General features: G+C 34.3%; 6 protein-coding genes and 1 long non-coding RNA gene across 11 annotated transcripts in view; 2 read left to right on the top strand and 5 right to left on the bottom strand.

Moving 5' to 3' along the window:
* Nucleotides 1–15,583: 15,583 nt before the first annotated feature.
* On the bottom strand, nucleotides 15,584–16,053 carry LOC114370161 (probable mediator of RNA polymerase II transcription subunit 37c). The gene is made up of 2 exons (XM_028327448.1): nucleotides 15,939–16,053; nucleotides 15,584–15,783 (listed from the first exon to the last, which is right to left on the bottom strand). Exons 1-2 carry the CDS (start codon nucleotides 16,051–16,053, stop codon nucleotides 15,584–15,586), a joined length of 315 nt encoding a protein of 104 aa, XP_028183249.1.
* Nucleotides 16,054–18,575: 2,522 nt separating this feature from the next.
* On the top strand, nucleotides 18,576–20,692 carry LOC114385160. Its single transcript, XR_003660849.1, has 3 exons — nucleotides 18,576–18,728; nucleotides 19,369–19,563; nucleotides 20,333–20,692. It is a non-coding gene; the product is annotated as an uncharacterized LOC114385160 (long non-coding RNA).
* Nucleotides 20,693–22,998: 2,306 nt separating this feature from the next.
* Nucleotides 22,999–26,691, top strand: LOC114385153 (actin-11-like). The gene is made up of 5 exons (XM_028345153.1): nucleotides 22,999–23,147; nucleotides 24,626–24,695; nucleotides 24,839–25,232; nucleotides 25,563–26,176; nucleotides 26,282–26,691. The coding sequence occupies exons 2-5, from the start codon at nucleotides 24,636–24,638 to the stop codon at nucleotides 26,345–26,347; spliced, it is 1,134 nt and encodes a 377-aa protein (XP_028200954.1). The 5' UTR covers nucleotides 22,999–23,147; nucleotides 24,626–24,635; the 3' UTR covers nucleotides 26,348–26,691.
* A 14,517-nt stretch (nucleotides 26,692–41,208) lies between these two features.
* LOC114385138 (epsin-2-like) lies at nucleotides 41,209–42,896 on the bottom strand. 2 transcript variants are annotated; one of them, XM_028345141.1, is made up of 5 exons: nucleotides 42,728–42,895; nucleotides 41,937–42,056; nucleotides 41,679–41,840; nucleotides 41,491–41,580; nucleotides 41,209–41,255 (listed from the first exon to the last, which is right to left on the bottom strand). In XM_028345141.1, the coding sequence occupies exons 1-5, from the start codon at nucleotides 42,832–42,834 to the stop codon at nucleotides 41,234–41,236; spliced, it is 501 nt and encodes a 166-aa protein (XP_028200942.1). In that variant the 5' UTR covers nucleotides 42,835–42,895; the 3' UTR covers nucleotides 41,209–41,233. The 2 variants fall into 2 exon arrangements, with proteins under 2 accessions (XP_028200942.1, XP_028200934.1); XM_028345133.1 differs by lacking the exon at nucleotides 41,209–41,255 and having other exon boundaries at nucleotides 41,359–41,580; nucleotides 42,728–42,896.
* Nucleotides 42,897–44,657: 1,761 nt separating this feature from the next.
* On the bottom strand, nucleotides 44,658–49,379 carry LOC114385120 (dolichyl-phosphate beta-glucosyltransferase-like). 4 transcript variants are annotated; one of them, XM_028345104.1, is made up of 11 exons: nucleotides 49,238–49,379; nucleotides 48,714–48,853; nucleotides 48,580–48,628; nucleotides 48,108–48,214; nucleotides 47,208–47,253; nucleotides 46,711–46,845; nucleotides 46,493–46,582; nucleotides 46,264–46,395; nucleotides 46,093–46,176; nucleotides 45,799–45,863; nucleotides 44,658–45,289 (listed from the first exon to the last, which is right to left on the bottom strand). In XM_028345104.1, the coding sequence occupies exons 2-11, from the start codon at nucleotides 48,812–48,814 to the stop codon at nucleotides 45,097–45,099; spliced, it is 1,002 nt and encodes a 333-aa protein (XP_028200905.1). In that variant the 5' UTR covers nucleotides 48,815–48,853; nucleotides 49,238–49,379; the 3' UTR covers nucleotides 44,658–45,096. The 4 variants fall into 4 exon arrangements, with proteins under 4 accessions (XP_028200905.1, XP_028200914.1, XP_028200896.1 ...); XM_028345113.1 differs by having other exon boundaries at nucleotides 45,799–45,851; XM_028345095.1 differs by having other exon boundaries at nucleotides 44,751–45,289; nucleotides 48,714–48,876; nucleotides 49,238–49,360.
* An 11,450-nt stretch (nucleotides 49,380–60,829) lies between these two features.
* On the bottom strand, nucleotides 60,830–62,089 carry LOC114385110. The gene has a single exon (XM_028345085.1). It carries the CDS (start codon nucleotides 61,946–61,948, stop codon nucleotides 61,265–61,267), a length of 684 nt encoding a protein of 227 aa, XP_028200886.1. The 5' UTR covers nucleotides 61,949–62,089; the 3' UTR covers nucleotides 60,830–61,264.
* Nucleotides 62,090–70,819: 8,730 nt separating this feature from the next.
* Nucleotides 70,820–72,089, bottom strand: part of LOC114385100 — a 3,789-nt gene continuing 2,519 nt past the window's right edge. The window contains exons 2-3 of the mRNA XM_028345077.1: nucleotides 72,067–72,089; nucleotides 70,820–71,792 (exon numbers count right to left, since the gene is read on the bottom strand). The exon at nucleotides 72,067–72,089 is cut by the window's right edge and continues 194 nt beyond it. Coding sequence (XP_028200878.1) covers nucleotides 71,302–71,792; nucleotides 72,067–72,089 — 514 coding nt within the window. The 3' untranslated portion in view covers nucleotides 70,820–71,301. The remainder of the gene's footprint in view (nucleotides 71,793–72,066) is intronic.

Genomic DNA, 72,089 nt, shown 5'->3' with positions numbered 1-72,089 from the left:
GCATAGGCTCCTGATGAAAATGTTGATAACTCCGTTCTCATACCCATTGAGAGACAACAACCCCCAATCTGGTCATGCACAAGTCCCTCAACCTATAGGAGAGACACATGAAGTACCCTGAGACCACACTCTAGCCGACTTCAAGCCTTACCTTGGATATGCCACTGAGGGGCAGACATTTTGTGGCGTACCCCTGTCAAACACTTTGGGGGCCTCAATATTGCCCACAACCCCAACCCTTACATTTTGTGATGGGAGGAGGGCCCCCTGCTATGGTGGAAAAGGAGAAATTTGATCATATAGAGGAAAGGCTGAGGGTCATTGAAGGAAGTGGAAATTATGCCTTTGCTAACATGGTAGAGTTGTGCCTAGTGCCAGACATGGTCATTCCTCCGAAGTTCAAGGTGTCGAATTTCGATAAGTACAAGGGGACTACTTGCACTAAGAATCACCTGAAGATGCACTGTAGGAAAATTGGGGCATACGCGAAAGATGAAAAATTATTGATGCATTTCTTCCAGAAAAGTCTTACTGGGGCAGCCGTCACCTGGTATACTAATCTGGAACCTTCCCAGGGCCATTCCTGGAAGGACCTAATGGTTGCCTTCATTAGGCAATATCAGTACAATTCTGATATGGCTCCGGATAGAATGCAACTACAGAACATGTGTAAGAGGGAGCATGAATCTTTCAAAGAATACGCCCAAATGTGGAGGGATCTGACAACTTAAGTAGCGCCCCCAATGATAGAGAAGGAGATGATAATAATGATGGTGGACACATTACTGGTGTTCTACTATGAGAAGATGGTAGGTTACATGCTTTCAAGCTTTGCAAATTTAGTGTTTGCGGGCGAGAGGATCGAAGTGGGTCTGAGAAGAGGCAAATTTGATTATGCTGCTTTGATGAATAGGAAGCCTGGGGAAAATGGAGAGAATAAGAAGGAGGGAGAAACTCATGTTGTGACTGTCGTTCCTACATGGCCAAATTTCCCACTAGCTCAACAATATCAATACTTATCCAATATCAGCCATTCTCATTACCCACCACCTTACCAGCCAAGAACACCCAAACATCCACAAAGGCTGCCCCTAAATCAACCACAAAACCTGTTTGCTGCACATCCGAGGCCAAACACCACCCTTAATACGAACCAAAACACCAACCAGGAAAGGAAATTTTCAGAAAAGAAGCCTGTAGAATTCACCCCAATTTCGGTGTCGTATGCTAACTTACTCCCATATCTACTCAATAATGCAATGGTAGCCATAATCCCAACAAAGATTCCTCAACCTCCATTTTCCCAAGGATACAACTCGAATGCAACATGTGCTTATCATGAAGGAGTTCCAGGGCATTCCATTGCGCATTGTATGACCCTGAAACATAAGGTGCAAAGTCTAATTGATGCAGGCTGGCTAAAATTTGAGGAGGACAATTGCTTGTGAATTCTGACTGTTAGTGCTTAGCTCTACGGAGCTTTAAAAGATTGGCTAAGATTTTGTCAAAACATAAGCACTTAGACAATGAAGGAAAGCTGGAGTTGCTGCACATGATGTCCAACGTTATGTCAAGGAATAAGATCGGGCTGCACAATGCACAAGGCAAGATAAAATGTCAAATGAAGAATTGAAGTTGCAGGATCCACGATGTCGGATACAATGTCCTGACATCCTGCCCGAAAATACTGGAGTTGCTGCACAATGCATAAGTCAAGATAAAATGTCAAATGAAGCATCGAAGCTGCAGGATCCACGATGTCGGATACGATGTCCTGACATCTTGCCCGAAAATACTGGACACATAAATCTGTTATATCTTTAACAGATTATTGTGCAGTTAGCAAGAGATTAGATGATCTATCTTTAGGAACGAATTAAAAGATCATTATAGTTCGAATTTCAAAGTAGAAGAGTTCGTTCAGGGATTAAAGATTAAAGATTAAAGATTCAAACTAAAAGATCAAAAGTTATCTTTTAGTTCTTTAACTGCAGATTTTCAGGAAAGTGATAGATCTCATCCAGCATCAAGAAGTTGCAGCCCAGAATCATACACGGCTATATAATCATGGAGGCTGCACGAGTTCTGTACCAAGTCCGGGATTGAAAAGTTATTTTGTGAGTTTTGGGACTTGAGTGTTTTGTGAGCCACCTTGATGGTACCCTAACATCAAGTGTTGGACCTGAGTGTGTAGAGTTGATCTCTAGTGTGTAGGGTTGATCCCTTGTGTGTAGAGTTGATCTCTAGTGTGTAGAGTTGATCTCTTTTGTTCAGAGTTGATCTCTGGTGTGTCTTTGATTGATTTGTAAACACGGGAGTGTGAGTGAGAGGGAGTGAGCGGGGTTTCTCATATCTAAGAGTGGCTCTTAGGTAGAGATCGCACGGGTAGTGGTTAGGTGAGAAGGTTGTAAACAGGGGCTGTTAGACCTTGAACTAACACTATTGAGAGTGGATTTCCTCCCTGGCTTGGTAGCCCCCAGATGTAGGTGAGGTTGCACCGAACTGGGTTAACAATTCTCTTGTGTTATTTACTTGTTTAAATCTGTACACACTGTCAAATATAATCTGCATGTTCTGAAGCGTGATGTCGTGACATCCGGTACGACATCTGTCCCCAGTATCAGAATTTCAATTGGTATCAGAGCAAACACTCGAAATCACAGAGTGAGATCTAGGGAGATAAATTCTGATGAACATGGAGAAAGAAGGAGGACCAGTGAACAGACCACCAATTCTTGATGGAACCAACTATGAATACTGGAAAGCAAGAATGGTGGCCTTCCTCAAATCACTGGATAGCAGAACCTGGAAAGCTGTCATCAAAGGCTGGGAACATCCCAAGATGCTGGACACAGAAGGAAAGCCCACTGATGAATTGAAGCCAGAAGAAGACTGGACTAAAGAAGAAGACGAATTGGCACTTGGAAACTCCAAAGCTTTGAATGCTCTATTCAATGGAGTTGACAAGAATATCTTCAGACTGATCAACACATGCACAGTGGCCAAAGATGCATGGGAGATCCTGAAAACCACTCATGAAGGAACCTCCAAAGTGAAGATGTCCAGATTGCAACTATTGGCTACAAAATTCGAAAATCTGAAGATGAAGGAGGAAGAGTGTATTCATGACTTCCACATGAACATTCTTCAAATTGCCAATGCTTGCACTGCCTTGGGAGAGAGGATAACAGATGAAAAGCTGGTGAGAAAGATCCTCAGATCCTTGCCTAAGAGATTTGACATGAAAGTCACTGCAATAGAGGAGGCCCAAGACATTTGCAACATGAGAGTGGATGAACTCATTGGTTCCCTTCAAACCTTTGAGCTAGGACTCTCGGATGGGGCTGAAAAGAAGAGCAAGAACTTGGCGTTCGTGTCCAATGATGAAGGAGAAGAAGATGAGTATGACCTGGATACTGATGAAGGTCTGACTAAGGCAGTTGTGCTCCTTGGAAGGCAGTTCAACAAAGTGCTGAACAGAATGGACAGGAGGCAGAAACCACATGTCCAGAACATCCCTTTCGACATCAGGAAAGGTAGCAAATACCAGAAAAGGTCAGATGAAAAGCCCAGTCATAGCAAAGGAATTCAATGCCATGGGTGTGAAGGCTATGGACACATCATAGCTGAATGTCCCACTCATCTCAAGAAGCAGAGGAAAGGACTTTCTGTATGTCGGTCTGATGATACAGAGAGTGAACAAGAAGGTGATTCTGACAGAGATGTAAATGCACTCACTGGGAGATTTGAATCTGCTGAAGATTCAAGTGATACAGATAGTGAAATCACTTTTGATGAGCTTGCTATATCCTATAGAAAACTATGCATCAAAAGTGAGAAGATCCTTCAGCAAGAAGCACAACTGAAGAAGGTCATTGCAGATCTGGAGGCTGAGAAGGAGGCACATGAAGAGGAGATCTCTGAGCTTAAAGGAGAAGTTGGTTTTCTGAACTCTAAGCTGGAAAACATGACAAAATCAATAAAGATGCTGAATAAAGGCTCAGATACGCTTGATGAGGTGCTGCTGCTTGGAAAGAATGCTGGAAACCAGAGAGGACTTGGATTTAATCCTAAGTCTGCTGGCAGAACAACCATGACAGAATTTGTTCCTGCCAAAAACAGGACTGGAGCCACGATGTCACAACATCGGTCTCAACATCATGGAACGCAGCAGAAAAAGAGCAAAAGAAAGAAGTGGAGGTGTCACTACTGTGGCAAGTATGGTCACATAAAGCCCTTTTGCTATCATCTACATGGCCATCCACATCATGGAACTCAAAGCAGCAACAGCAGAAAGAAGATGATGTGGGTTCCAAAACACAAGGCTGTCAGTCTTGTTGTTCATACTTCACTTAGAGCATCAGCTAAGGAAGATTGGTACCTAGATAGCGGCTGTTCCAGACACATGACAGGAATCAAAGAATTCCTGCTGAACATTGAGCCCTGCTCCACTAGTTATGTGACATTTGGAGATGGCTCTAAAGGAAAGATCATTGGAATGGGAAAGCTAGTTCATGATGGACTTCCTAGTCTGGACAAAGTACTGCTGGTGAAGGGACTGACTGCAAACTTGATCAGCATCAGTCAGCTGTGTGATGAAGGATTCAATGTAAACTTCACAAAGTCAGAATGCTTGGTGACAAATGAGAAGAGTGAAGTTCTAATGAAGGGCAGCAGATCAAAGGACAACTGTTACCTATGGACACCTCAAGAAACCAGCTACGCCTCCACATGTCTATCCTCCAAAGAAGATGAAGTCAGAATATGGCATCAAAGATTTGGACATCTGCACTTAAGAGGCATGAAGAAAATCATTGACAAAGGTGCTGTTAGAGGCATTCCCAATCTAAAAATAGAAGAAGGCAGAATTTGTGGTGAATGTCAGATTGGAAAGCAAGTCAAGATGTCCCACCAGAAGCTTCAACATCAGACCACTTCCAGGGTGCTGGAACTACTTCACATGGATTTGATGGGGCCTATGCAGGTTGAAAGCCTTGGAGGAAAGAGGTATGCCTATGTTGTTGTGGATGATTTCTCCAGATTTACCTGGGTCAACTTTATCAGAGAGAAATCAGAAACCTTTGAAGTATTCAAAGAGTTGAGTCTAAGACTTCAAAGAGAAAAGGACTGTGTCATCAAGAGAATCAGGAGTGACCATGGCAGAGAGTTTGAAAACAGCAGGTTCACTGAATTCTGCACATCTGAAGGCATCACTCATGAGTTCTCTGTAGCCATTACACCACAACAGAATGGCATAGTTGAAAGGAAAAATAGGACCTTGCAAGAGGCTGCTAGGGTCATGCTTCATGCCAAAGAACTTCCCTATAATCTCTGGGCAGAAGCCATGAACACAGCATGCTACATCCACAACAGAGTCACACTGAGAAGAGGGACTCCAACCACACTGTATGAAATCTGGAAAGGGAGGAAGCCAACTGTCAAGCACTTCCACATCTTTGGAAGTCCATGTTACATTTTGGCAGATAGAGAGCAAAGGAGAAAGATGGATCCCAAGAGTGATGCAGGAATATTCCTGGGATACTCTACAAACAGCAGAGCATATAGAGTATTCAACTCCAGAACCAGAACTGTGATGGAATCCATCAATGTGGTTGTTGATGATCTAACTCCAGCAAGAAAGAAGGATGTCGAAGAAGATGTCAGAACATCTGGAGACAATGTAGCAGATGCAGCTAAAAGTGGAGAAAATGCAGAAAACTCTGATTCTGCTACAGATGAATCAAACATCAACCAACCTGACAAGAGACCCTCTATTAGAATCCAGAAGATGCACCCCAAGGAGCTGATTATAGGAGATCCAAACAGAGGGGTCACTACAAGATCAAGGGAGATTGAGATTGTCTCCAATTCATGCTTTGTCTCCAAAATTGAGCCCAAAAATGTGAAAGAGGCACTGACTGATGAGTTCTGGATTAATGTTATGCAAGAAGAATTGGAGCAATTCAAAAGGAATGAAGTCTGGGAGCTAGTTCCGAGACCCGAGGGAACTAATGTGATTGGCACCAAGTGGATCTTCAAGAATAAAACCAATGAAGAAGGTGTTATAACCAGAAACAAGGCCAGACTTGTTGCTCAAGGCTACACTCAGATTGAAGGTGTAGACTTTGATGAAACTTTTGCCCCTGTTGCTAGACTTGAGTCCATCAGATTATTACTTGGTGTAGCTTGCATCCTCAAATTCAAGCTGTACCAGATGGATGTGAAGAGCGCATTTCTGAATGGATACCTGAATGAAGAAGTCTATGTGGAGCAGCCAAGGGGATTTGTAGACCCAACTCATCCAGATCATGTATACAGGCTCAAGAAGGCTCTCTATGGATTGAAGCAAGCTCCAAGAGCTTGGTATGAAAGGCTAACAGAGTTCCTTACTCAGCAAGGGTATAGGAAGGGAGGAATTGACAAGACTCTCTTTGTCAAACAAGATGCTGAAAACTTGATGATTGCACAGATATATGTTGATGACATTGTGTTTGGAGGGATGTCGAATGAGATGCTTCGACATTTTGTCCAACAGATGCAATCTGAATTTGAGATGAGTCTTGTTGGAGAGCTGACTTATTTTCTGGGACTCCAAGTGAAGCAGATGGAAGACTCCATATTCCTCTCTCAAAGCAAGTATGCAAAGAACATTGTCAAGAAGTTTGGGATGGAGAATGCCAGTCATAAAAGGACACCTGCACCTACTCACTTGAAGCTGTCAAAGGATGAAGCAGGCACCAGTGTTGATCAAAGTCTGTACAGAAGCATGATTGGGAGCTTACTATATTTAACAGCTAGCAGACCCGACATCACCTATGCAGTAGGTGTTTGTGCAAGATATCAAGCCAATCCTAAGATAAGTCACTTGACTCAAGTAAAGAGAATTTTGAAATATGTAAATGGCACCAGTGACTACGGGATTATGTACTGTCATTGTTCAGATTCAATGCTGGTTGGGTATTGTGATGCTGATTGGGCTGGAAGTGCAGATGACAGAAAAAGCACTTCTGGTGGATGCTTCTATCTGGGCAACAACCTTATTTCATGGTTCAGCAAGAAGCAGAACTGTGTGTCCCTATCTACTGCAGAAGCCGAGTATATTGCAGCAGGAAGCAGCTGTTCACAACTAGTTTGGATGAAGCAGATGCTGAAGGACTACAATGTCGAACAAGATGTCATGACATTGTACTGTGACAACATGAGTGCTATTAATATTTCTAAAAATCCTGTTCAACACAGCAGAACCAAGCACATTGACATTAGACATCACTATATCAGAGATCTTGTTGATGATAAAGTGATCACACTGAAGCATGTTGACACTGAGGAACAAATAGCAGATATTTTCACAAAGGCTTTGGATGCAAATCAGTTTGAAAAACTGAGGGGCAAGCTGGGCATTTGTCTGCTAGAGGAATTATAGCAGCTACTGCAATCTGAACGTGCCCAAACGAATCACTTAACATTAATAGCACGTTCACTACTAAGCCAAAACGAATTCGACCGTTGCTTCACACGCCCCTCTACATTCTTCATTCAAATTTATATCTGCTTGGCATTCGTGTTTTCACCAGCATTTCCCAATAGTTTTCTGAGATTTACGAAATCGTTCCAAACGCTCTGCTTTTCCATGGCTACCTCACCAAAAGAAACTTCCGCTTCTGGTTCACCCGCTGTACCATCATCTCCGCACCAGGAACAACCAGAATTCAACATCCAACCCATACAAATAATTCCTGGTCAAGCTTCAGTCCCTGAGAAACTGGTTCCCAGAAGACAACAGGGAGTGAAGATTGCTGAAAACCCTAGCCTTGCAACAAGTCCTAGGTAAGTAGACACGGAGATGGACAAGAAAATCCGCGGTATTGTGAGTAGCATTCTGAAGGATGCTTCTGTGCCTGATGCTGAGAAAGATGTTCCAACATCTTCCACCCCAAATGTTTCTGTGCCTGATGTCAATAAAGATGTTCCAACATCTTCCGGCCCAAATGCTGAAGTACTCTCTTCCCCCAGCAAAGAGAGATCAACAGAGGAAGATGATCAAGCCGCAGAGGAGACTCCTACACCACGGGCACCAGAACCTGCTCCAGGTGACCTCATTGACTTAGAAGAAGTCGAATCCGATGAAGAACCCATTGCCAACAGGTTGGCACCTGGCATTGCGGAAAGACTTCAAAACAGAAAGGGAAAAACCCCTCTTAAGAGGTCTGGACGAATCAAGACTATGGCACAGAAGAAGAGTACTCCAATCACTCCTGCCACATCCAGAAGAAGCAAGGTTGCTATCCCCTCCAAGAAGAGGAAAGAAATTTTCTTTTCCTCATCCGATTCTGATGATGATGTCGAACTAGATGTCTCGACATCTAAGAGGGCCAAGAAATCTGGGAGAAAGGTGCCTGGAAATGTTCCTGATGCACCATTGGACAACATCTCTTTCCACTCCATTGGCAATGTTGAAAGGTGGAAATATGTGTATCAACGCAGACTTGCGGTTGAAAGAGAACTGGGAAGAAATGCCTTGGATTGCAAGGAGACCATGGACCTCATTAAGGCTGCTGGACTACTGAAGACAGTCACCAAATTGGGAGACTGTTATGAAGGTCTAGTCAGGGAATTCATTGTCAACATTCCCTCTGACATAACAAACAGAAAAAGCGATGATTATCAGAAAGTGTTTGTCAGAGGAAAGTGTGTCAGATTCTCCCCTGCTGTGATTAACAAGTACCTGGGCAGACCGACTGAAGGAATGGTGGATATTGATGTTTCTGAACATCAAATTGCCAAGGAAATCACTGCCAAACAAGTCCAGCATTGGCCAAAGAAAGGGAAGCTTTCAGCAGGGAAGCTAAGTGTGAAGTATGCAATTCTACACAGGATTGGTGCTGCAAACTGGGTACCCACCAATCATACTTCCACTATTGCCACAGGTTTGGGTAAATTTCTGTATGCTGTTGGAACCAAGTCCAAATTTAATTTTGGAAACTATATTTTTGATCAAACTGTTAAGCATTCAGAATCTTTTGCTGTCAAATTACCCATTGTCTTCCCTACTGTATTGTGTGGCATTATGTTGAGTCAACATCCAAATATTTTAAACAACATTGACTCTGTAATGAAGAGAGAATCTCCTCTATCCCTGCATTACAAACTGTTTGAGGGGACACATGTCCCAGACATTGTCTCGACATCAGGGAAAGCTGCTGCTTCAGGTGCTGTGTCCAAGGATGCTCTGATTGCTGAACTCAAGGACACATGCAAGGTGCTGGAAGCAACCATCAAAGCCACCACAGAGAAGAAGATGGAGCTAGAACTGCTGATCAAAAGGCTCTCAGAGAGTGGCATTGATGATGAAGAAGCAGCTGAGGAAGAAGGAGAAGCAGCTGAAGAAGAAGAAGAAGCTGCTGAGGAAGAGGAAGATGCAGCAGAAGAGACAGAATCAGATGATGATTCTGAAAGCCACCCCATGATCATCAGACCTTTAATTTTGTTTTTCACTTTTACTAGATATAGGGGCATGTCCCTTTGAACAATTCATTGATATTGGTCTGTAATATTTGCACATTAATTTCATGCATCCTACTTTTGCCAAATTTATGTCTAAAAAGGGGGAGTAATAGTATTATGCTTGCTATTATGCATGATTTTGAGTAGTAGAATGCTATGTATGCAATAGTCGTATTATGCATGATTGATACGATGTATGGCAGTAGGAAACATGATTCATGATTTTGAGGAGCTGTATGTATATGACTTTGAGGGGGAGACTGCTGCTGATGATGACTGATGGAAGCTACTAGAAGATGCTGCAGTAAGAGCATGGAGACAGGGGGAGCAGATAGCTGATGTCACATGAGATGTCTTGACATCCTGGAGAAGACTAGTAGCTGATAGAAGATGAAGCAGTAAGCATGGAGACAGGGGGAGCAGAAGCAGAAAGCTGATGTCACGAGAGATGTCTTGACATCCTGGAGAAGACTTGTAGATTTGCAACTTGAAGAATTTCCGCTGTGCTTGATTACTCTGATAATGGAAGTTACTGATCCCACTTGCATAACTGCTCGTACCTGCTCAGGAAGTGTCTAAGTATGTTTTAGACAAAATTTGCCAAAGGGGGAGATTGTTAGTGCTTAGCTCTACGGAGCTTTAAAAGATTGGCTAAGATTTTGTCAAAACATAAGCACTTAGACAATGAAGGAAAGCTGGAGTTGCTGCACATGATGTCCAACGTTATGTCAAGGAATAAGATCGGGCTGCACAATGCACAAGGCAAGATAAAATGTCAAATGAAGAATTGAAGTTGTAGGATCCACGATGTCGGATACAATGTCCTGACATCCTGCCCGAAAATACTGGAGTTGCTGCACAATGCATAAGTCAAGATAAAATGTCAAATGAAGCATCGAAGCTGCAGGATCCACGATGTCGGATACGATGTCCTGACATCTTGCCCGAAAATACTGGACACATAAATCTGTTATATCTTTAACAGATTATTGTGCAGTTAGCAAGAGATTAGATGATCTATCTTTAGGAACGAATTAAAAGATCATTATAGTTCGAATTTCAAAGTAGAAGAGTTCATTCAGGGATTAAAGATTAAAGATTCAAACTAAAAGATCAAAAGTTATCTTTTAGTTCTTTAACTGCAGATTTTCAGGAAAGTGATAGATCTCATCCAGCATCAAGAAGTTGCAGCCCAGAATCGTACACGGCTATATAATCATGGAGGCTGCACGAGTTCTGTACCAAGTCCGGGATTGAAAAGTTATTTTGTGAGTTTTGGGACTTGAGTGTTTTGTGAGCCACCTTGATGGTACCCTAACATCAAGTGTTGGACCTGAGTGTGTAGAGTTGATCTCTAGTGTGTAGGGTTGATCCCTTGTGTGTAGAGTTGATCTCTAGTGTGTAGAGTTGATCTCTTTTGTTCAGAGTTGATCTCTGGTGTGTCTTTGATTGATTTGTAAACACGGGAGTGTGAGTGAGAGGGAGTGAGCGGGGTTTCTCATATCTAAGAGTGGCTCTTAGGTAGAGATCGCACGGGTAGTGGTTAGGTGAGAAGGTTGTAAACAGGGGCTGTTAGACCTTGAACTAACACTATTGAGAGTGGATTTCCTCCCTGGCTTGGTAGCCCCCAGATGTAGGTGAGGTTGCACCGAACTGGGTTAACAATTCTCTTGTGTTATTTACTTGTTTAAATCTGTACACACTGTCAAATATAATCTACATGTTCTGAAGCGTGATGTCGTGACATCCGGTACGACATCTGTCCCCAGTATCAGAATTTCACTGACGTTGTCAAGTGACACTATGCATGATACTTGGGGCAATTTGAAGGTTGTTGTTAGATGTCTCCAATGACTCATTAGGATTTTCAAGTTTATGCCAATATTGTAAACAATAGTCACAATGCTAATAATATGGATAAATTTGATGTATTTGCCTCTCACTTTCTCACAATTACATCTTTTTGTATTTATTTAACATTCATGAAAATGTGAATGTACATTGTTGGCTTGTTTGCTCAAGTGACTTGCGCTCCTGAGTTGATCTCCAAGTCTGTTCAATCAGAAACTGCTCATTTTACACGTTTGGTAGGGGTGTCGTAAACGACAAGTAAAAAAAAAAGTTTGATTGACTGTGTTTCAAATAAAAAATAAGAAGTACAGGCATTCATGTGACCTCATTTTATTATTCTTAAAAGTTGTCTTTTTGAGAGAAAAGTGAGTTGTCAAGAACAAGAGTCATTTGACTTAATCTGTCAATTGAAAATCCTTTAAATATTTCTTGTCCTTGAAATTTCATTTTCAAGAACCTGCACAGTTTCTTTCATTACTTCTTGCTACAAGGTCATGACAAACGACAACAACATATATCTCTGAACCCTACACTAGGGCAATGACATACACCATGCATGAGCTTTAAACGAACCTAGGGGCAGACAAGAAGTTCTCACCTGATAGGTTGAAAACCCAAAAGGGTGGCCTAGGCAAGTTAGGAAAATAAAAAAGGAAAAACAATCAGGGGCGTGTTATCAAGGGTTTTGACCCAAAATCCAAACTGTAAAAGTCTTTAGTCAAAATTTGAAATGACACATGACCGTGTTTCTCCATCCCAAACACTGATTTATCCCTTGCTTCCCCTTCCAAGTCAAAGCATATATGTTTTCTTAAATAAACAAAACAAAAACCCTGAGTAGGAACCACCACTAAATCGATAGGAGGAGCAATGCAAACAACACATGCATGAGGTGAGCAACAATGATGTAAAAAAAAGAGCAGAAAGAAAATCCATCAAAGGCGAGTGAAACAAAAAAGGGAAAAAAGATATCTAGATTTTGCAAGGAAGGCACAAAAGTGTAATAAGGATTAATGTTATAAGACAAAAGGAGTAGAGCTCAACCCAAAAGTTGAAATGAATAAAAGTACAAGCAACACTCTCAAGGTTCTTATTCAATATAACCCTTGAACACTCTTTGAGCCTCTCCAATCCTTTTTTTCATTGCCCTCTTACCCTTGACCACGTTACAAGCCCAATAAAACCCATTTGGATAAAGGAATGACTAATTTTGCTTTTAAGTTTAGATTCTGGAATGGAACCCGCACACACTTGTGATTGTTGAAATATAATATATATATATATATATATATAAAGAAGAGAATCCTTGAGGTTTTGCACTTGCACATTTGAGAAGAAAACTTATTCGACCAGAAGCTCATGGAAAATGTCCAAAGACAATTATGATAGTAGGGTACATCTGATGTCAGTCGCTCATGCAGACTCCTTAGGATTCCTTTTGAATCCAAAGGTGGCATTTGTTGTATAAATTCTTTTGGGATCAGCTCATGTCATTAAGTTTCAGCAGGATCGATAGACCCTTGGCATCACTTTATGACCTTAAATCAAGAAAGTTTCACTTGGTCATATACCAAAGTGTAACAATCCATTGTCATCCTTCAATGGTGCATGTGATCGATCCCAAAGCCATATATTTTCTTGTTGTGCAGAATAATCAAAGTTTTTAAACCAAAAAGAAAGGGATAAACCCTAGAATCAATATTTCAGTTGATTGATTAAAAGTCAAACGACTCCACTGTCGTCACCCAAAATCATCAAGTGATTAAATCAAAACATACACTCTAAGGGAGTCCCTGAAGAGATTTGCAAAAGATAGGATGAGGTTGCATGAGTTATCACGTCTTTTAGAAAGAGACAGTCAATCTGTATTTTTTTTACACAAAAAAAGAGAGAAAAAAGAAAACAAAATTAAGATAACCAAAAGAGGAAAGAATGTCATGAACATTGCACAATTTTTCATTGCATTGCATTGTTGCGTACAAAACCAGGATTTACTTCATTTTGGGGTGAAGTTTACATGTCCATGCATTCCAAAACTCATGTTCCACATCAGGCTATGAGTCCCTAGATTTCTCATTATATACCAATTTCCAAAATCCAATTGCATGATTCATAGGACTCAACGCCCTTTTTTTTTTCATAGGACTCAACGTCCTTTGCTTTATGTTTCAAAAGACTACAATGTCTTTTGCTTTATGATTCCAAGGCTACAATGTCTTTTGCTTTATGATTTCAAAGACTACAATGTCTTTAGTCTTTTACGCTTTCAAAGACTATAATGTCTTCAATCTTTTAAATTTTCAAAGACTACAATGTCTTTAGTCTTTGACATTTTCAATGACTTTAATGTCTTCAGTCTTTTACATTTTCAAAGACTTCAATGTCTTTTGTCTTTTACACTTTCAAAGACTACAATGTCTCCTGTTTTATGATTCCAAGACTACATTGTCTTTTGCTTTATGCTTTCAAAGACTACAATGTCTTCTGTCTTTTACGCTTTCAGAGACTTCAATATCTTCTACTTTATGTTTTACAAGACTACAATGTCTTCTGTTTGATGCTTTCAAGACTTCAATGCCCTTTAATTTTATGCTCTACATGACTTCAATGTCATCCATTTTATGTTTTGTAGGAATTCAAGGTCCTCTATTTGGTGTTACAGGACTTCAATGTCCTTTTTCTTTTTTCGGTTTTCACTTCTTTTGTTTTCTCTAGTGTCCGATTTTGAATAGCCATATCGCTAGAATGAAATTAGTGTCATCATCTTTATTTATCTTTTATTTTCAATAAAAGATAAGTGAAGAGGGGCAACTGTCAGACCCTAATTTCATCTGGGTATAATGTTTTATCATTTGTATATGATGTTTTGATCACTACTAGTTGAATTACGGTGTTTGGCACCAGTTACAGCGTAAGGCCAAGGGGTCACGCAAGGTTTTGATGGTTGTTTGTCAGTTCCGGAAACAAAAACCACCAAGAGGGGGCAAAATAGTCATTTTCTGGAATTTTCTAGATCTTAGCTCGCTCAGGAGAGCATTTGGCTTGCCTGGACCATGAAATACCTTCAGCCTTAAGCAACCAGCTCGCCTGGGCGAGCTGCCCCTGCCCCAAATGGCTTTTTCTATAAATAGCCATGTAGGGGAAGAGTTCTGGGGGTTCAGAAGGTTTAGGGATGAAGAAAGACGAAATGAGAGGAAGGAAATAGAAGAAAAGTGAAGCCAAGATGTTGCCGAATCGTAATCGAGGATCATTCCCTACATCGCTTCTCTTGCTAGCCTTGTACCTTGTGCAATAGCTAGTTAGTTCTTCTTTCTTTTCTTTTCTTTTCTTAAGAGTTGAATGTAATCCATGTACCCTTATGGGTCCTCTATGATATTACGTATGTATTCATCTTCTCCCCTTTATTGTTGGTAATTTCATTTCATTTGCAAGGTTTAATTCTAGCCGACCACCAGTGTCGTGAGACTAATAAACAAAAAAAACAAATAAAGGAAATCAATTCACAACCAAACTTTTTTTTTATCAAATATCACTTGAGATCGTTCTAAGGTCAAACACCTTAATGATTTTCTCCGTGTTTCAAAATTTAAAACGTCGTTTGAGGTTCCAACACCTTAACGACTCTTTGTTCGCAAATAAAATAAATCTTTCAAAAAAAATATAAAATCAATTTAACACACAAACATTCATACTTAAAGAACTACGTAGGTCTGATTTCCTTATCACACCTGAGGATACGTAGGAGCAAGGACAACACCCTTGTTGACTTGAAAAAAAAAAAATAATAAAAACAATTCATTGTTCTTAGAAAAATAAATAATTTTGAAGTCACGTTTTGCACACTTGATTAAAGGTTGTCGTTCCTTGTGACGAGCGTGTTGGGTGCTAATACATTTCCTATGTGTAAACAACTCTTGAATTCTTATTTTCAAAATTCGCGTTTTCTTTAAATAAACGTTGGTGGTGACTCCTACTCGTTTTCTTTTTTTAGAAGACACCTTCTTTTATTTTCATTCGTCATCCCATTGTGAGATAAGTTGCGATACTCTCCAACACAATTAGTCCTCTTGTCAAGGCCATAAGCAATAGCTGCAGCAGTGGGTTCAATATTGATTATCCGCATAACATTGAGACCTGCAATGGCACCGACATCTTTGGTAGTTTTTCGCTGGGAATAATTGAAATAAGCAGGAATTGTAATAACAACATTCTCAACAGGTGCTTCCAACTACGCCTCTGCAATCTCTTTCATCTTCAGGAGGATCATAGATGATACTTCCTCAGCCCAAAGGTGCTTCTCCTTACCCTTGTAATTAACAATAATAATTGGTTTATCATTGACACCAGCAACAATCTTGAATGGCCACATCATTTTGACCTTTTGAATAGTGGGATCACTATGTTTCCTACCAATTAGCCTCTTAGCATCTGCAAAAGAGTGCATGTGAAAAGTCTCGTAATTTATTTTATTTGTGCTACAAAAAAAGGAAGAGTTAAGAGTAGAAAAAAATAAATATACCAAAGACAGTGTTTTGTGGATTGGCAGAGGCCTGTGAAAGCAACAAAAGGTGTGGTTCTGTTACCTTGGTCGTTGTGGATTATTTCTACTCTATTATGTTGCTCCAGCCACACTGCAACACACGAGTAGGTTGTACCAAGGTCTATTCCTATGGCAAATCCCTGGTTTTCTTTGGCCATTCTCTTTCACGTAAATAAAGACAGAGATACTCAGAAATTCAATTCAGGCTTGAAAGACTTGAAGCTTCGTTGAATACTATAGCCGTTTGACGTTTGACGTTTGACGTTTGATTTTTATAAATGAACCTGAGCTATAAAAGTTAACTCAAATAGTTAAAAATATACACATGTATGTATGCATCTTGATTGCATAAAAGGAAATTATATTTGCATAGCCATTGGAAATCACCACTTAATGTTCCCATTAAGAGGATCTCTTCAAGTGATAGTGTGATACATATTTTAAATTGCTTGCATTAATTCCCCTTCTTTAAGTGATCAGGTAATCTTTGATTACATTGACTTGGGAAATGATGACCCAGTCAAATGAGGTGATGGATTGAGTTAGACTAGAATCATCATCCATAATTTTGTTACCTAATCGTTTGGAATTTAAAAGTTTTAGAATGAAGATTTAGGTAAAATGCGAAATGGCGTAAATGCATAATAATGGATATTGCCATCGCCCCCTGAATGAAAAAATAAAATAAAATCGTTACATCTATTTATATATTAAAATTCTAATCTTGCTCCCCTCCCCTCTTTTATGTTTTTTTTATTAGTATTAAGGAGAGCACTATGGCTAAAAAAAACTAATCAAGAACACACTGGTATGTGGGAAGCAATACCCACTAAATCATGTAATGACAATCATTGGTTTTTTGTTTAAATTGTAAATTTGAGTTGGCAGATTTATGGGCTATTCACGTTTAGTTTTTAAAATTTTTAGTCGTTAAAAAGGAGTTTTCAATTTTACATTCTATATAACTACTAGTATTTTAAGTCATCAAACGTACGAGTAGTTTTTATGTTTTATTAATTTTTTCAGAAAAACTAAAAAATTAAAAATAAAAATTATGTATTTTAAAATTTATATAAAAGCATTGAAAAGATAAGGATCTTTCCTTACAAAAATTCTCATTATAATTTACTCTTATATTATAAAGAAATCTTAATCTTAAATTTTGAATTGATGGATCATTTTTAGGAGTTATACATGAAAATATTTATAAACATTATTCTTTAATTTGATGGATTTTAGGAGTTATTCTCAAGTCATATCTCTTGTCTTAATCCTGTTCACAACATTGATAAGAAATTGACTTTCTAATTTACTAGTATTTTAGCTTGTGCAATGCACATGATTAATTTTAATTTTATATAACTCAAATTTTTAAAAATAAATCTCGAGTATATAAATAATATTATAATGAAAATTTATAATAAATATTTTTTTAATGTATAAATTATATTTTAGATTTATAAATTATGATAAATAAACTGACTTAAATATCTTTCTAGTTGTCTTTGTAATTTAATATTTTTTTGCTTTCTTTCTTTTATTTTTTTAGTTATTATAAATTATGTTTATTTTATTTTTTATTCTTTAAGCATTGTCTAAATCACTTTTTATCAATGTTTAAAGGATTATCTAAATTATTTTAAGAATAAAAAAATTAAACAAACATAATTTACTATTACTATTTTTTTTGGCAGAATGTAAATAATGACTACAGAAAGAATGTAAATAATGCCCTAATTTAGAAGACGGGAAAGAAAAGGTTTTATGTACTCTAATTTTATATATAAAAAATTAATGTTATATTACATCTCCATCACATTATTAGTTATTGGACCGAATTCTGAGATGAAGAATTTAATTTTAACAAATGAGAGACTATGATTGGTAAACTAAATACAAGCAATAAAATTTAAGTGTTCAAAATTACTTATAAAGCTATAAAGGCTAAAAATGTAACTCTCAAAATTTGAAAAAGAAAATCAATTAACAGTAAATAAAATATTTTTTTCCAAACTTGAATGTGTATGTTTGAATATGAAAAGTATAAGGAAAAAGATGGAAGGTATAAGTACTGTATAATTAAAATGGATCGTTAACATTATAAATTATAATTGATTGAAAAAAATTCAACATTCACATAAAATTGTATAATTTTTAGTATATACCAATAAAAAAATATTAATCGGTATCATTAGGATATTAGTTAAAGAATTTAAAATAAAAATATTTTTATTGAAACATAAAATATTTGTGCTTGTATTCACAATTTAATTATCAATGGTATGACCTAAGTCTTTTTCTCTAAAAAAAAAAAAACCTTGTTTTCTCTCTTAAAAAATAGTAGTAAAAAAAAGCATTAGAAAGTTAAACCCTCTTTTCTCAGTATTTTCTACTTCTAATATTACTACTAGGTTAAAAGAAAAGTTGATAATATAATTTAATGTTAAATAAAAGTGAAAATAATTTTTTTCAATTAAAATATGTTAAATAAAATTTAATAATTTTTTTAAAAAATAATATAATAATTATTATATAAGTTTAATTGATAAAATTTAAATTATGATTATAAAGTAAAAATAAAAATCTTTCAAACCGAATCAAATTAAAATGTAAAAAAATAATTTAATTTAATTTGATGTTATATATCATACGTTTATTTTATATTTGGTTGGGATGAATGTTTATCTGAAAAACAAATCAAACCACCGGTATAATTAAGATGCGACGTCGTTCAGACTTCCCGTGGTGAAATGGTAACTAGAGGAGACGCGGAATATGAATTGGGATCTTCTCCACAGAAATTGCATTGAAACATCTTGCATTTGCAGGAAACGTAAGTTTCCTCTTGTTCTTACCTTGTGAAATTCGATATTATTTTCTTATCAAATTTAATCAGAATGCAGTGACAGTATAATTTATCAAATAATCACAAGTTTTCATATATGATAAGTTTCTTCTCGTATCATAACTACTTTAGAAATGATAACTGTAACAATTTTTTATTGGTTACCGGGTGTAAAACTCTTTCTCATGGCCATGGGAAATGTAATTGACAGCCACATAAACATATAGGAGTACTTTCTAACCGGCATATTTAGATTATTGTGTTGTGCACCATCTGTTTGATGAATTTCCTAAGTTGGTTTCTAGAATTATACAATTCTACCTTCAAAAACAGTGCCTACAACTTGTTTGTTATAATGTCTGAACCACAACATGCTTGTGTTGATTCCTAGCCCACTTGTTCTTGGCCATCCTCGCTCTCTTCTACCTTTCATTATCCTCTATTTCCTTTTTGGGGGTTTATTCAGTTAGCTTGGAATAGTGTGTAATTAATTTGGTTTTTGTGTATCTTGAGGGCTGAGGCAATTTTCTGACTGTTTGATTTTGTGCGAATATTTGAAAATTACTTAAAGGTTAGTGTTTCCATTTGCCAATTTATCAGCACATTTTGTGTCTCTGAATATTTGAAGGTATTGCTTGGCCCAAGCTTTGATTTAAATCATTTTAGGGGACACAGTCAGAAATATTTTGTGAGGATGAATAGAAAATTTGGAGGTGGAAAGCAGCCAACAGGGACTCCTTCACTGGCTTGGTCCTGCGTGGTTGTTGTCTTCTCTCTTCTTGCTGGTGCCTCTGTTGTTCACAATATCTTTAAGCCTAACCTTGTAAGTTTTCTCTCTAACTTCTTCATGGTACCTTCTTTTATTCAGTGTTTTTGAGTTATAAATATGGCAATACATGCAAGGTATGTGTGTTTTATTTGTTGAAGTTGGACTTTTGAACGCTCTGTATTTGTTATAACACATAGGGAACTAATGTGCTTGTTTTAAATAAAGTATTTGAAATATCTTTTAACAAAATGCATAGTTGAGATCTTTGCTAACTATTTTTTTTGAAATATGGATATAGCCAATTCCTTTACCTGACATTGCACTGATCATTGCAGCATACTGTGCAGTCAATAGCTTAAGTTCAACTTGTATGATTTCCTATAAATGTTAGATCCGTTTGAACATCTAGACAATTTAACTATTCATCAAAAAAAAAATCTAGACAGTTTAACTCGTGCATTAGTCCATGCCACTCTATGCAAACAATGCAATGAAGATATTATAGTTGTAGTAGTTCATTCACACACACACAGATATACTCAAAATTCATATTGTGTCCTCTATTTTCACTATGAATTTAAATTTTCCTTAGATTGCATCATAAATAGTCTAGTGCAAAACCATTTATGAAATAATAAAGTCTATAATTTTATAAAATACAAACTCTTGAATAAAAAGCCATGGCTATGTAACCATTAACTCCCTTGATTTTCTTATTATCTGTTGTCACTTACATTATATTATCTAAAGTGCCAAGGATGCATTTTAGAGGATCTAGATCTTTTTGCTGTGATGTTGTTTACTCATTTTTTTTTCTATGTAGACATTACCTCCAGTCGATGGAGTTGATAGCAACAAGCAGAAACATGATGAAAAAGAATGATCATCTCCCCTGGTGAATTCCTTTTTATTATCGTGAAGGTGACCAAATTTGGTTAAAGAACTATCAGTGCAAGTAAGTCTGATAAACTAAAAAGGATTAATTTTGTATGAGAATAGTAATTTTGTTTTTCATTTTTTTGGAATTTTGTTTTTACGGTGATGTTTTAAATTTTTGGAGGATGTATGGTTGCAAATTTTTTGGAAGACTAATAGTGATGTTTTAAATTTTTTAGAGACTAATGGTGACCAAAATATAGCCATTTAGGGATGTTTTATAGTGATGATGTTTTAATTTGGGAAATATGGTCATTAAAAGACCAATTTAAGAATTTACTCCATTTATTAAAATATAAATTGGCTTTGCTGTTTAAGGTTATAAAATACTCATGGAGCATAATGTTGCACCTAACAACCGGTAAGATGGGCTCCTATTATTGCAAAAGTATCCACAATAAGATCTAATTAATGTACAAAACGAACCTTAGGAGTTTATCAACTTTATTCTATAATCTGATAGTATTCTATCTTATTTTATCTACTGCACAAAACAAGTCCTAATTCAATGTATAAAAGCAAAATAGATAAACCTTAAAGAACAGCTCGATCTGCCAGTTGTATTTACGGTGCTAGTCTTGTAAGATCTTATTCTTCCGGTGTCCTGCATAACCTTAAAAATCATGATTTGACTACTCTGATACACACACACACACATATATATACATGTGAATCAAATAGACTTATTATAAACACTGTTGGTACCAATATAATTAATGCAATTTTTTGTCGCCTGTAATTAAAGTTTCAAACACTTTTGATTACAGTATGTGCCTAACTTCAACTTCTTAACTTCCATTAAATCCCTTTATCTACACATAATCAAAGCCTGAACAATTAACTGGTCTACTAAGTTCATCAACGTGCCACAAACGACCTCAACTACTAATTCTGTTCATTATCCATTTTGCCCCCTTTCTTTTATTCTAGCTTGTATTATTATAAACACAATGCTTGGCTGGCAATTAGTGCTTTTTTTATTAAGAGCTTTCTTTCTCCTTCCCTTTCAAATATTTGCTGGCAGTCTTGCATTACAAGGACTTGACAGACCATATTCAGTTAGGATTGAAGATGTTCTTAGTGCTGGACAACTATTTGTGGTTGGCTAGTTGCATAATCGGGCCCCAAGTAACATTAGGCCTTATTTTATTGTAAAGTGGATACTAAATTGAAAGTTAATCCTAGAAAAGGTTGCATATCCTAATGAGATGGTATCCATAGAAGCTTTCATTGTTGCCATTCCATAATTAGAGGAAAGGAGTATTTTTTTTTTTTTTTTTTGCCGTCCATTCCTTATTATAGTTGGAGAGAAATTATAGGCTAATCTCATCTATTGACTCGAGCTAATTCCACTCCTTTTCAAATTAACATAATTGGTTAAATATGTATAAATTCTGTTTTACCTGCACTGATTTTTCTTCCTCACATGTCCAATGTTGTTCCTTACCATTTTGACTTTAGCCGCGTAATTAATTTTTCGTGAATGAAATATGTACGATGCTGATTGAAAAACAAAATGAAGAAATATTGAACCGTGCTCCCAAGGAAAACCAACAAGGGATATTTGATCGAATATAAGGCTTTACACTATTAAACATTTTAAATTATTAATAATTAATAATCATACAATATTTATGTAATGAAAAGAATCATTATTTTTTTACTTAGTGCACAAAAATAGCTTTAGTGAAAGCAATAATCATGCAGTAAATGAAAACAATAACTATTTATAAATTTTTCATTGCTTCATATTTTTTTACTAAAAAGAACTTTAGTTATTGATGTTAATCGTAATACAAAATTTTATTCACAGAAAGAAATTATTTTAATTTATCACACTGTATACAATTCGAAAAGCCTAATTTAACTTTTATTTTTGCTATCTGGATTCTCAAAGACCCGATGCATTTTGTCCCATTATTACAAGAAGCAACACTACTTGCCAGAATAAAAAATTCTTTAGTTTAGTGAAGTAGCATTCAACTACAATTACATTATCAATTGACATGATTTGAACTGGTAAAGATATTGTTAAAATCTTCATTATAACCAAACTTTAAAAATGTAATGAAAAATAATTGAATGCAAGGTATGCGTAGTACTTACTAATTCAAGAGATAATTAAGTAGGCATCCCAATAAAACGACCTTTATTGTTAATATTAGCTTTAAATTTAGTAAAAACAAATACTTGGCAAGAAAGGATAGTTTGAATATCTCAAAATATTTTAATAACACATTATAAGGAGGACCAACATAAATAAGAGTCAATCTCTTACCTAAATAAAATTAAGAAAGAAAAAAATGCATGCTAAAAATTACCAATTTTTCCGGTGAAACACATACTAGCATTAGCCAAGTATAAAAAGAGAGGACTTCTTTTTTTATTGATGATAAAAACAGACGGCAGGAATGAATGGGTGTAAGAAAAAAGAGCAAAAAAAGTGAAAAAGAGAGAAAATAAAATAAATATAAATATAATAATAAAAATAGGAGGGCAAAAACCAAGCACCGTGGAAATCGCTGTTTGATTTAAAACCAAAAAAATCAACGGTCCACATTGCATCTGGTGGTTCTTATATTGAATTCCAATTTCCATTTCCACTTGGTCCTTCTCTCTCTCTCCCTCTTTCTCGTCACTAGCTCTGTGCATTCTTCTCTCGCTCTCTGCCTTCCATCACACTCGGCAATTCCTTTCCCAAGGTCCGTTTCTTTCCCTCGATCCGTTTCTCTTTCACTTGGATCTGTTTCTTTGGTTTCCGTTTTCAATTTTCACCTTTCAATTTTGGTTTTTTCTTCAATTCGAATGGAGTATTCTGCGTTTTTGTTTTATTAGTTGTTGGGTAGCTGGATTTCAATTGGGTCGCTGTTAGATTTCGATTTATCCATTGGGTGTGAGAAATTTTTGATTTTTTTCTTTTTGATAGCTTTTTAAGTGGATGTGCGTTGGATTATTGTTAGATTTTTGGTCTGTTTGATGTTTCTTTAGAATCTTTTTAATCTGGCTCGTTTAAAATTGATCGATCTGGGTGTTTGTTATGTAGTAGGCGTTTTTTCTTGTTTTATTTTGAATAAAAGAACCATTTTGATTGGTTTAAATGGTTACATCATGCGTCGTTGTCTTTGTATTTTGGAGATTTGTGGTAGATAGGAATGGATCTGTCGTTGTTGAGGATGGTTCTGTCAAAAGTGTGGTATTTGAGGATGAGTTGTAACGAATCTGAATTGTTGTTTGAGGTTCAGAGAACCCAATGATTTGTATTAGTTTACTTTTTGCCGTGATGCAATTAATTAGCGATGTTTAAAATGTTGGTAAAGTGTGGTGAACCTCCCTCTCTCTTAAAACTGAAAGCAGAGATACAGAAAAGGAAATGTAATAATGCTTTGCCTTTGTGGACCCTTTCTTTGGATATTTACAACGGTTTGAGTGTTCCCTACTCTTCTAACAACCTACTATTATGTCTCATGATGCATGTCTAATCAACTTATTCTGTTGTCAACCTCTTTGCTCTTGTCTGAGGAATGTAGGATGTATGTGTACAGTATTTACTTTTATTTGGGTTTTACTATGTTGGGACACACTTATGTGTATCATTTAATTCGGGATACAAGTTTCTTTTCTATGTTAAATACTACTATCAGTCTGGTAGTCATCTTCCCGACTTGTTTATTGTATATTATTGCTATGTTATAATATATCTGTACAGTGTACACTATTAATCGTTTTCTTACATGATGCTTTGTCCATCATATACCCATCTCTTAGTTTTTAGGGCTACATGATGTATGTTATTTTGAAATGACTTGCTGTGGGACTAATCTGCCTAAAGGAATAGAAAAATTAAAACAAAAGAAGAACAAGGGAATGTATAAGATTTAAGCTTATATGTTTCCCCTTTTTGTTATGTGTGATTGCAATTGGTTAGCTTACTGTTTGTGTCTGTCATTGGACATCACTTTTGTTTATAAACCAAAAGGATTGAGGATAGTTGAAATTGATTTGGCTAAGTTTATGATTTAATTATGAGATCCTGTCAATGAGTCCTTTGATTTGGAGTTTTTCTCGGTCACTTTTTCATAGTATGCTATGGAAGTGGAGAGAAACAAGATTAGTATAGGGATTGTCTTGTTCAAAACAAGATTTGGCTGTGTTTACTGAATATTCATCATTTATCCTGCAGATAGTAGAAGATGGCAGACACTGAGGATATTCAACCTCTTGTTTGTGACAATGGAACAGGAATGGTTAAGGTGCATGAGGGATCTTTTGTTTGTGTATTAAATTTGTTGATAATGTAACTTTGACATACTTTTTATTGGTTTTATGGGAATATCATTTTACATTAATGTTACTTCTGTGAATTTGAAAAATTAATTGCAATGAATCTTTGTAGGCTGGATTTGCTGGAGATGATGCCCCACGTGCTGTGTTTCCCAGCATTGTAGGTCGTCCTCGTCACACTGGTGTGATGGTTGGCATGGGCCAAAAAGATGCATATGTTGGTGATGAGGCACAATCTAAGAGGGGTATTTTGACTCTCAAGTACCCCATTGAACATGGAATTGTGAGCAATTGGGATGATATGGAAAAGATTTGGCATCATACCTTCTATAATGAGCTTCGTGTTGCCCCAGAAGAGCATCCAGTTCTCTTAACTGAGGCCCCTCTTAACCCCAAGGCTAATCGTGAGAAGATGACCCAAATCATGTTTGAGACCTTCAACACCCCTGCTATGTACGTAGCCATCCAAGCTGTTCTTTCACTGTATGCAAGTGGTCGTACAACTGGTAAGCAATTTTTTATTTGTTTGGTTAGCTTGAGGCTGTATAGTTTGAACTTATCTGGGAACTTTGAAATTGAAATAAACACATGTCAACATCCATTAGCATCTATAAAGTCTGTATGTTCAACATTGCATTTCCAGATACATTAGAATAAACTGAAAATGATTCATTTCATTGTGAATGATTTCACTTGACATATTACTAAATGGGGAAGAAACACGTTCTGTGAACTGCATTGCATTTGGAAATTGTGATTGTAGAAAACTTGTATAAAGCTTCCATATATCATGTGATTGACTTTATAAACTTCATTTATTTGCCTTCTCTTTGCAGGTATTGTGTTGGATTCTGGTGATGGTGTCAGCCACACTGTCCCTATCTATGAGGGTTATGCACTCCCACATGCCATCCTTCGTCTTGATCTGGCCGGTCGTGACCTCACTGATTTCTTGATGAAAATTTTGACTGAGCGTGGTTATTCCTTCACCACCTCAGCCGAGCGGGAAATTGTAAGGGATGTGAAAGAAAAGCTGTCTTACATTGCCCTTGACTACGAGCAAGAACTGGAGACAGCCAGGACCAGCTCATCCGTCGAGAAGAGCTACGAGTTGCCTGATGGGCAGGTCATCACTATTGGCGATGAGCGTTTCAGATGTCCAGAGGTTCTGTTCCAACCATCCATGATCGGAATGGAAGCTTCAGGCATTCATGAGACAACATACAACTCCATAATGAAGTGCGATGTTGATATCAGGAAGGACCTTTATGGTAACATTGTTCTTTCAGGAGGAACAACCATGTTCCCTGGTATTGCTGACAGAATGAGCAAGGAAATTTCTGCATTGGCACCCAGCAGCATGAAGATCAAGGTTGTAGCACCACCTGAGAGAAAATACAGTGTCTGGATCGGTGGTTCTATCTTGGCATCTCTTAGCACCTTCCAGCAGGTTTGTTCTCTTCATTTTTTTTCCTGCTTCTTGGAATGTTATGTTATCGTGAGATACATTCTTCTATGCTAATAATAATGACACGAACTGTTGTTTTGAGTGCAGATGTGGATTGCAAAGGCAGAATATGACGAATCTGGTCCATCAATTGTGCACAGAAAGTGCTTCTAAACTGTTTCGATAGATAGGGTTATTGAAGGGAAAGACTACTATCATCACGATTTGTCTGGAAGCAATGCATTGCAGATTGTAACCCTTTGATTCTAGCTTTTGTTATCCTTTCATTTTATTCTCTTGTTGGAGTGATCATTTATTTGCAGGTGAGGAGAGTTGTTTTTTAAAATGGTCCAGTTCTTTTCTTATACTTTGATAAGTTTTTAACTGGTTCATTCTGAGTATGAGTTAGCTGGATTATATCAAACTACGCTTGTACCCTTGTTATGCATAATTATAATCCTTCATCCGTTGAACTACAAGTTAACTCTTTTCAAATACAACAGTAGCAAGTTAATTCACTGAGCACCGTATATCTTCTAGTCACTACTGTACACTAGAAGAAAATTAAAATACTCTTTTCTGCCTCGTGTTCTGCGTGTATATTATGTTCTTACAATTGTCACCATTGAAAAATGCGTTACAAATCATACAATAAATCCCTCGGGCGGTGAAGTTTTTTTTAGTGTTCAATTGTATCATGGAGAAACGCCAACTAAAATTATATAAATCTGAGATGGATTCTATCGTCTGAAAGCTTTTTACTTTCGTAGAAATTCATTTTAATCCACTAGATTAATTTATTTTTGAATCAATGATTAACATTTTCTATTTTTTTATTTTACCCTCTGCTCTCTTTCATTCTCCCCCTTTTCTTCTTTCTCTCTACTTCTTTGTCGTACTTTCAGCTTCTCTGTCTTGCAGCATGTGTTCTCTCTCTTTCTCCTAGTCTTATATTGTAAAGAAACCCAAAGCCCTTCTAGCCTCTGATGGTAGTTCTTGTCAGGGGTTCATTCCTATCGTCTTGCCACCCTCATGCTTTCATTTTTTTATTTTGCCAGTGGCGGTGGAGTCGTTGTCGGCGATGGCACAGTAGAGACCCTGCTTTACTACTTTAGAAAGTATGCGGCAGTGTCGATGCAGTGTGTTGCAACGTCATGGTCGTCCACAATAGCGTCGTGGTAGTTCCCGATGAGGAGAGGGGGGGAGAGCTGTCGGAAATCACTTTTCCGAAGTGGCGTGCGGTGGTTGAAGTAAATGAGAATGGTGGGCTAGCGGAGGAGATAAGGGGTTTGAGGTAGATGAAAGAGAAGAGGAGAAAGAGGGGGCAAAATTGGTAAAGAGAAGAAAACAAATAAAAAATAAAACAAAAAAAAAAAGAAAAATAGGAAACCTTGATTTTAAAATAAGTTGATCTAATGGATTAAAATAAACTTTCATACCTCACTTTTGCACTGTAGAATCCGTCATAAATTTGATCCCGGACTATGAAAGATTCAGACTCTGTGATCAATTTTAAATTAAAAAATCATTTAGTTTTCAGTAAAATTAAAGCATCAATTCAACACGATTATCTTATTGGATGCTCACTTAACAAAAGTTACTAGATACTCTCTCAAACTAGTAATCATTCAAGAACGAATTGTTATAGATTGTTTTGACAAAAGAAAAAGATTAATATAGGAGAATTGTAACCCACAAACAGAACGAAATGAATAATTTCAGTACCTAGCAAAACATGGCCGAGCCTATTCGTTATATCATCAACAATCTAAACAAGAATACTAAATTAGCATACGTATGAAATGGAGGGATGGATGATATATACCAAATAGCAACGAGAGAAAGTCAAGTCATCCTAATGAAGGGGAAATAATATAACTTGCCAATACCAGTTGTATATAATAAACTGAAATCAGAACAGAACAAGCTGTATATGAATGACAAAAGTTGCATGTGAAAATTGATTGACTATATAACAAACTGAAACCAAAACCCGGCCAGCACTTCACGTATAATATTATTAATACAGCTACTGCATATAATTGCACTTATGTGAGAAAGAGACAGAGAAATCAATTAGATGACGCTAGCTTATCAGTACAACCACTGCATAATTGGACATCCATGGCAAAGCCAATATAACAATAATCGGTGACATCATTAAATAAGTAAATTTAGTTATGATTTGCTTATATTTTGATCTACAATTTCATACAAGAATTTCCCTCTTGAGAGACTTTTAGCTTATAGTTGAGTCAAGAGAGAGTTAGTGATTTTATTAATTTTAGGTCTTCCAGCAATATAAGTAATTAATAAAATTGTCAAGATATCTTTTATACATATAAAAAATTACTTTGTATCGCACACGTCCATGCTCTAGTTCATTTCTAAAAAGATGAGCGTGTATATTTTAAACTAAAATGTAAAAAAAAAAAAATGATTTGAACATAGGGGAAAATATAATTTACTGCAACTTTTCTTCTTCTGCCACAAGGCATAAAATTCATAAATTGACTTGCTATTTATTTTGGTTGGAATTTTAATTGTTTTAGTATTTTTTTTACAATCCCTAAATATATCCTTATTAATTTTATAAAGTGACGGCCATTATCCTTGCTAAATTAGTCCTCTTATCTATCATAAGGAATTTTTTTTTGGTGAATGAATATTATTAAAGAGACTAAAAGCCTCTTGGGAAAGTAGAGTTAGGACTACAAATTAAAAGATTTCTTATTAAAAATTGCTAACAGAACAAATTAAAAAATGAATTTTAAGTAACGACATGAAAATGATATATTTTTTAGATATTAAAAATATATTTAAGCCTAATTATAAACATGCAACACATGAGTTATTGTTAAAGCATAAGCAATTAATTATGTATTTATGTCATTTGTATTTTACCTAACTCTCCATTCTATTTCTTACACTCCAAAAAATAAAAAAAAATAAAAAAAAGTTACCGAACTGTGAAGGAGGATTATTATAAAAAATAAAAAATAAAAAAAACTGTGAATGAGGATCATAATTTCGCAAATGGATGTAATCAAAGATTACCATATCAGTTACTATCACCGTGGCATGAAGGAGGAAAATAAATGAAAATAAGTATATTTGAATGACCAAAGTTGCATGTGAAAATTGATCGACTATCTAATAAACTGAAACCAAAACCCAGCACTCTTTACATATAATAATGCAGCTAGGGTGTTAGTACAGCTCCTGCATATATATAATTGCACTTAGGTGAGAAAGAGACAGAGAAATCAATTAGATGACTCTAGTTTATCAATACAACCACTGCATAATTGGACATCCATGGCAAAGTCAATATAACAATTAATAATGATCAATCAGTGATTGGTTGTTACCCTCTTAGTTAAGAAGTTTTGATTTAAGGACAAAATTTAGACATAATTCCTGGGATGCTTTCAGTGATATTCTCTAATTAAAGTTGAAGTTTCATCTTAATAACCTATTATGATCTTTAGAGCAAACCTTTAGTACATAAATTATAGAGGTGAAACACTAATTCTTATTGAAGAACTATACAAAAAACCTAAGAAACTTCATCTAAGTTTTGTTATTAAAAAAAATGGTGAAGTAAGATACCCTCAACCAAAAGGATTAATCCTTTGAGGACTGACTATACCCAAAAGCAGCATAAGTGATCACTAACAAGTTGACTACCACTTTAGAGCATGTTTAGAAGATTGTGACTAAGAGTGTGTCCTATCAATTATAAGAGTGGTATGGTCTATTCATAAACTTGACCTTTAACATTTCTAGATTCATCTAGCAATTACATCTAGATAATTTTTCATTTTGTAGAAGACGGTTTTACAATTTACTCAATTTTTTGGGGCATTTTACACAAAAAAGTATGCTTGAATTTGGGAAGTATCTTTTGGTACAAGGTCTTAAAGATGTATGTCAAATACACTTACGATGACAAATCCTTCTTTAAACTAACAACAGAACTATAAAGCAGGGAGTTAAAATGTGACATAAAACGCCAAACTCCTAATAATAGAGTATAGGCTGCTAGCTGATGAGTGTGATGAAAAAGAAAGACATGTGAGATTGAAATAATTATGAAATTAAGAATATAGAACTATAAATTACTAAAAAGAAATTGTTGAGATTCATTCTGCAGCATAGTTTTCAAATTGAAATAGATGGAACAAGCAACAATTTTAAATATTTAGCCTAACACTATACCTGGCAATTTCAGCAAGACATATTTTTATATTGAGCATTGTTATTGTGTACGAAAGTTTTCACGCACAAAATGTACGAACACATACGTGTCAATAGCATCTATATGATTACAACCAACAGAATTCAATGAACAATATAATTTTAAAAAAATAACCAGCTCTTTCGTATATTGTTTTACGAAAACATTTTCGTAAAAACTAGCATTTTCCTTTTATATATTAATATTAAAAAGGTTGTATCAAAATTCAGTACTTAATGTAATTCAGTACATTAATAAAATGTTATTTTCGTCGGACTTCTTTATATGGTTCTTATCTTAATAAGCACTTTGTGTCTATAATGAGAATCAGAATCTGAAATTAATTTACAGATATGACTGATTAAGTAATTATAATAACTGTATTCAAAATCTGATCCTAATATTACATTTCAAATTATAGCAATTAACTTTAGATTTTGATCCAGATATTTTTAATTTCAGATTCTGATCCTCATTAATCTATTTGATGGAACCATTAAAAGCTTACTTTGTTGAACACTGATTTTTTATTTATGCGTTGGTACTTAGAGGAGGGATAATAACACAATCTCTATCGACCAGCACCCAAAGAGCATTGAGAGTTGTTTCTGGGTTTTTTTATCTTCATTCAACATTCCGTTCATACAGCCGATGTTGCTAAAAATCTGGCCGCCACCAATCCAGACAACACTCTTTTTGGTATTAATTATGTTTTTTACAATTACCTATTTGTTTTTTTTATATAATTTATCTTTAAACTTTTAGCAGAAAAACTTGTCTGTATTATTATAATAACTCTTGCCGATGCTAAGAGATTAATTGGAAGGTTGAGAAGTGTATGTGAGAGAACGAAAAGGACACTCTCATATGTTATTACAAGCAACATAGGTAGATGTGTTGGGAATTTTTAATAAACCTTATAAAATATCAAATGAGTACCAAAACATATTATGTCAGATTATCAGGAGGTTTTAAGGAATATCTGGATCTATAGAGAACTTGATCAACACGCAGCGAAATCTGACAGTGGTCACGAACAATTGGTTTAATGATCTTTTTCAACCAAATCACATTCTTCCTTATAGGACCTTCATTTTCTCTTCAGATGGGGAGAACAGAAACTATTTGTTAATTTGGTGTATTGGGGACCATAACCATGCCTTATGCTTTAAACCTATTAGAGTTCTCATTATCCCTTAATGGGTCAAACTGGTTTCCGCTCATTAAGTCCATATCAATCTTTCCGACAGTCTAATGAGCTCACTTAAATAGATCGCTTTATATTGAACCCATTTAAATGTAAATAACTAATATAAATGTTATAATATAATATGTAGCCCATATTAATTAATTAGGAATTATAAAATTTCTAGCAATCTCCCATTTGGGCTTCATATTAACCTTAGACATTTATATCACAAAATTCTTTAGGCGCGCAACCGTATGTTATTTACTTTTAGACTCCTCTTATACAATCTGGTCCATCTCATATAACAACAGGAAATCACTGTAGTTTTCATCACAATTTAGCTTGACTAAGCCATAATGATCACCACTGTTACTCATGCTCGATAACATAAATCAAATATGAATAAGCGGCATGAAAATTACATACAATGTGATCTTAATCATGTCTATTTCCAACTAGTCCAAACTTTATTCTTTATAGAAATCAATCCAAAATGCAATACACACATTGCACACAAAACGAACTCAAAATAAGATGATAAACATCAACTTTATTTCTGCAAAAAATCTAAATAATACAAATATTTGGAAAACATAAGATATAAAACATAAATGAGACTCCCACTAAACTAAGGTACTATTAGGAACTACACCCATATGAGCAGTGTGCTCATGAAAAACTCTAGGTACCAAACCTTTAATAAATGGGTCAGCTAGCATGGAATGAATTCCTATATGTTCTATACAAATATGTATTTTCTAAATTCTTTATTCAATAACCAAATACTCTATGTCAACCAAAAAAAAAACTTTTACTTAGTTGAATCCTTAACAAGACTGCTAAGATATTGTCTCAATAAACACCTAATGGCTACTTAATGTTGATGACAATAGGCAAACCAATTACAATAATTTAGCAATCATAAATTCTAGTATAATGTCTCATAGCAAAATATTAACTCCACCAACATGGCAAAATGTGAATCCTTATGTGAAGTGATTGCTATTAAGACATTTTGAAATAATCGAAGTCATAATACCCAATGATCTCTAAACTTCTAGACTTTCGATATGAAAATATGTAGTTCCTTGTTCTTTTTAATTAATGCATAATGCACTTTACTACTTTCTAGTGTTGCATACCAAGGTTACTCATATATCACCTTAGGACTCTCACAAAAATAATTTCAAACTCTAAATTTTATACATGTAGATTTGGGATTCACATATGAGTAATTTAAACCATAGTAGTAACAACAACAACAATTAAAGAAGAGAACAATAAACATGTAATGCACAAATAATCTTTATGGTAAATTTCAAGATTCAAACAAGATATCTAACGCACCATTAATCCTCAATCTTTGGATTGAAAAAGACTAATTGTAAGTGGTACTCTCAATGCATTGATCAAACATTAGTGATAAGTCCTGTCAAACAAAGGTTGTCTTTGGACACTCCACTGCTCACATGGAAATCTTATATGATGATTATTCCAGTCAAATAATGATTGTCTTTGAACATTTCATTATTCACATGGAAAATCACATTATTTATAATCACCACATGTTTATCATTGCAAGCATGTAATTATTTTGTCAAATTGTGTCTTCCTTTGGGCCGAGCACATTTCACATGAATAATTCCATGCAACATCCATATAAATTCAATCAAATTAACTTACGCAACAAAGGTTACTTTGACAACATGTTGTTTTAATCAATTTAACCAAAAAATACAAGACAAATTAATATAACAAATGGGAGGTCTTAAAATTACACAATTTAACCAAAAGAATCCTTTGAAGATACTGGAGAAAATGTTTCTTTATAGTCAATGTCTTCCTTCTGAGTAAAGTCTTTAGCAACTAGACGAGCTTTATATCTCTCGATATTACCCTTTGAATCTTTCTTGGTTTTAAATATCCATTTACAACTAATAGGTTTCACACCTTCAGGCAACTCGACTAGATTCCAAAATTCATTGTCATTCATAGACTTTATCTCATCCTTCATGGTGTCAATCCAATTTTGAGAGTTAGAACTGTGCATAGCTTGACAAAAGTTGATTGGATCATCCTCTGTTAAACCAACACCATCCTCATGTTCTTGTAGAAATATAATATATTCATTTGAGATTGCACTTCTCCTCTCTCTAATGGACCTCCTTAATGGTATTTCTTGAGGTTGTTGAGGTTGCTCTAAAGGTATTTGAGAGAGAACCTCATTATTGTCTTGTTCTGGAACAATGTCAATAGTTTGAACATTGTCTTCTATTATTGTAGTTGTGTCTTAAACAGTAATAGGTACGAGGACTTGATCACTGTAAATAACAATTTCTTCCTCAAAGACAACATTCCTTATGTTCTCTTCCTTCCCAAACTCAACTTCCTCAAGAAATCTCGCATTTCTCATCTCGAAAAAGGATCTTAAGGTGGGATTGTAAAATTTATAGCCCTGAAAGCGTTCAGCATAGCCAACAAAATTGCAGCTAATTGTTCTTGAGTTTAGCTTTCTTTCATGTGACCTATTAGGCCGTGCCTTAGCCGGACAACCCCAAATGTGCAAATGTTTAATGCTTGGCCTTTTATCAGTCCAAAGTTCATAAGGGGTTTTGTTAACTGCTTTACTTGACACCCTATTAAGGATGTAAACTGCGGTCTTTAAGGCTTCTCCCCAAAGTGACTCTGGCAAAGAGGAATGACTAATCATACTTCTCATCATATCCTTAAGAGTTTGGTTTCTTTGTTCTGCTACACCATTCATGCTGGGTTTGCCCAACATAGCATATTGCAAAACAATTCCACACTCTTTGAGGAAAAGCCCAAAAGGTCCTAGACGCTGGTCTCCTGATCCATCATATCTGCCATAGTACTCATCACCATGGTCAGATTTGACAGCCTTAATCTTTTTTCCAAGTTGAAGTTCAACTTCAGCCTTGAAAGTCTTAAAAACGTCTAGGGATTGGGATTTCTCATGTATCAAATATAGGTAACCGTATTTAGAGTAGTCATCTATGAACGTAATGAAATATTGTTGTCAATTCCAAGAAGTTGTAGGAAAAGGACCACAAATGTCTGTATGCACTAGTTCCAAGACGTCTTTAGCTCTTTTGGCACCTAGTTTCCTTATGTTTGTTCGTTTTCCCTTTATGCATTCAATACAAACCTCAAAGTCTGATAAATCCAAAGGGTCAAGAATTTCATCCAACATAAGTCTCTGAATTCTTTGTTTAGAAATATGGCCTAAACACATGCCATAAGATGGCTGAATTCTCATTCAATTTTCGTTTTGTACCATGTGAACTTATTTGCAGTATTTCATTATAGGAACTAACAACATCAAGCATGTAAAGATTATCAATTAAAGAACCAGAACCAACCATATTTGAATTTTGGTAGAGACTAACTTTATTGTTTTTAAATGAACAAGAAAATTCAAATTTGTTCAAACTAGAAATAGAAATCAAATTCCGTCTAAAAGACGGTACAACAAAAGTCTCAAATAAATGGAAATAAAATCCAGTTTTTAATTGTGATCTAAAAGTTCCAATAGCTTCCACTGCAACCTTCTTGCCATCATCCACAAAGATGAATCTTTCATCATCACTTGGCAGTCGGCTCCACAGGCAACCCTGCATAGTCATACTTATGTGAGTAGTAGCACCAGAATCTACCCACCAAGTATCTTTAGGTACAAAAGTCAAATTAACTTCAAAACAAACTAAAGTAAGAAATTTACCTTTCTTCACATGTCATGCGGCATACTTGGGACACCCTTTCTTCATGTGTCCCGACTTCTTGTAGAAGTAACAGGTAAATTCCTCATCCTTCTTTTGTTTTTTTTGCTGAGAAGTCCCTTCCGTAGCACCCTTAGTCTTCTTCCTTTTCTTATTCTGAGAGGTCTAAGTCAAGTGAGCACTTTCAGTCCTATCTCTCTGCAGCCTCTCCTCCTCTTGCACACAGTAAGATATAAGCTCATTGATGAACCATTTGTCCTTCTGAGTGTTATAGCTCACTTTGAATTGCCCAAAGTGTGCAGGAAGCGAGATCAAAACCAAGTGCACGAGCAGGTCTTCACCAAGCTCTAACTTATGTGACTTGAGTTTCGATGCGAGATTGGACATCTCCATAATGTACCCCCTTATGTTCCCTTTGCCTTTATACTTCATGGAGATGAGTTTAGCCAAAAGGTTACTCGTCTCCGCCTTTTCATTTTTGGCAAAGTATTGTTCAATTTCCTCAAGGAATTTCTTTACACTTTGACCCTCAGAAATAGAGCCCCGAAATGCCTCTGGAATAGAGCGCTTCATGATCATAAGACACATTCGGTTGAACTGATCCCACTTCTCAATTTTTACCTCATTAGAGGTTTCCGGAGTGGAAATGGGTCGCTCCGTCCTCAGTGCCAAGTCTAAATTCATACAACCAAGAACAATTTCTACGGCTTCCTTTCAGACCTTAAAATTTGTCACATTCAACATTGGGATGAAATTCATTTGGGCAACATTTGCAGCACTAGTAATATTAACTAAAGAGAGAACAAAAATTATAACATGTTCACAAATAATCAAGCAAGTCATATAAAGTATATATATAACAAGACATGCAAATATTTCCCATAACAGATCCATCACAAGATACCCAGCACAACATTAATTCAAGTCTTTGGACAGAGAAATTAATTTGTAATTGGTACTCTCAACGCAATGATCAAATATTGACAATTAGTTCTGTCAAATAATAGCCTTTCTTGGTACCGACTATTATTCACACAAAAAATATATAATTATCACATATTTATCGTCGTAGGTATGTTATTATTTGGCCAAATTGTGTCTTCCTTTGGACCGATCACAATTCGCATAAATAATTTCATACTAACATCCATGCAATTTAATTAAATTAATTTACGCAATAGAGGTTACTTTGACAACATAATGGTTCAATCAATTTAATTAAAATTACAGGACACGCAAATAAATGGAAAGGATCCGTAATGGTTAAATTTGCACTCAATTGTGATAGCAGTAAATGTTTGAAAAAACTAAATCATGATAAACTAATTACGCACCCGAAACAAACATATCACGGTACTATCACAAATTTATACTAACCACATGAATAACATAAATTATCAGCTTATCACCGTTTCATGAAAAAAATAGTTGGCCAAAAAAAAAAAATAATAAATTATTCATATAAGACAAAAGACCATTGTCTTATTATTGATTCATATAAACAAAAAAAAAAATATTTATGAAATTGTGCCACATACTAAATGCCAACACCAAATTCGTAGAACCTTTATCCCAAATAGAATAATATGCCAACAAATGCGACACAAACAAAAAAAATTGTACAATCCCGTAAATCAAATGCAGAGGCTTTTTATTAATTCTAAAGAGGAGAAAAATTTTATGGTCGTAACACATAAATTTAGGGATTTTACAATTTTATTGATCAAAATAGTTTCTCCCCAAAATAAAATTAGGGTTCATATAACTAAAATGATCCAAATATAATACATATTAAACAGAGCTTTAAATCTCAATAATCTAACAGTAATAGTGACTCTGATACCACTTGTTAGGAATTTTCAATAAACCTTATAAAATATCAAATGAGCACCAAAACACATTACTTCAGATTATTAAGAGGTTTTATGGAATACCTGGATTCATAGAGAGCTTGAGCAACATGCAGCAGAATCTGACAGTGGTCACGAACAATTGGTTTAATTACCTTCTTCCTTATGGGACCTTCATTTTCTCTTTAGATGAGGAGAGGAGGAGAGGAGAAACTATTTGTTGATTTGGTGTATTGGGGACCATAATCATGCCTTATGTTTTAAACCTATTAGGGTTCTCATTATCTCCTAATGGGCCAAACTGGTTTTTGCTTATTAAGCCCATATTAATTTTTCTAGCAGTCTAATGAGCTCACTTAAATATAACACTTTATATTGAACTCATTTAAATGTAAATAACCAATATAAATGTTATAATATAATATATAGCTCATATTAATTAATTAAAAATTATAAAATTCCTAACAAGATGCTTTATTGCTCGGAAATCCATATGGAGCTCTCTAAGGAATGTATCAAGACAGTGGCTATATTCATTTCTTCAAACTTTGCACGAGTGAATGCCATAAAATAAAGCATGCATGTCTACTTTTCTTCCTTTTGAATTCTTCTACAAAACATTTCACCAATCTATTAATTATCACGTAGATTATCTTAAAATATATTAAGTCTAACCTAGTGTTGGATATGTTGCTCAAATTGCTACTATGACTGACTTGAGCACTCAACATACTTATGATTGATCCCTAGACGTGTTCCATGCCTACAGGCTACAGCCAGCTCATTTTGCGTTGTGTATGTGCTGCCCGGTTGATCAGTACATCTCATTTATAAAACAAAATATGGTTTAGATGTGATAAATTCATATATGATTTAATATTTTATATTACATACTTGTTCTTGAAGTAGTATATTGTTTTTGAAAAGGTTTTTAGTTGTCTACTTTAAGAACCAGAACATCACATTTAAAAATGACGATGTTCATCCATGTTTTTAATGTTTCTTGTATGATTATGTTTGAATGATTTAAGAAATGATTTTTTTAATTTAATTATATTAATTTTAATTAATATTTTATTTATTTATTGATGTTACACTTAAGTAGAGTGCGGAGAACTTGAGTACATATATAAGTACCCAACTAATACACAGGGTCTGGGGTATTATTTTCAAATTTACTCATTATCATGCTTAGATATTGACTCATCTAACCTTCATAGGTTTCTTATGGCTGATAGCTTAATATCATAGTTGGGTTAGGGGGGCATACAGAGCCTTCCTATTAGAAGTTAGGTTTTAAATAATTATGTAAAAAAAAACAAATTCAGCCCCCTTGATATATTTCTGAATTCATTCTTGGTTGTGTTTGTTAAATAAGGTGTGATCAATTTTCTTCCTGTTATTTTGTTTTTAAAAAAGTGTTACGTAAAATAATTTTAAAAATACATTTTTAAACTAAAACAACACTATTGTGGATGTCATGGATAAAGGTTTTGAAATTTGAACTCGACTATTACTGTAAAATGTGAATTATAGTCGATCACTAATCATATTATGACATACTTGTATTAATTATTTGTACATATTTATACACCCTTTCTTTGATTCTGCGATGTCCTTAAGCACCCCCCCCCCCCCCCTCACCAAACTACGTAATTCAAGTGCTAAATTGTATAAATTCTTGTTACATCTCATTACACAGAAAGCAGGGATGCTGTAGGCAGTTTCTCTCGATCATGAATAAAGGAATGATATTATTCTGTGACTTCTTTCGAATTTGAATCATTTTCTTGCTTTAGGAGGAGCTTTGAATTGTCATTGTCTTCATGTATTTGTTGCTCTCTTTCATTTCCATTCGTAGTACTGAGTTTCTTTCCTAAGCTTGTGAAATCATATTTTTCATATTGACGATGATCATAGTAAGAATTACATTTCCCATAAATCTTAGAAGGAAAGTCACTTAACCTTTCATCTATTTCTGAGCTTCGTTGGTTAATGTGACACCCTCTACCCCTCACATACATACTAATAAGGAATAAAAAAAATTCAAATATTAATTAAAAGTATTTTTAAAACATTTTTTTTAAACAAGTCTTTCAAAGGGGAAAAAGGCTCACATTCATTTTCATCTACATCATATTTAAACTTGTCCAAATAAATAATAAAGTATTCTCGACTCAACAAGGTCGTCTAAGCTTCATACAATTAATATAGAACCTATATCCTAATGTTACATCCTATCAGAGCGTTGTGTTCCCGTGTCCTCTAGCATGAGGTTCTTCATAGTCATCCACCTATTCATCTGCTCCCCCGAACACAAGTTCAAGATCATCACAGGATCCAAACACAACAACACACAGGAAGTGAGTTATCACATTCCTAGCTAATAGAGAAACAAGACAATTAAATATACATATTATATAAATGAGATACCACTTGCTTAAACATAGCTCACGTAACTTCACCACTTTGTCATTCAAAATTCACTTTTCAATTATCAATCACATTACACAAGAATCTCACACTTCGATCAAGATATAATAACACATCAATTAGCAAGCATATGCAATAGTTATGCTAAGACTTAATCCTATATGCAATGTGGTACCATGTCAGTGAAAAACCACCCTGGGGCGCTTAGGAGTACATAACAAGACACACCACACCATGGGTTTGTCAGGTCACTCTCACTAAGTAAGATCATAGGGAGACCAGTCAGGGTCACGATGTTTTGCGAGAATGCTCCAACCATATGAGATTAGCATAGGCTTAAAGGAGCACTCAAACCCAGTGACCCCCAAGGCCTACACTCCGAAGAGTCCGTCAGGGCCTCTCCCTCCTGATTCAGGTCCAACCCCTAAAATAATTTTTTGCATGCAGACACTGCTCATGAATTATACAACACCCACGACCTTACACTCGTGTTTTAAACACGTTCAACACAATTGGGCTACGATTTAACACTGGTTCCTAAATAGGAAACTTACATTTTCTCTTTAACACTGCGCATCAACGCTTTTCTCAAGATAACACTGGTCGGGTTATTGTACAATTCATAGCTTACAACACAAGTAATTTCACATCAAGTGTTAACTACACACTTATCCACAACTAGAACTCATTCACAATTTCACATCTCATAGTGTGACAATCCACCATCACATGTTTACACGTATCTCACAAATTAACACATGTTCAACTTTACACTTATATTCAATCTCAATAACAATATTATAATCTCAAAGTAACATGTTATTCTACAATTCATCACATACTCACAATTTGAATCATCATTTCATATCCTCAATATAACAATTTATATATAAGACCATCACAACATGAGGACTAAAACCCCTTAAATAATATTACACAATTATATCAAAATCATAGGTCGAAACATACAAATATCAAGAGCACAATTTATCAAGCAATCTTCATTAGGACATCAATATTTTATTTATAATCATAAAGGGAAAAATTGTAATTTAACAAACATCCCAAAATAAAACCCCAATTTAATCCTCTAAGGATCCCTACACATGTTCTCACTAATCCCCAATTGTGAATAACTCATCCCTTACCTCTGAGCGGACTCACGTGTCTTCAACCAGCGATAGCAACATCTCTAGTGGTTCCCTGAAATTCTTTCAATTATTTCTCTGACTGCTCCGATAGAATTCCAAAACGTCAGAGAGACGGAGAAGAGATTGAAACTTTCACTTGTACTGTCTTCATGCGATTCCTTTTTCTTCCTCCACGAATATTTTCTCAAAAATCCCAACGGTGGAAGCGTGCGGAATTGAATTTCGAACAACATATCCAAATTTCATGAAAATCCAACGGCTAACGAAACCGGGATCGTAGTTTTACCGAGACAATTTTGGATTTCTGCGGGAAATTAAAATGCTACAATGCGAAGGGCTTTTCTCTAAGATCAGATATGATTTTGAAATTACCAACGGTGAGAATGTTCGGAATTGGGTTGCAAACATGATACTCAAATTTCACGACGATCCAACGGTGAACGAGTTCGAGATCGTCGTTTTACTGAGATAGGTTTGATGGGCTGCGGGAAAAAGAAAGGGTTTTGAGAGGAGAAGAGGAAAAACGAAAATGAGGCCAAAAGGAGGCAGCTGACTTAACATAACTATTTATACTTAGGGTACTCAGCCTATTATTTACTCTATATTTATTTATTTATTTATTTTTACTAAAAAAACTTTTTAAATTTATTTACGAAAAATTGGGATGTTACAATTAAAACTTCCAAAACCTTTGATTGCATGAGAAAGATTGCGTACTGTTGCTCTTTCTTCTGTGAAAAAATCCTTGTTTTTAAGAGCTTTAATATTCTTTCTGATAATTTTCTAACACTCAAACCCCAGTTGAACCTGTAAATTGAAATAATGGAACAAGGGTCATCACTTGATTCATGCAACAATTACAAAGTTGTGGTGACAAAAAATAGTTGAACTGAGACATCACCTACCGTTTTTCATCAATGTACTGAAATTGTCCAATCTCTTCAATAACATGTATATCACATTGAAACTCCTCGGGTACTCTTTTAGGTCCATGAGTTAGAAGATGTTCCAGTAAAGTAAGAGCATTGTATGAGGCTCTCCAATACCCTTTATCAAATTTCGACAACCTGTTTTCTCCACAAAACTAGAACACAATTATTACACTTTACCAAAAGAGTCTTTGAGATCAGAATAACCAAATCAGGACATAAGAAACCGGAAACCTGTGATGCAAAATCTCTATTCTCTCATATTCATCCACTTCGAAGGCAGCTCGTGCTATTATACTCCTGGTTCGCGTATCTGGTGGCCGTGGATTCTCATTTGTGACTTCTTCTGTCATTCTTAATAGCACCAGTCACACAGACACACACACAAAAAAAAAAAAAATCCTCAAACATGTCAAAAATCAAATGATTGATTAAAACGAAAAAATGATTACACAAAAAAATTAAAAAGTATGGCCCTTCTACAAGTAGTTTCACATGTTTTAACCAATTCCTTTGATCTTGACATTAATAAATTATATATTGTACCAAAGAAAGGTTTCTTAAGACTTCAATAAAACGAGTTATATCATTCCTTTCGTACTTTGTTGCATCTCACATTGGCTAATGATAGACTAAACCTAATTTCTAAGATGGTGTCATAGATAGAACCTATCCTATCTTCTAGTAGTCGTTGAGCCTATCGGGTAATATTGGTTATTGGATCACCGGCTGCAAATATCCACTCCCAAATTCTAAGAAATAAATAATATCATTCCTCCCTTGTCAAAGAATTATAAACTTCTCTAGTCATCTAATGAGAAGGATTTTATTTTAACTTTTTTTTTAATAACCACTAACTTAAAACATGCATGATTTAGTTCCATGCATGACTAAGAGCTTCATAGTTTTTCAGCTATCCTGGCCATCTTAGGAGAAGGATTTCTTTTTATCTTCAAATAATCAATAACTTAAAGCATGGTTGAGTTGAGATCATTGGTCAGAAAGAGAGAAAAATGAAGAGTTACAATTGTACTGGTGTAACATCCGTGAGCACTAGCCTTGCAGTTTTAATCTTCTCCTTCAAGAACCGAAATGCTTGCCCTTTGATTTCATGGATGAGAGCAGAACTCATATTTGCAGTCTTCTTCGGAAGAATTTTGAGGATAATAGTGATGGAGAATTTAAAGACTAGTTTAATGATATAATCCATAATTTCCGTATCTATGTACGTAACATGTGCAACTGCTCCATTACCAAAAGCACTAATACTTTTATAAAGTGGAGTTGCATATGTAATGAAAGGTAGAATAACTGAATAAGCCTAACTTGTGATTTGGAAAGGATGAGAAATAATGTAAGCATGATAATTCAAAGGCATGTTTTGCTGAAGCATCTTTGTCTTTAAGTTCATGTCGTTTAGAAGAGTGCCTTAAACTACTCCTTGATGGCCAAATAAATTTTTGACCCGGTGAACTTATAAAATACTGTTGATATCTCAATTCCTCATTCTGTGGTTGACTAGTTTAAAATCTGTTTGATGCTTAAAAGGTTGTATATAAAACTAGTGTGTACGTGTGTGCATAGAAACTTCTGATTATGTGGAATTTCCAAAATATCACTGTTTACTTACTTTTTAAGAAAAAAATTTGTTTTTCTTTAAAGATAAAATCTTCTAACACACTGTTATTAGATCAAATTTATATCAGTATCAACTATCAACATGTATCAGTTTGAATGAAAGAAACTCTTAGATCCTTTAAATATGAGTATTAAAACATATTAAGCAAAACTTTTGATTATCATGAAAAAGGTGAATAATAAATTTGAATCCTACAATCATACTTAAATGTTTAAGATTAAAAGTAGGTTCGGATATGGTATGACATACGTGTTTTTCACGTTCAACGAAAAAATTGTGAGTCAAGGATTGCATTGAAAAGTGAAAATGTTTTAAACCAAACTCGTTACAACTCATTATTTTTTATATCTATAAAATAATTTATAACATTCATACATTTTACTCAACTAACTAAATTAGACATTTTTAATACTTAAAACTCAAATGACTACTTTAAAAAATCTATTTCTATTTTCTATTTTTGATCATTTAAATATAATCTGTCTATTTTTTTTTCAGTTTCATGCAATAACAACAGTTCTCGCTTCTCACTTGATATATTTCTTATATGTAAAAATACTATTAGAAAGAATATCTACTCTAACATGTAACCATATTACACGAGATAAATTTCTCACTGGGTAGAAAAATATTATAGAAAACAGAAAAAAAAATGATAAAATTTTCTTCTCATTTTATAAACTTTCCGTAAATTTCATCCAATAATTAAAAATTGTATCCGCGCCTCTTGGTGTAAACCGGAGGCTATCCTATACCTCAGTGGTGACTTATTTGTAGCTCGTGAAATTACTATGAATGTATGCTTTTACCATAAGATCACATAATAAAACTGTAAAATAAATAATAAAAACTACAGATTAAGTAATATATATATATATATATATATATATTCTCAATCGCTAACATTTGACATAAAATTTGTAATTTCCAAAACAAACAATAATGTACTTAAGTTACTCTTCTCACTCATGTTAAATATGTAATATTCTATTCAAAACAAACTACTAAAATAAACAAACAAATCAAGATTTGCAACATTGCAAAATGGGTTTTTCTACAGTACAACAAAAAGAGGATGTGCAATACTGAAATAGTCAAAACTACGATCATGAAATATTACGACATAGACACTATCTCTTCTCTCCTTTCTCACTAGGTGTATTAATATCACATTTCTATATTTTCATTACATGTGTGAATTTTGTAGTTTTTATTCTCAAGTAATATGTGCAAGAGCTATGAGAATTGCACGAAATAAAGCAGGGTTTCAGCTTCTTGTGTTTATGGGAACAGTACACAGCTTTGCTAACACGATATTAACACAATCTGCAGCAGCCATAACATTTACTTCCAGGAGAGATGAACAAAAAGCATCAACAACTCACCAATACTAAACAATGTCTTTCAAATGGGACGAAAGGAATGAAAAGTTATCTATAGAATATTTTGATTAAGAAAAATAAAAACCAATGTGATTAAAAACTATTCCCAGCCAACAGTAACAACATACTTTGTTGAATATATTTTTACCTAGTAGAAATAGCAATACTAAAAGTAAAAAGGATGAAAGCCTCTGTGATCTCAAACTGAAGGGAAATAATCCGGAAGGTTATGGTTAGTCCTACAAACTTTAAAAATTGCATGATCGTCCCTTAAGCCCAGCATGAGAGCATATGTTCTCGTGTAAGAGGTGACTCTTGTTTAGATAGGAAAATGCCACTTCTCTTCCCAGTTAAGTTGATCATGGACGCTCACTCAGGCAGAATTAGAAATTCTCCACATACCAGTCCTGTACCCCACAGACATGAGCACAAGCTCCCAAAGCATGTTAGGTATACTCAGAAGATTCACCTTGGATCCTGGAATCTCAGACCAATTCACAGAAATTTCTGAAATTGAGATCCTAAACCACTTGCACAGAAAGACTAACTCAACATCGAAGCACCACCTGCAGAGAATGCCAAAGGCTATTATAAAATTACAAAGTTTTGTTTAATTTGTTTTGTAATTCAAAGGATTGCGATAAATATTTATCCCATATCAAAACCTATAGACAGGAGCATAGTCTACTGATACAAATATGGCATATCAAATAAACCAACAAAGGTAGTGACAGCTGGAACGGATATAGAAGGGGGGCTCTCATTTAAAAAAAAATAATAATAATTATATATGTAGACTCTAAATTTTTTCATATCAAATATCTCTAGGCTTGTAATTTACTAATATAACCACATATGTCAGAGTTTGTTCACTTTTGGTCCTTCTCTTGCGTGTGCTTTTTTAAATCCATTTTTGAGTGACAGAAAGTTAAACCAAAGAAGTGAAGTTTGTACGAACAATTTTTTACTAATAAAAATAAGAACAATCAGTTTTCTATTATTTCGGAATTATGAAGCAATTTCCTTTCAAATTTTAAGAAATTATTGCTTTCTATAGAGATCTAAGAACAGTCACCTTTTTAGGCGTACATTTGAAAAAAGCTTCCTGGCTGCAGCCCTAGTAAACATCTTGAAACCACACTGGAAGTACAAGTCAATATCAGAGAATAAAAACCAACATCAAATATACATGCTCAAACACAAGAAATGCAGAAGCAGAGAAGTGATGAAAAGATAAATCATGCTAATGTCAACAGGCTTTTATGACACGACTACCATGTCTGGTGAAGCTTTGGTCATAATCTGTATACCAGTCAGGAGAGTATCAAATCAAAATGCAAGCCCAAAAACTAATGAAGTAGGGAATTGCCTGTGTATCACAAATTCCAGGACCAGCAGCCATGAGAACCACAAGATGGAAGCCCTTCATCAAAAAATTGCGGTACCACTTCCTCTGAAAGCATCAATTTAAGTTATTCAACCAAGATGATCTACACATATGGCAACAATAAAACAAAGAATGAAGAAGGCAACACATAACTGTAGCTAAAGCTTTCTCCTCTAGATGAGCTCTTGAGCCAAATACAGCAGCTGGGATATCAGATATTCTAAATCTGGGATCACTATCGCTTGAATCTCCATGGTGATATTCCCTTTTGGCAACAGCTTGAATCTGATCACAGAACATTAGACAATGCATATCAATATTTAGCACCACAAATATTTGATTGTAAGATCTCTGAAAACTGTTATTGTAGCATTCCATTGACCTGATTTTCAAGCTTTTCTAGGTCAGTGACCTTAGTTGCTCCATCAGCATCAAGCATAAGAAGTAGTTCACCACGTGAATGCATCATTCCCTGTAATACAATGCTTTCAAGGAAAGAAAAAAGCCTTAATTAATTATCAACAAGCATAGTGTGATACAGAGCCATTTGACATTCAACATGAATAGATTTTAAGAAACTATAGTTTAAATAAGACTCACTTTTCTGATTGCTTCTCCTTTGCCGTGATTTCTTCCTAGAAGGATGACCCTTACCTTGTCTACTGTGTATTTCCTCACAAATTCAAAAGCTACTCTTTTTGTCTCATCAGCACTTCCATCATCAATAATTACAACCTGCAATTACAACCTGCTCAAGCGTCCATTGTGAAGAGAATGTAGAAGTGTATCCGCAGAGTTACAAATGCATTTGGAAGAAAGTAAGTTGAGCAAAGAGATTCAGATATGCTATGTTAGACCAAACTGATTTTAATGAATATAGAAAGTATTTTCACTTCACATTAGTAAAGTTCATGAGTGAAATAAAGCCTTTTTTATATGTCCACCAGATACCCTCATCATGTAATATAGAAATTTCTTTACAATTCTAAATCAATATTAATATTCCCAAGACAATAAGCTAGAATCTAAAACAAAGTTCCAAGAGAATAGAATTAAAACAGGGTTATATAGATAATAGGAACTGGAACTGGAAGTACCTCATATGTAAATGAAGAATCCTTTAAAGTACGTTGATGAAGATAACTACAAATTAAGGCATAAATAGAATTGTGTTTATTAGTACCAAAATTATACAATATATGCTAAGCTACTTCACAAGAGAAGCTGTTAAATAACTAGTTACATCACTATGCATATGAAGTCCAAACCTATTCAAGTAAATAGTACCGTGAAGAAAGTGCATAAAAGTTTGGATTTGAGCCTGCTTTTGGCTTCTTACCATGGTTGTTTGTACTCCTTTTTTTTTCAGGTAAGAGGAGGTTAAACATGTTAACATATCACATGGCATCTGTTATGTATACAACCACCTTACAAAAACTAATCAGTACACACACATAACGACAGAGGGGGATGGGCACGGGAGAAGGGGATCAGCCTATGGACCAGGAGCTGGACACAAGTCCTAGGAAACCCATTTATGGAAAGTATATTCTAGAAGAGAGGCAGGGGTTGTTAGGAGTTAGTAGAGAGGTGGCAGTTAGTCACTGTGGAGGTAGCAGGAGACTGAGTATGGGGTTGGAGGCATGCTTTTGGTGAGTGTCAGTTAAGCAGGTATCTTTCCCTGAGGAGCCAGAGGCTCTGGAGTGTGGTGCTGCGCTCATCTTTCTGTAACAAACTTTTAGTTATCTGTGACTGAATAATACAGTAATGCCTTTGATCATCCTCTCTAGTGCTCTAACAGATGCAAACACAGAATATAAGATTATGACAGAAGAAGTCAAATAGACTCATTGCAATTGACATTATACACACACAACAAAAACTTCATAACAGAATGACCAAAGTAGACAAACTAAGTTGCATCCAAACCCAAATCCTTTTATTGATATTAACATTGAAAACATAAATCTAGGTAAAAACAACACATTTTCACTTACTTCATAGTTTCCTCAAGAGCTCCTGGAAGCCTATGCTCCTCATTGAATGCAGGGATAATCAAAGAAATATACTTTGTGGCTGGATCAACAATATGTGGGCAAGGAACCTAAATATGCAAGAGTATCAAGCAAAACCATATCATAACAGTGAGCTATCTTCATAAAGCTAAGCTGAAAAATAGGCTAAAACATGTTTCCTCCAGACCTGCAATCTTCAAGTTGTACAATTACAATTTTCCTATACCCTTGCAGCAACAAAGTCAAAATTTTGCATTACCAAATTCACTTGCCAATCCTTTGGAAAGAAAAAAAAAATGCCCTTGAAAAGTGGACTACTAAAGTCAGTTATTCCAGACTTATTTCACTAAATTAGACTTCCTAAAGAATGCCCCAAAATAAGTAAATAAATAAACAATGCTCACAAAATCTTGCATACCTACAGAAATAACACAATGCAAAGGGAAACATTTACCTGTTTCAACGAGCTAGGATCCTCAAAAATAGCCGGAACTTCAATATGCCTTTTGAAAATCAAAATGGAAATATTAAACTAATACTCCCAGTCCATATACACATAATATTAGATGAGTAAAAACAAGGACATACTGATGGTTGTTTCTTCTTTTATATGCTTCAAAAAACACTACAGAGACAAACCCTAAGAGCGCAATCGCAGTGAAGGTGACAAAAAAACAGATATAATCCATTCCTATTCAGATGCTGCAGCTATTGCCAGCTTCTTACCCCTGCCATGAAGCACAGAGAATCTCTACACATTGTTCACATTAAACAACACATAGCACATAAGGAATCATGCCATTCAGTATACACACACACATTCAAAACAAATGAAAATTAATATCATTTTGTCAAATTCAAAACCTTGATTTCATCATCATCGTCATCATAATGGAATAAAGAAAATTTCTTACCTCTGATTGATTTAGTGTATAGATACACATCATGACAGGAAACAAAATAAAAACTGAAGAAGCAATGGTGGTCAGAACAGAGTCAAAGCATAACGATTGCTAATTTTCTTTGTATATTTATATTTATTAAAACTAATATTAAAGGAAGGAAATGGAGAACAGTGAATCGAATATTGAAAGATGGTTTGGAAGAATTACCGGATTGAGTTGAACGAAGAGAGAAGCTCAACGTCGTCGTCGTCGTCGATCAAGACTCTTCGAAGTTCAAAGTTCAACCCGACCCAAACGCAGCCTTACTCGCTCGGTTCTCTTTACCGGCCTAAGGTACAAAGACATAAAACAACAATAGACCCAAACTGGAACTCATAAGGCTAACTTGTAATCTGAACTGGGTATTGCTATTCTTACCCCTTTCCCACCCCCATTGCGTCCTTGTTATTCTTGTTTCCAAAAATATCCTTGGTGGAAGCACATTTTCTATGAACAATATACACAATGGAAAGGTGTTTCGGTGTGTTAAAGGGGGTGTGAACAGTTTTCATTGTGTACATTGCTCAATAAAAATGTGATTTCATTCTGTATAGAGTGTGCCCCTAACATTGTGTATTCCACATTCATATATGACTACTATGTTTTTGTTGTTTAATTTGAAATTTTTTTCATTGTTTATATTTTTTAAATCATTTTTTTATGCATGATAACTTTAAATGATTCGTTGACGAGTGAGCACAACACATGATAATTCACTATTTTTTTTATTAACAAATATTAGTTGTTAATTTGTTAGTTTTTAATAATGGGGAATTCAAATTCATAACCTTCCCCCCTTCCCTTCTTCCTTCAACACCAAGCCAACCTTCATTGACAAGTGAGGAAAACACATAATGATTCAATAATTTTTTTTATAACAACGGTTAGTTGTTAGTTGTTAGTTTTTCTTAGTTGAGGATTTGAACTCACCACATTTTCCCTTTCTCTTCTCCTTTTAGCACCAAGCCAATCTTATAACCCCTATAATGATAATGAATGACTAATGTGTGAAAAATGCAGGCATTTGAATTGATGCAATTCGGACCCTTGATTTAGTCAATGCAATCTCGATTGCTTATTTTTCAAAGGCATAAGACATAACTTGTAATGAATCATGATTCACTAGCATGTAAACAAGCATGTGTTAAAATTGATGTGATTTGGATCATTGAATTAATCCGTGCAATATTGATTGTTTTTTGTGGATAGGATAAAACTTTTAATCACTTGTTGATGCATGAACAATAACTTGCACTAGTATAAGATAGACGTGCTTTGTGGCACCATGTTGTCTTCACATTCATAATTTTCCTTAGATGGATTGATTCCTTGTTGTATATTACAATGGTCATACGATAACAAATTGAGAAGGGGTCTTGTTTCAATTGTCCAAATTTTCTTAGTGTAAGTGCAAACATGACTGTTGTTGCTCTTAGGGGAAAAAATCACGATGAGTTTAGTTGAGTGAAAAAATAATTTGGGTTGCTGCTTAAAGATGCAAGTGTAAAACTACTTTGGGTTGAGTCAAAAGTAGATTAAGTTGTAAAAATTATAATGAAACTAGGTGGATATCAAGAAATGGGCGTAGCCTCATCTGTAAAAACGAATCAATATGAAACATTATTGTGTTTTTATCATTCTTTATGAATTTGTGAAAATAACATGTCTTATATATGCAGATGCCTATTTGATTTGGAATAAGGTACATTTTTCATGGAAAAACAGGGTTGGCACCCCTAAAAGAACACTAGATTAAAACCACAAGGGAAATAAATGGAAGAAACATTTGCAAGCATCTAAAGAGATGTAAATGAAGAAACAACATCAAAAGAATAAACTTCAACCATCCCAAGCTCGTGTTTTGCACAAACATTGGTCACTTGGTTGTCCTCCCTAAAGATATGCCTCTATGATTGGAATCAAGCATTGCTACAGTCTGCTGGATCATATTGACAAGTTGAGCACATTCATGAGTAGGTAAATAACCCTCCTCAATGAACTTGATAGCTATCTTGAAGTCAAACTAGATAAGAAGAACAAATATGTAAGCAAAGCCAAAGGACCCATGATGGTCCCTCAAGATCCCACTACAAGCTTTCTCTCCAGATGCACTAACTGTTGCATTGCAGTTTGGTTTCAAAAAAACCTCGAGAAGAGGTTCCCAACAAATTGACAAGTCCTCTCCAACATTCAAAAAAATGGGTGAAGGACATTACCAGAATTGCTAGCGTGATCAATAATAGCCAACACCTCATTGATAATTTTGGAAAAGATAATGTTAGCAGGATTCATGAGATTTGAGAAAATAAACTCATTCTTATTCCTCCATAAGCATGACACCTTAACACCAAAAAGGAGACACCACTTAACATTATTTATTGTTAACTTAGTACCAGCATTGAGGAGAATCCAATCACCCAAACCAAGTTGGAAAATTTTTTCATGGATTTGATAATCTGTCAATAAGTTCCACACTTGGGTTGCTATAGAATAGTCTCTTACACGATGCATAATGGATTTTGGTGTAAAGACGAAAATAGGACATAAATCAGAGGCGACCATACCACGATGATGCCTACTCTGATTGGTAAGAAGAGCATCATCATGGGCCATGTTCCATAAGTGAACTTTAATCCTTTTTGAACCCCATCATCTCCATATGAGCTTATTGACAACATCATCCACGCTATATTTATGGGTTGTTATATCATAAGTTGAAGATAAAGAAAAAAAGTCATTTATGTTACCCTTCTAAGCTAGGACATCTGTTATGATCACAAAATCAGAGAAGAAAATAGACTAGCTTCAAGGGCTAGGACCTCCAGAAAGAAAGGTAAGAATGGAAATTATATTATTTCTCAATGCCTTTTCCTTACATTCAAGTAGCCTATATATAGGAAATTAAGATGTTGAAATTTGAAAAACAGAATTTAGCACTAGCAGACATACTAAAAAGTGGCAAACAACCATATTCTTGATTATCCAATCCTATCCTGCCACATCACCATTTCTTAACAGAATTAGTTTTACACAAAATCCTTGAAATGCAATGGTTTGGTGATTCTACATGGTGGCCTTTGGGAAATATTTATGCTTGTCTCGTTTGTTCTTGGTGATGTTTGTTGTATTGCTTCATGTGCTTGCTGGACCATAACATTCCCTGGCCCATGAAAAACACCTTGTCCTTAAGGTGTTGGGACCACAAAGCCAAACCTCAAAACAACTTGGTGACACAGTTAAAAAAAAACAAAACTTGCTAAAACACGAGGTAGGTTTAGAAAAAATAACACGTGAGTGTAGTTTGGGTCATGGTGATTTAGGCTTGTTGTGGAAAAGATGTAGGTGTAGGAAAAAAAAGGGTTTTGCAGTAACACAAAGGTTATGCACAGGAGATAAGTGGTTCGAGACCCTTTTGCGGAAGCCATGGTGATAACGGTATGGTCAAGCGTGTTGCAAAAGGAAATGACATTGATAGCTAGGGTGGTGGAAGAAGACACGTAGTGGTTGAGTGTGCCGACATTGATTCTAACTTGGTAGCGACTGCAAGTGATGACGCCGTGGGATGACGACACCGCGGTCGTTCATGTACCCGAGGACTACAGAATCCAATCGAACCCCATTTTTGCCCAAGTCCTCCAGGATCCCAAGTGTTGTTCCAACTAAGCTCACCTGGTTCATCAACCTTCCCTAGATATGCTTATGCAATTTCCTTCATCTTGGTGAGAACAAAGGCACTAATGTGGCTAGGCAAATATTGTTGTGCATTAGCTTCCACCCATGCATCGCCATTTGGAACCTTAACAATGTTGAATGGAACCATTTTCATCTCCTTTTGTGTTTGAGCATCATTAAAGCGCTTACCAATCAGACACTTGGTATCAAGGAGAGTATTTTGTGGGTTAGGTACAGCTTGAGGCTCGGTTGGGGTACCTACAAGCAGCTCCGACATACCCAAAAGGACAAGTTCCTCCGCGGTGTCACAAGGGACTTTCTCATCGGCGTGGTTCCCTACCTCAAGCACGAGAGGAGGAAGACTGTTACCGCAATGGAAGTTGTTTATGCTCTCAAGAGGCAAGGCAGGGTGAAGTGGTGTTACAAGCTGCACCATAGTGTCGCCTCTGCTACTAGAGTCTGCAACATCTACGTGGAAATTGCTTTCCATTTTCGGGGGTAAGGTGGAAGATGATGGAGGAAGAGTTCCCTCGGCACCGAACAAGCCTAGAAAATGTTTGCGGGTGCTCTCAAAATTAATCCCAAGGGATTGAGCTGGATGTACATAAGGAGAATGTGTGTGATGAAACGAAAGGAATGGGTCTTGCAGAAATGATTGATGGTGGATGGCTGTGTGGAGAGGATGCCATGGAAAGAGGTGGTTTGGCAGTTGGTGTGGGCTGGTATGGCAGCCATGGAAGGCAACCATTGGAGCTCAATGAAAGCACCAAATGTTATGATCACAAAATCAGAGAAGAGAAATAGACTAGCTTCGAAGGCTAGGACCTCCAGAAAGAAAGGTAAGAAGGGAAATTATATTATTTCTCATTGCCTTTTCCTTACATTCAAGTAACCTATATATAGGAAATTAAGATGTTGAAATTTGAAAAACAGAATTTAGCACTAGCAGGCACGCTAAGAAGTGGCAGACAACTATGTTCTTGCTTATCGAATCCTATCCTGCCGCATCACCATTTCTTAACAGAATTAGTTTTACACAAAATCCTTGAAAATGCAGTGGTTTGAGGTGATTTTGCGTGGTGGCCTTTGGGAAATATTTATGCTTATCTCCTTCGTTCTTGGTGATGTTTGTTGTATTGCTTCCTGTGCTTGCTGGACCATAACAACATCACTCAAATTTGTCACTTTAGGTGGGACCAACCCCATCATGATATCCTGACAGACAACTTAGGCAAGATAGAGGCTAACTTCTCTAAATCCCAAGAGTCATCTGGCAAAACAAACTCAATGATTTTAGCATAAAGGTCTAGCTCATCAAGTTGGACAGTCCCTTTGTGCGGTAAGAAATCCCATTTTGGGACCTACTCGTCAATCCGAAAATTGGTAGAGATGTCATTGGAGACTCTCCAAACAATTATCTGTTTGACATTATCCCAACTCTTGCATAATATATAATTAGGGAAGACTTGAAGGACTAATTTTGAAAGGGTGATTCTTGTTGCCACGGATAATATATTAGTTTCTAGCCGCTAAGTCTTTTGTTAACTTTATCAATGACAAAATTGAAGGTGTTCTTGTTGACCTTCTTATGAAGAATGGGCAACCCAAGATACTTGCCCAAATCGTCCATACATTGATATCCACTCTTGCTTGTAATCAGTTGCTTAATTTGTCAATTGACGTTCTTGGAGAGGAAAATTTTTGTCTTACCAATGTTGACTTTAGCACCAGAATTGTTACAAAGGAGCTTAAGGTCAAAATCAATAGTTTCCACCTGATTAGGGGTAGCTTCTGCAAGTAGAAAAAGATCATCCGTGAATGCTAGTTAGGAGATAAGCCAACCCCCTCTGTTGAGTTATATAGGCTCCCACATGTCATTGGAGACTGCCAAGTTGATAAGAGGAATGAACCTTTTTAGGCACAACACGAAAAGGTATGGCAAAATAGGGTCACCTTGCCTGACCATGACCTAGTGATAGTTTATAACATAAACATCTACCATCCACATTCATAATAAACTTTTGTTTAAAACACCCATTTTATTGTAGTTTTATAAAATAACCATGGGTACAATATAACTCAATAAAAAACAACAACAAAGTCTCACAAATAAAATACAATGGGCCTTTTCAAAACCATAATGACTGCAAAAGTTCGTACATTCTAAAGGAGTATTGCATTTTGATGTGCAGGGAAAGCGGAGAATATCTTGTCCCGTCATTGGTCCTACAATGAGAACAAAGTTCACAATATTATGGATAAAAATCCTTGGTTGTGAAATTAAAATTTTCTCATTTTCTTTCTTTTTTTTGAGTAAATAGACCAAGAAATAATGTAAAAAGTTATTTTTCCCTGCAAACTATATGTTGGAAAATCAATTAGAGAATTGAAATTAATTTCTTTCTTTGAATTACCTAAAGTCAGAATCAAAGCAACAAATAAAATTTCCCAAGAGAAAGCATTGATGGAAACTAAAACTAAAAGTCATTTTAGAAAGATTTTAGTTTTGAATTTTGATCTTTCTTTCCGGTGACATTAATATACTACATTTGACTATATATATATATTGAATGCACTTAAAAATTAAATGTATTATGAATTTAAGTGTTTATAAATTTGACTATGTTCAGTGAGATATTTTAATTAATTTCTAACTTTTTTTATTAGTTGAAAAATTTATTTGATTGTTTGATAAACAAATTTTTTAGTGGCTTCTTAGTGGTCTTTGGTATTTTTTTACACGTTACTTGAAGTAAATTTTTTTTTAAATGCTAGCTTTTATCTTTTTATATTTTTTTTCATTTTTATCCTTAATATATTTATCAAATTTTTTGTTTACCATTTTTAAATAAATTTTGATTTTATTATTTTTAATCATTTTACACTTTTCAACTATTTCAACAACTAATTTTATCAAATACTTATATTTTAATAAGTTAATTTTTCAACTTCTAATTATTAACTTTCAGCTTCTAGCTAGTCTTGCCAAACATAGTCATTTTTAGATAAAAACTAAGATTATGTTTGACAAAACTAGTTGTAAAGATAACTTAAAGTTGAAAAGTTAACTTATTAAATTATAAGTATTTGGTAAATTAGTTGTTAAAATAGCTGAAAAATATAATAAAATCATAATTTATTTTTAAAAAAACAATAAATACATTAAGAATTAAGAATAAAGGTGAAAAAAATATAAAGAATTATAAGCTAAAAAATAACCTTTTAAAAAATTTCATCAAAAATTAAGAATAAGACTATATTTTGTCCCTTTACAACAACAAAAAAAAACTATATTTTGTCCAATGAATGCATTCAATACTTATGATATAGGATTCAATAAATTCATATTAATGCATTTAATGAGAATTTAAGAAAATGAAATATTATATATATATATATATATATATATATATATATATATATATATATATATATATATATATACCAAAGAAATAAAAACTCTTAATCACAATCTAAATCAATCACAATCACAATAAAATTTTATTTTAATCACTCATTTTATTGTAGTTTTATAAAATAACCATGAGTACAATACAACAAAGTCTAAATACACCTGTAAAATTCCGTAAAATCTAGACTATTGCAATAAACCCTACAATCTAAAGGAAATAAACATTTCCCTATACACTTAGAGTGCGTTTGAAAAAAAAATTTTAATTGAGAAAAGTAATTTATTAGAGAATTTGAATTTCTGTATTTTAGACTTCATTGTTTGGATGTTTTTTTTTTGTAAAGAATTTAAAATTTTAGAATTTTAAATAGAATTTTAAACAACTAAAAATCTGGAATTTCAATTTTCTTTGAGAAATTGAAATTTTTTTCTTACCGTCTTTTTCAAGAAACATCATTTGAGCTCGTGGAACATCGATTAGGTGTGAGCATAGATGGACATGTATAACTAGCACACCAACCATATATATTTTTTTTCATTCATTTTTTTCACCTTCATAATTTTATTTTTTTTAAACACAAAATTTTAAAAATAAAAGAATTTCAATTGAAGTATTTGAAATTCTTAAAATTTAAAATTTTTCAAAATTTTAAATTATCTCATCCAAACACACTCTTAGGAAATCAAAATCCTGCAATGAGAACAAAGTTGGCAATATTATGGATAAAATTATTTGGTTGTGAAATTTTATCCTAAAATTGACTAGAGAGTATAAAATTTTCTCATTTTCCTTATCTTTTGAGTAAATAAACCAAGCAATAATGTAAAAAAATGATGGAAAATAAATTAGAGAAGTGAAACAAATATCTTTCGTTGAATTACCTGGAGTCAGAATCAAAACAACAAATAAAATTTCCAAGAGAAAGCGTTGATGTAAGCAAAAAGTCATTTTAGAGGGATATTAGTTTCGATGATTGATCTTTTTTGCTTGTGAGATTAATATATTATATCTCACTCATTGTATATACTAGGATATGTATTATCCATTGAGGATTATTGTGTACTTCAAAAATTGTATGTACAAAATTATTATGAAATTATGTGTGTTATACATTACTGGATAACGATTAAATTAAAAATATATAAACAAAAGTTTAAAAATCAAGAAAAAAATTATATTTTGTCCTTTTAAAAAAACTATACTTTGTCCAATAAATACATTCAATAAATTCACATTAGTGGTAATTATGCCATTAAGAAAATTAAATATTTTCTATATATATACAATAAAAAGTTTGATCAAAATCAAGAATCAGATTATATTTTGTCCTTTTCCAAAAAAAATTATATTTTGTCTAATAAATACATTCAATAAATTCATATCAATGGTAATTAATGACATTCATTTAATTCATTTGAAGAGAATTTAAGAAAATTAAATATTTTCTATATATGTACAAAAAATAAAGACTCGAGAAACCAATGTAAAGAGTGAATCACAATCTAAATCTACATAAGAAGAATCATTGAATCACTATTTAATCAATCCATGCTTTTTTTTTAGAATGGTTAGTTGACTTTTAAATCTAATTCCACTATAGAATGATGAAAATGGAGAAAACTTTCATCTATATTTTAAACCCAATTATTTTTGAATTTTTTATTATTAAATAATAAACCATTTCTCTTAATTAATTATATTTTTATAGATAATATAATCTTTTTAATATTGATAATTTTTTTATTTTCAAGTTAAATAGTTCAATGTATTTTCCTATAAATAATAATTTTTTTAAAGCAACCTATTAATATTAAATTAAAGTATTAAAATTGATTATTATTTTTTCATAAATAAATAATATTTCTTATGATGATAGAAAAAATTAAATTATTATAATAATTAATGATTTCCATATAATATTACGATATAAAAATGTTCAATTATATAATTAGTCATAAATGTAAACAAAATATGTTTTCAAATTGGATGTTTCAACAGCTGATAATTTAATTACGATTTGTGATGAAATGTATAATCCAAATATTTAGAGAGGGGTTTAATCGTCACATAGTTTGTCACTAAATAATTTGAAAATTTTGTAACAAGTATGTGATGGATAAGTTTGTAAGGAATACAGAATTACGAATCCTTCACAAACACATTTAGTAAATATTTCGTGTTTATTATGGAAGAGCTTTGTGACAGAACAATTAGAGAGAATAATTTGTTACACAATCTATCACTAACATACATTTTTAAATTCAATATGTTGTTTGCGAAGAATTTTTAGAATGGAAAAATATCCGTCACAATAGGACATAAATGTATATGACTTAATTATATTTTTCATTTCAACTTTTTAAATTTTGATGTATTTTATCCTCAATAAATTAGTTTTGTGTATTTTATTCTAAACATTAACAAAATTGACAAATTTTACCTACTGCTATTCTACTCCTAACATAATTACACTTTTATCCTCATTTTTTATTTTTATTTTTTTGCAAATTTTACTCCCAAATTTTTTATTTCTTGGTAAATTTTATCCCTAACTATTTCTTTTACAAAGTTTATCCCAACTGTTGTGCTTATTAGTGGATAAAAAATCAAGGGTAAAATGTGCAAATTTTTTAGAAGTTGAGATAAAATGAGCCAAATTAATTTATTCGGGTTACAATTTGCTTAAAATTTAAAAAGTTAGGATAAGAAATACAATTAAGCCAATTTGTATCGATCACAAAACCTCTAAATTCATCCCAAAAATCCTCACTATTAGTGAGGAATTATACTCTATCACAAAACTTTGTAATTAATTATAATAGTGTCTAAAAGGTGATTAAGTAACAATGACACAAAATCTATAATGAAATTTGGTGCTTACAAAATTAATTGTAGTCTTAATGGTAAATATGAACTAGTATAAAAATTTTATTCTATTATCTAATTGTTTTTCATTAAGAGAGTTTAGTTCGAATGATTAAGTAAGATGTGTGTCTTGATAATTTAATTTCTATAGATAAAAAATAATGATTGTTCTTTCAAAGAACCTTACCTTGTTTACAAAAATTATCTTTGATAAATACTGAATTTAAACAATTAAAAATAATAAGAATCAAATAATTAAAATCAAGAAAATCAAAATCATACATAAACTAAAGAATAAAATTACAATTATCCCTGTTTCTTTTTCCTTGTAGTATTTGTGTCAATAATTTCCTTTTTCCCGCTATGTATTTGAACAATTAAAACTAGGTGGTCATACAAGGTACACCATGTCCGGCGTGGAATCACATCATGAGTTCTACAGCTGAAAATGTTTCCATTTCCACATAGTACTCACAAGAAAACAAAGGGAAAAAACCATCTCCTCTTAATAACTTTTTTTTTCAGCTGAAAATATTTCCATTTCCACATATTATAAACATATAGTACTAGCAAGTTGCAACATGTGACACTCGATAATGCGAACTAGTGGTGGCACCTCCTACAGATACAGGCCTACACATTTATTCAGTCAATACTTCAAATCCACACTGCCTTCAAAGTTCAATCTCAAAGGACTCTTGACCCCCCCAACCTCATCAAAAATTCGATGAGCACACATAACATATGAATAATAATCACGAAAGGTAAAAAGGACTTGCAGCTGCAAGCATTGTCAGACACAATTGTCCATTATTCTTGTGAAGATTAAAGTAAGGTGGCACTTGACATGGGTCCTAACAAGCCATGATTAAAGCCATAGGTGGGCACAGGGGAAAAAGAAATGTGGTCTCTTTCTCTTTTTTTTATTTTATTTTAATTCCTTCACTTTTCTGAACCATTAGAAACTTTATGGAGAGGGAAAGGTTGCCAATTGTAATTGTTCCTTCTCCACGGATCCTATCTTGACCATTCTACTAAACCCAACATTACTACCATTTTACCATATTCAAATCCCTCTATCGAATGATATAGTTTAATCCCCATAAATCCTTTTTCCGATATTTTTCAATGCTAGAATTAATATATTATATGCAGGGTTCTTTTCAAATTTCAGGATTATTTGGCATTTTGCTAATTGTTGAATATTTTCGTAATATTAAGGCGGTTCGCAGATCACGGGTTAAATAATGGCACAATTTACCAGAAAACAGTTTGCAGAGGGGATAACATGAATTGGGCAGTTTTTGTCTCTATAGATTACTCAGTAGTAGTTGCAAATTCTTGCTTCCATTAATTCCGTCCATACCTTGAATGTATGTTTAAAATTTACATTTCGCTGTAAACATCTTAGTAAACTAGTGAGCAAAATAAGTACATGTACTATCGTAGACGTTAGTTAACAACCTTTCAAGAAACATTAGGTTTGATTTGATTATAATGTGTTATATAATAATATACTATAATCTACATAGAAAACAGTATTAAGAGTTTCCTACCATAATTATCAACTACTAAACTTCTTTCCTTGTCTAATTACAATGAAAGTGAGTTCTTCTCAGGTTACGACTGGTAGAAGCAGCAATAATACTCACTGTGTATTTGTGTTTGCCAAGACTTGGTGAATAATTTTAAGAGGGGGCTAGAGAGAATTATTTTCATTTCTAAAGTTATAGTGGTGAATAAATTAAGAACATATATTTCAACTATATACAATTCAAGTGCGCTATTAATAATTACTGGAAAATATGTCTGCCTGGAATAGCTTAAGATTCTATTACTAGTAATAAGAACAAAAAAGTAAGCATAAATTGCGCCCCCTTGACAAATTTGTATTAGCAGATGTCAACAAAAAGGACAAATGCAACCTGGATTCAGTCATCCACCGTATAACCTTCAATTTAGTACCACCATTATTCATGCTACATTACACTTTCATTTTCCCCAAAAATTCAAAAGAAAAATACAGATCAAACATCAACAAATAAACCAATAATAAGCCTCCCAAAATTCCAAAAGACTAGGAAACCAAGTTAACAAATTAAGCCAAAATATATCTCTTAAGACCCTAATGAAGATGCAGATGTTAATGTGAAGAGAGGAAGGAAGCACTTGGAAACATATATATATATATATATATATATATATATAAACTCTGATGAAATGATGATTGATTCACGGCTATAGCCTAATGAGCCATGGCTACCTGGGGTTGTGACTGTGAGAAACTGATGCTTCTTTGGTTTGGCATGGAAAGCATGACAGTGTGATCCAAGAAATCCTTAAGCTCCACCACAGACTGAAGAATGGTTCTTAGATCCTCAGCACAGGAAAAGCCAAAGCTTCCAAGTTGCCTAACAGCATAGACATAGAAAGTTATGCACCCTTTTCTGAACTTGAACCTTGCCATCTCACATCCATTGAGGCCCCTTATGAGCCTCTTGTTGACATCACCAAGTGCTATCTCTGGTGGCCAAATTCTGTCCACTGAGGCCTTCATGGCCTCAGTTTCAAACACAAAGAGAACCACCTTGGACTTCTTGGTTCCAAGGCCAAGGGTGAGGGTGTGCCAAGCATGGTGTGCCAAGATTGTGAAGTTTGTGGGCAAGAATGCTGTGGTGGAAGGGAAAGGAAGCTTGTCCTTTGGTTTGTTGGTGTTGTTGGTTGGTGGGAAAGAAAGAACCTTGAGAAGCTCTAAGGGTCTTGCTCTTCTGATTGTGAAGGACTTCACTATGAACTGGCCTCCAAATTTGATACCCTTTACCTCTGAGCTTGGCTTGAAGGAGAAATCGGAGTTCTGCTTTGTGGTTTGGTCATTGGGGTGTTGGTGCTTTTGCTTCTTGTTCTTGTTTCTCTTCTCTTTCTCTCCCATGGCTATTGAGGGGTTTTCTTTTGGTGGACACAAACTGCTTGGTTATCTATCTTGATTCATATCATCACATAACAAGACCAATGTACAATGCTTTCAATGGGAAGTACTCTGTACTAGTCAGTGTGGTACTAAATTTTTTCTTGGTGGGTTTATTTTTTTCATACTAGAATAATAACTAGATTCACTGCAGTCAAAAAGGTGGAAAAAATACTTGACTTAAATTTTCAACCATTTTAGAAAAAAAAGGTCACTAACTATTCTGATTCTGTACATATTTCTAACTCATTTGGAAAGTCAGAGGTAGGACTACAAATTAAAATATTTCTTCTATGTATTAAAAATTGATATCAGCACACTTTTTTATTTTGAAAGGATAATAGCACACTTCTGAACCCCCAATTTTGACCAAAATCTTGATGGGAAGTGGACAACATTTTTTAACCCCCCCCCCCCCCCCCCCTCCTTTTTTTACTATTGATTGAGAATGGAAGTTGCAGTATTTTGTAATTTTTATAATTTTTAATGAATTTTACTCATAGTTTTATGTTTTAATTAATAAAAATATGTATTAATAACCATATTTAACATAATATTTTTTTAATCTTTTCAACATATTCCTTCGCACGATTAAAAAGATACTAATCTATTAAATACCAATAGACATTACAATAATCCATTAGGTTTGGGCTAAAAGATAGAAGTTGAGGTAAATGTATGAGAACTTAAATTCGTTCCTATTGTCATTGTTATAAAAAAAATACAATAAAAACCTGTATTTTTCTCTAAAGCTTTAATTAGTAATTAATTCAAGAGTGGAACGATATTGATTTGTTTTAACTGGGTTTACCTGAGATAATCTGTGGCGCAACTTGACCCCCTAATTTTAGGAGGAAAACACTAGATATTTTTTATATGTAGAAAACATTATATATAAGATGCTGTTGAATTTAATCCAAAATTTGCTCTATATTGAATTCATGAGTAAGATTTTAGGTGGAAATTATTCGGTTTTTAAAGCTTGAAAACAGGACAATACTGAGCGAGCTAACTGCTAAACAGAGAATCTCTGCCTCTCGTGTGTGCCCCAATCAAGTTTTGCCCCAAGAGATAATGAAGATATATTAAAATGAGCATTGCTATATGCTACCAAAAAAATCCTACACGAATTGCACGAACTTAATCATGGATGGTTAACATTTTTCTTAACTTTTATTGATTAAAAAATATCTGTAAGGTGAGATTTGCGGAAATCATGTTTCGTGTAGATTTTACAAAATTTCATTCGTAACAACAAGCATTTCTCATAAAAATTTATACAGTATAATATACTGTAAATTTTTTATAATCTTTCCTCTCTTTCTTTGTGAAATTATAGTCTTTCTTTCTAATTGTACCATAACTAAATAAAAAATGTTTTATAGATTCACGCTAATCCTACTAATCAATCTATTGCATTGATGTGAGTAAAGTTTAAGATATAAAAAATGCGTTGTCTTCGTTATTGTCACTTATGATCTTGGCATCAAACAAAAAGTTATCATTGCACCAAAAAAAAATTTGGTACACGCAAAAAACAAAAAACAAAACACTGGTTGCTATTATCGTCTAACCTAATTACCTAACCAATCCATCCACCAATTAAAGATAATTATCCACTTGCATATGTCTTGATAAATAAATAGATTTGTTATTCTTACCCTTAAAATTTTCTACTTAGCTTACCCATAATTTTTAATGTGCTAATTATTGATTAGAAACATTTATCATTTTTTTCTCTCTTCCCATCACAAGTAGGAGATTATTAATCTATTAAAATGCATTCATGCATCATCCTTAAATTATGTTATATAGTGGAGTGGAATTGCATATTGGAATTTTTGGTGTACTTCACTAGTAAAAAAAACATAAAAAAAGGACAATTTTTGTTCATTTGCCAATGCGTGAATCCAATTAATTATGTGGACGATGTGTTGCATATCAGAAAGGGGATCGAACCTGGTGTTTTGTCAATACCTCAGGCACCGACACAACTAAGAAATCTTAGGTGCCCAATTTAACTAAGATTAATTTAGAAGAACATCATGTGCAACCATGGGATTGTACTCATTGATCATAATTACCCTGCAAATGAGTTCAATAATAGAGATTGGGACCGCATAATGATGGTCTCATTCTCATAGAGAGAGGAAGTTGAGCTGCTCTCAGCACCCATTTGTTTAAAGCTCTTTAGTTTTCATAGGATTGCTAAAACTATTTTAATTGCTGACGGTGTGGACATCCATATTATAGCAGGAAAGCTTTATAATATCATATCAAAACTTAAAAAGCTAATATGGTAAATCTGTTATTTCTTCAAAATACAAAAGTACTGAAGAAATGCTTGTCTAATCAAAATACAAGTCATGTAATAAGTCGTTGCTGTAATAATTTACTAATTTTTAAAGTTGAGTTGAGTAAGAGGTCAACATGTAATTTCAACAAAACTACAAAATGTTGGAAAAAAAAAACAAACAAAACTATAAAATGAAATAGTTTATTCTTTAATTTAACAATTTAATTGAAATACACCGACAGTGTACCGAATTTTTATATTATCATTAAATTATAAAATTATCACTTATAATACTTATAATAGATTTGTTGATTTTTATAATAATTATTTTAAAATATGTGTAATGTGATTTTTAATTGAATGATAATAAAAAAAGTGCATGAAAATTAAATTTTCAATTAAATGTCGCCATTTGAACTTATATATATATATATGTATATATATATATATATATATATAACATCATGCGACAGTGTACAGGTTTGGATCTGATATACAAGTGTAACATTGTATAACACCACACAGCATTCTTCTTATTTACGCATATTAATAGATAGTGGTTGATATATATGCATTTGATACTTTTATTGAAAGAGGAATGAGGAGGTAGGCTTACCTCATTTGACAACTTGAAAGTTCTCTTACTAAAGTGTTTCCTTCTAAAGCCGTCATTGCCTTCAACAATAATTAAAATCGAGAGAAGAACATGAAGAAAGACAACCTGCAACACAACAACTTTGTCCTTGGTCCTAGCTAATAATAATCAATTAGTTTCAAACCCATAAGATAGCTAAGCTTTCATGATATTCATCTAACTTTAGAAGGGTATGCAAGAATTTATTCTCAGTAGTAATAAGGATATAATAAATTGAATTCTCTCTATCTGTCATGACTTAACATGTCTATATTAAATTTGAAATTAATTAGTAATTCTATCAAAAAGGGACATGTGTAAAATAAGAAACTTCAATCCTTGTATCTTTTATTTTTTATTTATGGTTTTCCTACAAATTATATGTAGATCAAATAAATTTTGTTGAAAGGTCTATCAATTTCATACACCAGAATTGATAGGTACTTTGATATAAGGTTTCAACAAAAAGTTAGCTCTTTTTAATCAATAGACTACTTCATAAAGATCATGTCTACATCCTCCTAATTGGCACGGAAACTACCAATTATGATCCATAATCTAACATGCAGAATTTCCTGTAAATCTAACACAATCAAACAACTGATATTGACCTACATTTTGAAATGTCACAAGATACAGGTAAGAAACAATCATATATATATATATATGCTCGAGTAGTGTTTGGCGTTTTAAGGGCACTTTCTTTTCCATTTAAAATCATAAGGAGTAATTCTGTTAAAAAGTTATAGGGAAATTGAAAGATTTTTTAATTGGTGTACACAGAGAGTTGAAAGATTAATTCCCAAAAGAATACACTAAATAGATTGTGAGAATATAATGGTAGATCGAATTATTAATTATAACTTTATTAACTTTGAAAAGCTTCAATTAAATTAAATTGTTAAATTATATTTAAACGAGTTAAACTATTTATGAATTATTTGAATTTAATTTGTTAAGTTTTGATCAAATTAACTCATTTGTTTTACAAAATAAATAAATTGAAATTGAATTTAGATTATAGAATAAGTCGAGTTTAAAAAAAATATAAGATTGATATTAAAAGCTTGTAAATGGCCTATGTGTGCGTAATCAAAAAGAGTTATGGTTAGTAATTAAATTAAGCCTTATTATCTAAAAAAATGCGGTGCCAATCGTGTAGTTTTAGTTTTTTACAGCTCAATTTCCTCTCTCCATGATATCATCATTATGTGGTCCCAATCATATTTAGACATGAAAATTAGGTAGTAAGAAGTTTAATCAAACTGAATAACTTATATTACAATAGTGAAATGTTTAGCAAACTGCAATCATATTTAAAAAATGGTCATTACCTAATTTTTTATGATTAAGTGCCGTTTGTTTAACTTTTTTAAAAAAAATGATTTTTTAATAAAAAATAGGTATTTTTCTGTTGTTTTATGTGTTTGTCAAAATTTATTTCTTAAAAGAAACAACTTTATAGTTTTTTAAGAATGAAATTATATTAGACTTTGTATCTATTCTCTATATCAGAATAGTAGAATCTCTAGAAAGTATGTAGACGCAAGTCACATTGGTCAAACCAGATAATTTTAGGTGTTTCTTCTTTCTCTCTATCATTTTAAGGCGAAGCTAGGAGCATCTCAAAAGTAAATTTTAAAATAACCATATTTAGTTATGATGCCTGGGTTGTAGAGAATGTACCTAAAATCACCAGATAAGACTTATGCAAGATATTGATTTTTTTTGTATTGAATTTAATGTGGATAGATTTTGTCTGTAATATTTTAAATTTTGAAATTTTATTAATGTCCCGTTTAATCAGTTCGAAGCTGAATAAAAATTGTACAGTTTTTAAACATGTTCAACGGTTAGGATTATTTATGTACATTTTTTCTTTTCTTTTCAAAGTTGAATGGCTAGAGAAATTTTCCACTATGACCGAGTTAGCTTTATTTATATATAAAAAAAAACGGAGTTTATAAACATGATATGATTGGGCCCAACTGTTGTTTGAACAAAAGTTAATTTTAAAGGAAATAATACCTCAAGCTATTTGTTGAGACTTGAGATTACAATTAGATATTGTTTTGATTTCTTCCTTGATGCTCACCTTGGGCTCATATATCCCTTGATCTGAAAAACTGAGTCTCCTCCAGAACATATGGATTGAATCCAACGGGATGCAACCAACAACATATTTGGATAGCTCACAAGCACAAGGAAGATCGTGCGTCATTCTCATCACATAGCCACAACTGGAAGGATTGTTGCCAGCATAGTGAACACGCTCAAATTCAGCAGCAATCTGATTTAAAACATACCTTGAAACCATTCCAAGAAGACTCTTGTATAATGCTTTTTTGAATACATGTCCAACGACATGTGTACTTGTTTCAAATGATGCTCTAATTTCCGTGTGTTGTAGTGTCACCATGTTGTTCATGGCATCCCAGACATTGCATAAGTCTCCGAGGCTATTTTGTAACATTATTTTTAAGGCCCAGTGAGCATATTCAACTCTACATTTCAAATACACAAATAACAACAAACATATACAACAATAAAAATCCATCAATTCATCAATGTTAATTGAAATAAATGAACAATTTCATACATGTTTGTTGTTGTGTTCCCTAAGTGCATCACCATATTCGTCCACGCGGTAACAAATTTTTCCTTGTGTGGGATTATCCACGTATCCTTCACATAATCAACAAACATTGGTCAAGGTGAACAAACCATTTCAAACCTCTTCAGGTGCTCATCAAACTGCTGCTCCGAAGGACAATAAACAAGAGTTCCCCAGGCATTCATGACATATTCCCAAGCATTTCTTTGACCAATTAACGATTTACATTTGCCCTTCACGTTCTTGTTTATGTGAAAGGTACACAACAAATTTGAACACTCAGGAAATACAGTTTGCACTGCATTCATCAATGCTAGGTCTCTGTCAGTGACAATAACTACAGGGAGGACATCACATCTTAAAAATAGACCTCGGAAGCGTTATAAAGCCCAAACCACATTATTTAGACGTTCACCCTCCAAATATGCAAAACTGGCAAAGAATGTCATCCCAGTTGGTGTTATCCCAACAAAATCAAGCAGTGAGAGTCTGTACCTATTTGTTTTGTAGGTATTGTCTATCAAAAACACAAAATTACATGCGTTTACTAATTTCACTGCATCAGGGTGACACCAAAAGATATCACAAACCACGTCCTCATCCTTTAATTTGTGCCAATGAATATATTGTTCCCGTTCAAGAAGCTTCATTAGGTGTTGCATTTTAGTATCACTTCCTCTTATGGAAGAACGGTATGCACTTATTGCATTGTATATTTGTTTGATGGTCGTACAACTATTGGCATTGTGCTCCTTCAGAGTCAGCAGAATGTTTTTTGGTTTGACCATTGACTTCGTCATATCAGCAATAAGTGTCTTTTCAGCTTTACTCAATCGCCCGACATATGGATGTCCAACTAATGACTTGGCCAATTCATGATTATGAATCACACAAATCAACTTCACCGTCCAACCTTGTCCCCCAACCACTGGCTTGCCACGAAACTTGAAGGGACACCCACATTTCCTAGTCCCAGTGTCTCTTCTAACGAATTCTTTATTCCTACATTTATACTCGTCACTCCTTTCACACCCAATTAACACAAACAAAGTCCTTCCTTTATTACCTGTGTTTGTGTCAGACCTTACAATCATCGCCACAAATCCATTTTCATAAGCAACGGATCGAGCCCATCGCAGAACATCCTCTCGACTATCAAACACCTACAAACCAATCCACATAATTTCAGCTTCCTACGACATATTCATTTTATTAAATCATTCACAGTCATGAACATTGAGGGCGAGCCTTGGTGCAGCGGTAAAGTTGTGCCTTGGTGACTTGTTGGTCATGGGTTCGAATCCGGAAACAGCCTCTTTGCATATGCAAGGGTAAGGCTGCGTACAACATCCCTCCCCCATACCTTCGCATAGCGAAGAGCCTCTGGGCAATGGGGTACGAAGTTTTTTTGAGGGCGAGCCCTGGTGCAGCGGTAAAAGTTGTGCCTTGGTGACTTGTTGGTCATGGGTTCGAATCCGGAAACAGCCTCTTTGCATATGCAAGGGTAAGGCTGCGTACAACATCCCTCCCCCATACCTTCGCATAGCGAAGAGCCTCTGGGCAATGGGGTACGAAGTTGAAGTTGAAGTTGTATTCACAGTCATGAACATTATTACCTGAGAAGTATTGAACGCATCTGAACAATTAACATGTGGTTCATTCACACCACATTCTTCTTCATTTTCATAATCCATATCCATTTCCTCATGCATTATACCTTCATACATCCACTGATCCTCATCCATCTTAACAATAAATCAAAAATTTAAACACAAACATAGAAAAACCCTATTCAAATAAAAATACACAAACTAACATAGTAATAATTTAAAAACAAATACACAAATAACATAGTAAAAAGCCAAAACCCTATTTCATTCTACACGTATAAATAATTCAAATACAAAATGCAATACAAACAAAGTAATAGATTAAAAACAAAATTAAACTTTACAATTTCAAAAAATAGAGTCTTGCGGATCAAGTTGATCTGTGTTTCATTGTTGCGGATCAAGTTGATCCGCGAGTATTTTGCGGATCAATTTGATCCGTGAGTCTTTCACGGATCAAATTGATCCGCAAAATACTCACGGATCAACTTGATCCGCAACTATCAACTTGATCCGCAACAATGAAATTTAACTGCGGATAGTTGATCCGTAAACTTCTTACGGATCAACTTGATCCGTCCGAATTGCCGTACACCAGAACAGAACGCACCCAACATTGCATACCTCGTATGTCGTCGTCGACCACCGCAACACCTTCACCTTCACCTTCACGGAACCTAACCGTTCACCGAACCAAACCGATGGCAACAAAACGAAACAACTACGACGAAGAAACATTGTGCACGGAGGAGAGAAAACAACGGAAGAATGCGCAAATGAAGCATTATGCCGTTTAAAAATGCCTAGTGCAAAGCACTGTTCATGGCGACACTGTTCATGGACAAGACGGAATGAAGAGCAGCAAAGGAAGGGGTAGTTTCGGCATTTATAAAATTTGCTGGGTGCACCTAGCAAGTCCCTCATAAAAAACGTGGGAATTGATTTCTTTTTTTTTTAATTAAAATTAGATTTAAGTGCTAAGGTGGCATGTGTTGTACGATTCATAGTACGCCTATCATTTCTCTAATCAGAATCACTTCTTGTTTGGATAAATTTATTGAAAATCCATTTTTAAATGTCAGATAACAATGTATAAGCACTTAAATTGGGTGCATCATGTTGGCAGCCTTTTTTCTAGAGGACCAAATATGAAGATAAAAATAAATATTAAAGTAGTATATAAAATTCAACTAATAATTAAAAAATGATAATGATTAATATATAAGTATAAATGGAAAGTAATAGAGAGCATCTCGTTAAGGATATAATGAAAAAAGGAAAGCATAATGAAAAATGGCACTGGCTAAGGTAGGAGAGAGGACTAGTTACTTTATTATGGGTTTTTCCCTCTTAATTTTTGGGCAAGCCTACACTCCGTCCATGGTGTATCAAGAATGCAAGTTGAAAGGACTATTATGGGGATAGGTTGTCCTGTTACTATCTTACCAGTTACCACTCAAATCCTATTAAATAAAGCAATTGAAGGAACACGCTTTAAATCAAGATTCAAGCAACATAAGCTCAAAAGCTAGCGCACATGTGAACTAAAATATTGCAAGTTTCAAAGTTTTGTTTGTTTTTTTTTTCTTATTGCGTGCTGAATCAAAATTAACAAACAATCATTATCTGCAGTTATAGTCTTTCAAATAATATAGCTGATCAGAAATTCTAAAGACTAGGATTGTCCAATCAAAATTAATCATAAGAGTATAAATTGAAGGATGCAGTTATAGTCTTTCAAATAATATAGCTGATCAGAAATTCTAAAGACTAGGATTGTCCAATCAAAATTAATCATAAGAGTATAAATTGAAGGATAGGAACATTAACATATGGTACCAAAAATTCCCAGACCCAACAAATATACGAGACAAGGAATAAATATCAGACATTATGGGTACCCAGTACTTGGTGATTGCCACTGGACACCAACCAAAACTTCGACTCTGCAATTGCGACACCTCAAAAACATGGACAAGAAAGAAAGAAAGAACCGTTTCATTATAAAATGGCTTATTGTTGTTGCTAAGGCTGCCTCTGTTGTTTGTTGATCAGATCTATTAGGTAGTAAGATGAAGATTTCATAGAGGGAAAAATAGCCGCAAAATTCTGTATTATTTTCATTCAGTCTCTTAAGAACTTCAAAGCCAAAATCTGTACTTATCAAAGAGGCCTAAACAAGGGGTGTCTCCATCTCTCAGGCTTCATCCTCCAGTTACTTTCACTGTTTCTTGGCTTCAACAATCGGTCTATTTCAATTCCTGATTGAAGGCAAGATTGCAGCCTCTTCAAATGTCCACAGCATTGCTTGTGATCGAAGCAATCACTGTCGCTAATATTATTGCCTTCTGAATGTGTGTATCTTTCATATGGTGACTGCCACTTGGCTTGCAGATATGCTAAAGATCTCCATGGAGGAAGTGGCATAGAATTCTGTTTCAAAGAAGATCTAGTAGCTTCTTCCATTATTCCAAGAAATTGTTTCAGCCTTGTAAAGGAACCCACGTAGACAACTGGAAGTGAATTCAGTATCCTATCATAAGAATCAACAGCTCTAGCTATTTCAAAGTGGCTTCGGAAATCAATATCAACAATCAACCGCTCCGAGCTTCCAGAATTATTGTCGATGATAATATCAATATATTCATGATCACCTGTGCCACAAGTTTCAACAAGCAAACATCAGCTGAGATACAAGCATAAGCAAAAACAAGTGCATATTGAGCCAGTGGAATCCTGGAACAACAGCACACATAATAATAATATATAAAAGAGTATGGCATTTATTATTTAACATGGTAAAATGCACTGGATGCAGACAATAAATGAAGTTTCATATTTACCACCCCAAGCAAACCAATGGTGGCAGCTTAATGATGGGTATAGCAGAATTGTAATTTTGGTCAATATATATATACTATGGCATACCTCCAGGGACCTTGCCACTACCC

Source organism: Glycine soja, chromosome 2 (assembly GCF_004193775.1).
Source record: "Glycine soja cultivar W05 chromosome 2, ASM419377v2, whole genome shotgun sequence".
NCBI lineage: Eukaryota > Viridiplantae > Streptophyta > Magnoliopsida > Fabales > Fabaceae > Glycine > Glycine soja.
Note: the sequence above shows the minus strand (reverse complement) of the source record. Positions and strands in the feature narration are given on the sequence as shown.

Excerpts from the sequence above, each read along its gene's own strand:
- LOC114385110 (XM_028345085.1), bottom strand. The coding sequence starts at position 61,948 with ATGGGAGAGAAAGAGAAGAGAAACAAGAACAAGAAGCAAAAGCACCAA.
- LOC114385138 (XM_028345133.1), bottom strand. The coding sequence starts at position 42,834 with ATGAGTTCTGCTCTCATCCATGAAATCAAAGGGCAAGCATTTCGGTTC. Across the intron at positions 42,057-42,727 it reads GATGTTACACCAGTACAATT|AATGACAGAAGAAGTCACAA; the intron begins GTAACTCTTCAT and ends GGTGCTATTAAG. Across the intron at positions 41,841-41,936 it reads ATAGAGATTTTGCATCACAG|GTTGTCGAAATTTGATAAAG; the intron begins GTTTCCGGTTTC and ends TGGAGAAAACAG.
- LOC114385153 (XM_028345153.1), top strand. The coding sequence starts at position 24,636 with ATGGCAGACACTGAGGATATTCAACCTCTTGTTTGTGACAATGGAACA. Across the intron at positions 24,696-24,838 it reads ATGGAACAGGAATGGTTAAG|GCTGGATTTGCTGGAGATGA; the intron begins GTGCATGAGGGA and ends GAATCTTTGTAG. Across the intron at positions 25,233-25,562 it reads TGCAAGTGGTCGTACAACTG|GTATTGTGTTGGATTCTGGT; the intron begins GTAAGCAATTTT and ends TTCTCTTTGCAG.
- LOC114370161 (XM_028327448.1), bottom strand. The coding sequence starts at position 16,053 with ATGGCCAAAGAAAACCAGGGATTTGCCATAGGAATAGACCTTGGTACA. Across the intron at positions 15,784-15,938 it reads AATAATCCACAACGACCAAG|ATGCTAAGAGGCTAATTGGT; the intron begins GTAACAGAACCA and ends ACTCTTTTGCAG.
- LOC114385120 (XM_028345104.1), bottom strand. The coding sequence starts at position 48,814 with ATGGATTATATCTGTTTTTTTGTCACCTTCACTGCGATTGCGCTCTTA. Across the intron at positions 47,254-48,107 it reads GCTCTTGAGGAAACTATGAA|TTATCTTCATCAACGTACTT; the intron begins GTAAGTGAAAAT and ends CTTAATTTGTAG. Across the intron at positions 46,583-46,710 it reads AAGGAGAAGCAATCAGAAAA|GGAATGATGCATTCACGTGG; the intron begins GTGAGTCTTATT and ends ATTGTATTACAG.